Consider the following 72,089-nt stretch of genomic DNA (forward strand, 5'->3'; position numbering starts at 1 on the left):
GTGTGCATTTATTAGTCTTATTTCATAGAACTTATTGCTCTTAGGGAGTTAAACTTAATTGTGCTTTTACACTTTAGGTTGCTTTCTAGGTAGATTTCACAATAGCATCTTTTAATGTTGTTTGTGATAAAATCGGGATATAAACGGGACACTCTTGCGATCAAGGTATCCTAGGACTTCTAATAGATGAGAGATTAAAATTCCAATTCTAGTCATTGATGAAAATACATGTTTGTGAATGATACTATCCCGTGACCAATATCTTCTCCTGTTTGATTATTCCAATTATTTACTTTGCTTTCAATTACTTTTATTGCTTAGATAAAAAAAAAATTCCCCCCCTTGGTTACTAAGAAACTGAAATTTTATAACAACAAAAGCCGCTCTGTGGGAACGAACTCTTTCTTATCACGTACTATATTTATACCTAGTTGAGTGAGAAAGTGAATTATATTTGCACGGCTGACAACCTGTCAAATTTTGGCGCCGCTGCCGGGGAGGCATACGGCTTGTTATTAAGTTTTTAGTTTCTTATCATCATTTCTGCTTTCATATTTGATTTTTGTTTTCTTGTCTTGTTTTTCACTTGTTTGCGAGAATTGTTTTCAGATACCTAATCCCTGGCTTTTAAAGATTGGAACTATCCAAGGTGCGGCATAGCTACTTGAAGAGGCACAATACTCCAACCAAGTCAAGACACGGCGGAAGAACAAGAGTTAGAAGTGGAAGACGCATTACAACTAGAAGAAGAACAAGAGGTTCCATTTGTATAAGAACCACTAGTTGAAGAAGAAGAAGCAATGGGTGACGCAAATCGTACACTCAAGGACTTGGCTTCTCATAGGCTTGATGCACGACGGTGGTGTATTGAGACAAACTTAACCTTCGAGATAAAGCCGGGGTTGATTAGAGAGTTACCGAAGTTTTATGTCATGGCGAATGAGGATCCAAACAAGCATCTCATGGATTTTTAAAACATTATCATGGCCATGCTACCACCGGAGACTAATGCGGATGGAGCAATGTTGAAAGCTTTTCCATTCTCTTTGGCGGACAATGCTTAGGAATGGTTGTATTATTTACCATCCGGAAGTGTCACTACATGGAACGGGTTGAAGAAACTCTTTATAGAGAGGTATTTTCGTGCGTCAAAGGCTACTCAAATTCGCAAAGATATTTGTGGGATAAAGCAACACGTAGGAGAATCTTTGTATGAATGTTGGGAGCGATACAAGATATTGGTGGCAAGCTGTCCACACCACCAATTTAGTGACGTGATGATAATACAATACTTCTACGAAGGTCTCCAAACAAGTGATAGATATCTTCTTGATGCAGCGGGTGGTGGAGCTCTAGTGAACAAGACGGTGGCCCAAGCTACCGAGTTCATTGAAAGCATGGCTGCAAACTCTCAACAATTCTGCACAAGAGGTAAACAATGGTTAGGCGAGTGCATGAAGTTACGGATTCATTATCACACCGTGATCAAAGGATGGATAACATGGAGCAAATGATGCAAAAGATGGCTGCGGTTATTTTACCTTCACATGGTGAAGAGTTGGAGCAAGCTAGTGCGGTCTTTCCAAATCAACAAAGACGGTATGATCCATACTCCAACATTTACAATACGGTATGGAGAGATCACCCCAACTTTAGCTATGCAAACAAGCAAGGCGCGGTTCAACAACCTACATTCAACCGTTAGGGTGGATTTCAACCACAACAACAACAATTCCAGCCGCACAACAACAATGTCAGCAACCACAACAATCGATACAAAATCAAGGTTCCGATATCGATACAAAGCTTCAAACTTTTATGCAAGGCATTTCTACCATATTTAAGGAAAGTCAACAAGAAACTAAGAGTGCTATCAAGGAGTTGCAGACACAAATGGGCTCCATGGCAATTGATATTAACAAGTTGAAGGCACAAAATAGTGGGAAACTCCCTTCTCAACCTATCAACCCAAAAGAGGGTGTCAATGCTATTACGTTGAGAAGTGGTACACAACTTGTGCAACCCGAAATTACTGATTCGGGCAAGGTGGAAACACCAAAGGAGTCGGTTTTGGAGGAAAAGAGGGATGAAATTCCCCAAACACCCGAGGTACCTATTCCTAACTCTAAAACTCCGGTTTCTACTTATGTTCCTCCTTTACCTTTTCCTCGCAGATTTGCAAGATCCAAGAAGGCGGAACTAGAAAAGAAGATTTTAGACGTTCTAAAGAAGATCCATGTGAACATACCACTCATTGATGCTATCAAGCAAGTTCCCAAGTATGCGAAGGTGTTGAAGGACTTGTGTACCAATAAGCGAAGACTCAAAGATAATGAAGTGCTAAGTGTGGGGGAGAATGCTTCGGCAATCTTACAACACAAACTCCCATTGAAATGTAAGGATCCCGGTAGCTTTGACATTCCAGTCACAATTGGTAGCACCACATTTAACAAAGCTATGTTGGATTTAGGTGCATCCGTTAATGTTATGCCTGCATCTATGTACAATTCACTTGAGTTAGGTCCTCTTAAAAAGGCTGGAATTGTATTGCAATTAGCCGATCGTTCTAATGTCAACCCAATGGGTATTGTTGATGATTTTCTTGTGCAGGTTAATCAATTAGTATTTCCAGCTGACTTTTGTGTGTTAGAGATGAATGAAGGCTCACCGGACTCGTCTCTTCCATTGCTACTTGGGCGTCCCTTCATGAAAACGGCGAAAATCATTATTGATGTGGATAAAGGAACGCTAACTATGGAGTTTGATGGAGAAACAATGCGTTTCAACATTTTTGAGACGATGAGATATCCTAGTGATGTCCACTCTTGTTTCTCCATTGATGTTATGGATACATTGGCACAACAAGTTTGAATTGAATGGTGATGATGCTTTGGAAACCGTTTTGACTACATCCATGGATAATGGTGTAGAGTGTGGTAATGAAGTCAAGGAAGCCCTTGGTGATCTTAATTCACTACAAGGATGCCCGGAAACTCATAATATCTCTTTTATTTCTTTACCATGCAGTGATGAAAAGCTTGTACCTTCCATTGTTAAATCTCCAAAGTTAGAATTGAAACCTCTTCCCGATCACCTAAAGTACTTGTACTTGGGTGACAAGGAAGATTTACCTGTGATTGTTTCTAACAAGCTTAGTGAATTACAGGAGCAAAAACTTCTAAGGGTGCTAAGGAAGTACAAGACGGCCATAGGATGGACAATTGTTGATATCAAGGGTATAAGCCCTGCCGTGTATGCACAAAATCCGTTTGGAGGACGATGCAAAGCCTACAAGGGAAGCGCAACGTCGTTTGAACCCTCCCATGATGGAAGTTGTGAAAAAGGAGATACTAAAGCTTTTGGACGTGGGTGTTATCTACCCCATATCCGATAGCAAGTGGGTGAGCCCGGTACAAGTAGTACCAAAGAAATCAGGTGTGACGGTGGTGGAGAATGATAAGAACGAACTTGTCCCAACTCGTGTGCAAACCGGTTGGAGGGTTTGTATTGATTACAGGAAATTGAATGCCACCACTAGGAAGGATCATTTTCCATTGCCTTTTATTGATCAAATGCTTGAACGTTTAGCTGGACATTCTTATTATTGCTTCCTTGATGGTTATTCAGGTTACAATCAGATTATGATAGCGCCGGAGGATCAAGAGAAAACCACTTTCACTTGTCCTTTCGGTACTTTTGCTTATAGAAGGATGCCTTTTGGCTTGTGCAATGCTCCAGCTACCTTTCAAAGGTGTATGGTAAGTATCTTCTCAGAATATGTTGAAAACATAATCGAAGTGTTTATGGATGACTTTAGTGTCTTTGGTGATTCATTTGACCTTTGCTTGCACAACTTGTCATTAATCCTTGAACGATGTGTTGAAACAAATCTTGTGCTAAATTGGGAGAAGTGCCATTTCATGGTAACTCATGGCATAGTTTTAGGCCATATAATATCTTCTAAAGGCTTGGAAGTCGATAAATCTAAAATAGACCTTATTCGTGCTTAACCCCTCCCACTACGGTGAGGGAGATACGCTCTTTTCTTGGTCATGCAGGTTTTTATCGTAGATTTATCAAGGATTTTTCCAAGATAGCATCACCACTTTGCAACTTATTGCAAAAAGATGTGGTTTTTAACTTTGATGAAAAGTGTATGGCGGCATTCAATCGTTTGAAAGAACTTTTGATTTCAGCCCCTATCATTAAACCACCGGATTGGAGCAAGCCTTTTGAGCTCATGTGTGATGCAAGTGACTATGCGGTTGGTGCGGTGCTTGGGCAACGTGTGGGGAAGATACCTCATGCTATTTATTATGCTTCTAGAACGTTAAATGAGGCCCAACAAAACTACACAACCACTGAAAAAGAGTTATTAGCATTGTTTTTGCTTTGGAAAAGTTTCGCTCTTATCTAATTGGTACAAAAGTTGTTGTCTTTTCTGATCATGCACGCTTAGGTACTTGCTAATGAAAAAGAGGCGAAACCGAGGCTCATACGATGGATTTACTCTTGCAAGAGTTTGATATTGAAATCAAGGACAAGAAAGGAATTGAGAACACCGTTGCGGATCATTTGAGCCGTCTTGCTGTGGACAAGGAAGCTATCCCATTGCGTGAAAGTTTCCCGGATGAGCAACTATTCTCAATTGCCTTTGGAGACCATGGTATGCTGACATTGTGAACTACTTGGTGTCTAAACAAATCCCAAAGAACTTGTCTCGTGCTGAGAGGGACAAACTTAAGAGGTTAGGGAACCAATACATATGGGATGATCCATACTTATGGAAACAAGGTAGTGACCAAGTATTACGAAGGTGCGTTCCCGAATCCGAGTTTAATTCTATCTTGTCTTTTTGTCTCCTATGCTTGCGGAGGACATTTTGGGAGTAAGAGAACCGCTACAAGGTACTTGAAAGCGGTTTCTATTGGCCAACCTTGTTTAAAGATGCATATATTTTGTACAACTTGTGATAGGTGCCAAAGAACAGGCAATCTAGGTGCCCGAAATCAAATGCCACAAACTTTTATTCAATTTATTGAAGTTTTGATGTATGGGGTATTGATTTTATGGGTCCTTTTGTCAACTCTCATGGGAATTTTATATCTTACTTGTTGTTGATTATGTCTCCAAATGGGTGGAAGCTAAGGCCACCCCGACTAATGATTCTAAAGTGGTTTCAGATTTTGTGCAAGCTAATATCTTTGCAAGGTTTGGAATTCCAAGAGCCATAATTAGCGATGGGGGTTCTCACTTCAAAAACAGGATCTTACAAAGCTTGTTGAAGAAGTACAATGTGTCGCACAAGATTGCAACACCTTATCATCCCCAAACAAATGGACAAGCCGAGGTTTCTAACCGGGAGGTGAAATCCATTCTAGAGAAGACGGTGAACCCAACAAGGAAAGATTGGAGCATGCGACTTAATGATGCTTTGTGGGCTTATAGAACCGCATACAAGACACCTATCGGGATGTCTCCCTTTAGGCTTGTGTATGGTAAACCTTGTCATTTACCCGTTGAAATTGAGCATAAGGCGTTTTGGGCTATTAAGCAATGCAATATGGAGATGGATGGGGCTGGAAAGCAAAGGAAGTTACAACTCCAAGAGCTAGAGGAGCCGCAATGATGCATTTGAAAGCTCGCGCATTTATAAGGAAAAGACGAAAGCATTTCATGATAACATGATTTCTAGGAAACAATTTTGCATTGGGCAGAAAGTGCTTTTGTTTAATTCTCGCTTGCATTTATTTCCGGGTAAATTAAGGTCACGTTGGATTGGACCTTTTATTGTTACTAATGTGTTTTCTCATGGTGCAGTGGAAATTCGTAGCATAGCTACAGGCAAGGAACTTAAAGTTAATGGGCACCGGTTGAAACCATATTATGAGAATTTCACTTCCGAAGTGGTGGAAGGAGCTAACTTTGTGGATGCACTCCCTCTGGAGGAGGCATAGAAAGCAAGGAGATAGTCGGGCTGACGACTTTAAACCAAGCGCTAAATGGGAGGCAACCCATAGGATGAGTATTTCTTGTCTTGTTTTATTTATTTGTTTTTGTTTTAGTTTTTTTGTTTTGTTTTTTTTTTATTTTTTCTGATTTCTTGTCATTATCAATAGATTTCCCACCTTGACTTTCTTTGGACGATTCAATTTACATTGAGGACAATGTAAAGTTTAAGTGTGGGGGAGTGGTTAAGCATTTGCATTGTAAATTTTTTTTTTTCAACTTTTGTGTAAATAGTGAATAAGAAAACTCCAACTTGTGGTTAGTTTAGAGTCACATAGTATACATGTCGCTAAGATTACATCGAGATTCTCATAAGAGTGACTGAACTTAGAGATGACAGAGAACATGATCGGGTTTCTTACTTGTATGAGAGTTAAAGTTGGATTTAACCATCCCAGTGGCAAATGAGGTGCAGACTGAATTCGGTATTAGATTTGTGATCCCCTATAGTGGAGACTACCCATGTTACATCATGAGAGGCACCGACCTTCAATTCTTTGTACCTGTCTAAATTGTGCTTTTAGAGTGTGTGTCACCGTACGTAAACTCCGGGTAGAATGGTGAGCTACCCAACCTCCCACCAATAGAAGCACTATTTTGATCTCTTGAGTGCTATTTTATCAATCATGAATGGTGACATCGAATTGCTAACTTACATACCACTTGTAATCTTGTTCGCAGTTAGCACCATCCACTTTATCTCTCTACACCAACAGGTCCATAGAAACACCATCATCATCAACAAGAGGAGCATCACAAATTCGAAGGAAAGTTGAAGACGTTTAAGGTTTACAAGCAACAGTACAGAAATGAGCAGATTTCAGATTAAGTATAGCAACAAGACAAGGAGCAGAATTTTTACAAGTTGAAGACTATTGTACAAGAGCGAATATTATCAAGATGAGAGTCAAGAAGTTTATGATATCGAGACATACGAGTTGTGGAGAATCGAGCGGTAAAGTACTTACACCATGGCCTTTGTACTTGCTTTTTTATTTTATCTTTATTTTGTATTTGTATCATTTTCTCTTGTAAAAAAAAAAAAAAAAACTTGGGACATGGTCATTATTATGCTAGGTCCCTTGCCAAAAAAAAAAAAGACAAGAGAAATTTTTATTAGGTTCATCATTAGTTTTCATATTTTGTTTATTTTTATTTTATATTTATTTTATTATTATCAAAAAAAAAAAAGAAAAAAAGATTTTTTTTTTCATTGCATCATATTTTTGTTTGTTTAGTTCGTTTTTGGTTTTGTATTTATTCAATAAAGCCAATGGAAGAAGAAATATCCGTAATGAAGTTTCAAGCAACAAGGAATTAGAGGAAAGAATCACATTGTCAAGATTCTACGAAGTTCAAGATTTCATCATCAAGAGTTGAAGACCGAAGACGAAGATGAAGACACCGATTGAAGACCGAAGACGTTTCTATGGATGCTGTGAGAGTGGTGCTAGCTGCACATCGAACGGATAACGAGGTAAGTAAGCATATTCCCACCTTCGTTAAGTGGTTGATTCCCTTTCTTAGAGATCGTCAGAAAAAGGGTTTTCAAAATGATTAAAAGATGTGGGTTTTCAAAACAATTCGGAGGGTTTTTGCCTTCCTACCATTCAACGTGTCGCAGGATTCTCTCTTCATTCCTACCTCGACACATGTGTGACCCATAAAGAGTTGTTTATTATTGAGAGCAACTTCATAAAACCCTTTCTTATGAGGCAGAGTCGAGACTTTTGATCACTCCGAACCCGAATTTCTTTCAAGAAGGGATGGTTATTTCTCTCTCAACTTTTAAGGATGAGATTGTGTTCATTTATGTGTCTAACTTCTTATGACTAGCGTACAGAATCTCTATGTCTTCTTAGTGCGTTGGATGCTATCATTACGGAGAACTAGTAAGTTGGAAAAAGCAGGTTTTGTGGGTATATCTCTAGTAAACCCTCATGAAACGGAGTTGTATGTATCCTTTAGAATAAGTTTTGTTTGATTTGCTCGAGGACTAGCAAAGTCTAAGTGTGGGGGAATTTGATAGGTGTCTAAAACACCTAATTTTATATATAGTATTTATGCTTTCTTTGCTATTATCCTTGTGAATTGCATCTCTTATGTTTAGTTTTGAGTTATTAGGTGCAATGGAGTCACTAGGAGCAAAAGAAAGAGAAAACGTCAATTTGGAGCGTAAAAGGCAAAGAGATCAATTCACAGGCGAGCTATATTTGAACCGGCTAAGGTCGCAAGAAGGAGTGAGGAACGAACTGTCAGTTTTCTGAAACTGACAGGCCAAATAGTGATTGGATAGCCTTATCTAAGTCGCTGGGTGCCTATATCAATTGTGGTTACTACCTGGCCCTAAATCTCAGATTTCTCAATCATTTTCTCGAATTCAGGGAAATGTGAAATAGAGGCGCTGGTGCCTGAGAGCTTAAACTGATTCCCGTCTCAAATTGAGTGATGAACTGAGAGATTGAGGGGAGATTTTATTCGATTGTGTTACTGATGAAATTGATTCATTAACAAGAAGAAGAAGTTGTTGATGCTTTTGGGTCTGTTGGTAAAGGTGGAGATTCAGATGCAGATATGGGTAAACAATTGAGGTGATGTTGTTGTTGAAGAAACCAGATCTGATTGAGGAAGAAATTGTTGCTCGAATTGGAGATGGGTTTGCTCATTCAAGATGGCAGGAATTGAAATGATTTGGGTTTAGGTTGAATCCAGATGTGGGTTTCTGAAATCTACAAGAACAGACAAGATATGGGTTGAGTTAATGGTTGAAGGAAGATATTCAGTAAGGAATAAATGGAGTTAGGGTTCTGAACTGTGGGGGTTTGATTCTGATGGGAAATTGATGATGATTGAAGGAGGACTTGTGTGTTGTTGTTGAGCAGAGAAGAGATGAACTAGGGTTTTGAGTCTGTTGATGTTCAAGCATTTTGATGGATTCAGGAATGGAGATTCGAGTTAGTGTTTGAGCTCATGAGAAGATGGGACGATTTGATTAATGTTTCTGCAGATGGGAATGAGGTGGAATTTGATTCTGAAGCAGCTAGGAGGTACAATTATTGAAGGATTACAGGGGTTTTGTCGAAGTTAATGGAGGCTCAAATGAGATGTTGGTGGTGGTACTGCTGCCATGGTTGTGTTAGTATGGTGGAATTGTAGTTGTCGCTAAGATGGTTAGGCTGAAAGAGTATTGGTTCAGGTCTGTGATGTGCAATGTTTGAACTGGTGGCAGTAAGGCACTGGTGGAGATCAAGGAAGGTTGAAACTGAAGTTTGTGATGAATACAATTAATTAGATGAATGTGTAAGAAGATTGCAGCAGCAAGGAGTTGGTGCTGCTGTTGCAGGTACAGATGCTTGTGCTAACTGAAGCTGCAGACTGGAGTAACAGCTGCAGTTGCAAAGAAGAGCATTGAGCTGAGGTGGTGTTAGTGATATATCTGATTGACTCACTGCAGTTGAATAAGAAGAAAATGGGTTTGTGTGTCTGATTTCTGTAATAGCATTGCAAATGCAGTTGGTGATGGAGAAGTTTGAGTAGCTGCAGATGGGTTTGGTAGAATAGTTTACAGGGAATTACTTTGCAGGCAAAAGTGCAGTTGCAGTTGCAGAACTGATGTTGTTCAAGGTTATGGTTGTGGCAGTGGTGGTTAAACTGGAACTGCAAGAAGAGTAGGTGTTTGCTGCTATGATGTTGTGATTGGAGACTTGGGAGAATGGAATGGTGGGTTGTGAGAGTTGCAGCTGTTACAGAAGCTACAGAAGGTTGCAATGCTATGGCTGAAGCTGCAATGAACAAATGGAGTAGATTGTGCAGTTGAGAACAAATCCAAGGATGTAGTGATGCTGAGAAGGCTAGAGCTGGATGATTTTGCAGCTGCGATTCAAATGGTGGTATATGAACTGAAGGTGCAGTTCTGGCTGGCTGAGTTGCAGTGATGCACAATCATTGTGCAACACAAGTTATGGCCTGTGCAACAGCTCAGGCTTTGGCCAAGTCTAGTCAGATGCTGACTAGAACTGACTCACCTGACTCAGCCTCTGACTCGGTCTGACTTTGACCGAGTTGACCCAGTTGACCGGTGACCGGATGGACTTTGCCGATCACATGAGATATTTTCCGGTAGATTTCCGGCCGATTTCCGGCCAATTTTCGGCGATAATTTTTGGACATATTTTCTATGTGGTTTTCAATACGAAATAGTTGTTTATCCCTGATTCTAAGTAGCATAGTGCCTTTATTACTTGTAGTGATACATCTCTTTAATTGCATATGAATCATAACCTTTGTTAAAACGAATTAGTGCTTTTACACGTTTGTTTGCATTGATTAGTCTTATTTCATAGAACTTATTGCTCTTAGGGAGTTAAACTTAATTGTGCTTTTACACTTTAGGTTGCTTTCTAGGTAGATTTAACAATAGCATCTTTTAATGTTGTTTGTGATAAAATCGGGAAATAAACGGGATACTCTTGCGATCAAGGTATCCTAGGACTTCTAATAGATGAGAGATTAAAATTCCAATTCTAGTCATTGATGAAAATACATGTTTGTGAATGATACTATCCCGTGAACAATATCTTCTCATTTTTGATTATTCCAATTATTTACTTTGCTTTGAATTACTTTTATTGCTTAGATAAAAACAAAATCCCCCTCTGGTTACTAAGAAACTGAAATTTTATAACAACAAAAGCCTCTATGTGGGAACGAACTCTTTCTTATCACGTACTATATTTATATCTAGTTGAGTGAGAAAGTGAATTATATTTGCACGGCTGATAACCGGTCAATAGCAACGCATGCGAGTTCGACCGAGCAATGCTCTAACAATCTTTAACCAATGGTTATGTAATCTAAACTCTCATTTCAATCATTTGAAACATTCTCAGAGAACGTTATATAGCCGTTATTCACATACCATTTTTCGTCTGAGCAATTTCCAAAGTGATTGAAATATTACATGACTTTCGTCACTAGACAAAGATGAATTTGGCTAAAGCAAAAGCTTACCAACACACATTTCGAGAAATAGATAGACGAGATAAACTCGGCTCGAAATAGCAAATGTGTATCATGAAAGTCTATACCAAAACGACTTTTGTCTCAACAGTAGGAGATAGAGTAAATAGGCTTTTGAGTGATAGATAAGTTCAAGTCTCCACATACCTTTTAGTCGATGAAGATCCACCAGTTCCTTGAGTAGTCCTTCGTCTTGTATGATGATTTCTATGGAGTCTTGAGCTCAACTACACTTTCTATCCTAGTCCGAGACTTAGCTATATAGACTAGAAATCAAGACTTATAGTTTTGATTACTAACATTGACAAACATGCTTGGATAGCGACGCATGCGAGTTCGACCGAGCAATGCCCTAACAATCTTTAACCAAATTTAATCCATTCCATGTTTTTTAGTATGTTTTAATTTAAAGTTTCAAATCCAATGTAATAGATTACTTAAGAATAAAATAAAAGAGCATTCAAAATGGATTTATAATCAAAACCGGCATTGTAGTTTTATCCTAAGCAATGTTCCGGCATAGACTCAGTCAAGCTTACACTGCCGGTTTTCTGACAACTATGAAAATTTGAAAAAATCATAATTCCGGCATAGATTTTTGAAAATACTACTATGCCGGTACCTTCCAATATCTATACAGGAACATGGAATTTTTTATCGTCTGGTTCCGGTACCAAAAACCGGCATGGAATCATAATCATCTTTCATACCGGAAACAGTACCGGCGCTATAGAACCTAAACTTATCTATGCCGGAAACAGTCGTAAATAAATCTTGCAAAGATAAGATTTCACTAGAAATCTAAACATGTTCAACATAAACCAAACAAATGGATTGTGCTTAAATGTTCTTAATCCAGGTATCATAAACCAAAAGCAAACCAAACAACTAAAGAGTTAACCATGAGGTACAAAGGAAAACAAGTTCGGAATTGTCCAAGACGTAACAACCACCATACAAATAAAGAAACAAAACTAAAGAGTTAATCACTTGGTCTTTTGCTTCTTTTGGGGCCGGTTTCTTCCTAGTTTCCCCGAACAAATCTTTTGTACTAGGGTCGGTTTCTTCAATTCTATCAAGTTTTTCCTCGACTTCCTTTATTTCTTCAAGGGATAACACCTCTCCTTACTGGTACTTGCAACCAAACATCTTCTTCAACTTTCCAAGCCAACGGCGCTAGTTTAATACATCAAATACATAATTAGTACATATATGCTAATATAAGATTATGTGTACATTAAACGACTAAGCAATTAACAATACTTACTAGCAATCCAGCGGTCTTATTAAGTTGGGCCATCGTAGGTGGTGCCTCTGCAGGAGTTGGAACGGGAGGGTTTTTCTGGGGTGTAACTTGGACGTCATCCGGGCGCACGACATAAGGATGTAACCATTCCAGGTAATCTTCCATGTAGTCGTCATCAACTTCATCATCGTTTTCCGCGATCTCCCACTTATTAATATCTACCAAACGACGTGGTTCCCTATCCCTCCAATGTGTTGGTTCCGGATTTGGATTATACTCTACATGCAACCGACTGGAAGTTGAAAGGCACCGAGAAAGGTCAAAAACATAACATTGAAGAGAGGCCGTCTCAAAACGTGATAATTTCTTATATCCAAGTTGGCACATTACACGTGTAGGATCAGCCATAACGTATCGTTTTGGATGGAACAACGACCCATTGTAAAATGCAACGTTACGAAACCTCAAAAGTTGGTGGTTTCCTCTAGCCTCCTTGTAAGGGTCGAACAAAACATCTTTGGTACTCATCGCGTCCATAGCCAATCTCATATTGATCAGTCGACCATTGTTACCGGGCTTCAGAATATTTTTGTACTCGTATCTCTTGGCTCTAGGCTCCTCGGGATCGTCAATGTGTGTGATCTTCAAGAAGGGGCAGTCCTTGAACAATGTTGGGAAGTGTTCATAAGCCCACACTTATACCAATGTGGAATGATACATATAAGAATCAGTAAGTTTTGTTTCTAAGTTCATGATAAGGGTACATGCGAACAATATACATAAGAACATAAGTTTAAAAACAAAATTACCTGCAGTAGAGTGAAATTTCCGATAAATTGGTTTGTTTTAGCCTTAGAGGCCCTTCTCATCTCCGTCATCAAATGTGCCATTACCGCGGTGCCCCAAGAATAGTTAAGGTCATCTTCCAACGGATCCAAGTACTGAAGTTAGTTTGCACTAACCCTGTTGCCATTAGTGTCATGGAATACCTTAATGCCCAAGATGTATAACAGGTACGCCGCGGCTGTATAACGAATTTGTGTAGGGTCCCATCCATCCTCAGAACTTCTTTTCTTTGTGTTTTCAAAGGTCTTCTTAATCAGCGTCAGCTTGAATGTCTTTGTCCTACTAGACTTGGATACATAGAAGCTCTCCACGGAAGTTTTGTAGTCCCAACCAAACAGCTTGTTAGTCAGAGCGTGCAACTTCGACCATTCTAGGTCCAGACACTCAACTCCTTCTGCAATTGATTTGCCGATAACACTCAAGCCTAGAATGTTCTGAGCATCTTCAGGGATGAAGGTCATCTCCCCAAAAGGGAAGTGCATGGTATCAGTTTCACCATGATATCTTTCGGCGAAGCAATTAACACTCACAGAATCAGGCTTCACATAATTTTGAACCAAAGCATATAAACCAGAATCCTTTACTATTGTTTGGACCTCCTCACATTCCTCGGACAAATTCCAACCATCCGCGGCTTGGTTTCGGCAAACACGCACAGCCTTATTATGATCCTACAATTAGGAGACAATACAATTAAGATATTTTACATAAATACACAACAATACATATGCACAAGATAAAAAAATGCTTACATAGGTTTGATAGATAGTACGAGCCCACGAGTCCTTGTATCCAAATATTTTGTTCGGTACAGAAGCTTCACCCCAAATTCTACCACGTTCAAGGTCAGGTATCATGTCATCAATGTGAGGAAGGTGAGAACCTTTAACTTTTACTTTGACTATTCCCTTGCCCTTATTGCCCTTGCCTTGTGTTGGTTGTTGACTTGGCCCACCAACTTCGATTTGGCTTGCTAATTGACTTGGATGAACCTCATCATCTTCCTCCTCACTTTCCTCTTCATCATGCTCATCGTCCTCAACAGTTCCAGTAGGTTCACGGATTATAAGTCGACTACGGTCACCATCACTTTCCCAAATTATCCCTCTTGTATCAGCCTCCAAACGCTTGTTGCGACCTTCATTTTACTCTCAAGGAGGCAGAGACTGAGGAGTATCAAGACCGTCCTTCCTTCTTCTCTTAGTGACGACATCTTTAGTTTTTCTTTTGTTAGCTTCCTTGGATTTTGACCTATATCATAAGCACACGAAATGAACATAAAACAACTCATTTTCAGTTTTAGTACCGGCATAGACTCACTTAAACAAGCCACGTCGGTACATAGCTCCAGGCGTAGAAACTTATCAAATAACTCTTGCCATTACACTGTTCCGGCAGTGAACATTAACTATCGACAATGCCGGTAGTCATATGTAATTCTCCTGGATACCAAAAGATCACTACCGACACTTTCGAAATAAATCAATTCTATGCCGTAACACGGTACCGGCATACCATGCAACCTAAAACCTAAGCCGGTACTGGTGATAAAATCATAGGTGTTCCTGTAAGTTTTAAGTCCACTACCGGCATACTCGAATTATTATTAAGGAATGCCGTAACCTACAACCGGCATAGTATTCAACCCAATTTCTATGCAGGTAAATAACATTTAGTTTCAGGCGACCTTGGGTTTGGAAACGGCATTGCATCCCTGCTAACATCTAAAGAGTAACTTAATACCGGCACCGTCTTCATTCTAGATTGAATGTCGTAACCCAATACCAGCATTGTATTCATACATATTTCAGTGTGGGTACTCTCTGTAACTCAACTGTTTGAGTTAGGGTTCGCGATTCTAACCCAAACCCATTGTTATAAATCGATTTAAACTCTCATAAATTAGTTTAAAATCACTTACCTTCTCACAGAAGCCATGTTTGCGAGAGGTTGATTGTCCGAGTTCGCTGCTTCTTCATCTTCAATCTTAGCAAGTCTTTGTTTTAATTTCTTTTCACCAATCGATTTTGAGTTCGATTGAGCATTTGGTTTCTTTCGTGGTGGCATTGTTATGATTCGGGCAGGTTAATCGACGAAGAAATTTTTGAATCGACGATTAATCGTCGATGAAGAAGAAGATGGAAGAATTTTTTTTTCCAAAACCTAACCCTAAGAGTGCCGGTACTGATTTGTGGAGAATGGGGATACATGAATTTGGTTTTTAGATTTTAAGTTTTAGGGGAAAGGGTAGTATAGTCTTTTCATAATGTTTTTTAATTACCCAAAGAGTGTTTTAGTATTTTCATACCCAAAAATCACCCCTTAACGGATACTACTGGTTGGGGGAAGTAATGCGTATCCCCAATTGTTTTTTGTATCCCAATGGCGCGTTCTTTAATATTCGTGTAGAGTACATGTTTATTAACTAAATAAATCCAGATGTACGAAGGAATAAGAAAAATAGTTTGTTCGTCTTCTGGGAAACCAATTTTTTATTATTTTTCCATGGATTTCGGGTCGTTTGGCATTGACTAGGGTCAAGAATTTTTAGACTTGTAAATCTCCGCATATCTGCACTTCGGCTTGAAGATCAACAACCAATCAAATTACGTTTCTTCCATCGATTCCCTCTTTCTATCTGTGATTGGGAAGAACAATTGAGGGTTGATTAATCACTTCACCTAAACATATTGTGTCTGCATCTCTGAAGTTTTTTATTCTTCACCTGCCCTGCCAAACCGCTCCTCCAGCCAATGGAGTATTTTCCACCGTCGCCTCCAGCCAATACAGCACAACCCCCTGAAAAAGCTGTCCCCAACTCTTCGATTCTCACAAACTCAAAAGAAAAGCTGCTCGGGGAAACACAACACATGGAAAACCCTACCTCTTTTCGAACAGAATCTTCCAATTCTGATTTTAGCAGCAACGAAAATATAAAGAATCCCACCTCAGTTGAATCCCACCTCAGTTGAATCTTCTCCACAAGCTCAAACCCCATATCAGATACCCACTTTACACAAAAAGAACACCATCAACACAACTTTTCACCCAATCATACCCAAAAAGAACCAAACCCTAATCAGGAATCTATCTCGGCCTCCTCAAAAGAAACTAAAACCATCAAGCAACATCCATCTTTTCATAACCAGAAAAAAGACCAGAAAACCCCAATTTTTGAGCTTACTGAAGGATGCAGAATCTTTTAAAAACCCATAATGAACACTCGTTGGCTCTCAAAGTTTTGGGGGGATACATGGACTTTGGCACTTTGAAAAGAGCTCTGAATAATAAGCTTTTCCCTATACGTATTGGTCAGTTAGACACCAGTTCAACCATCCATGTTCTGCAAATGTCGCTTGATCATCATCCAGACAAAGAGTTCATCCTTGCAAACCAACCATGGACAGTGGGAAATCAGGTAGTTCTGTTTGAAGACTGGAATATGTTTCTTAAAAACCCTAACAGTTGTTTTAGGTTTGCACCTTTCTGGTTTCAAGTTCACAACATGCCGCGTTTTTTTCACTGATGAAAAATCAATTCAAGATCTTATCGAAAAATCAAATACTGGAGCAGTGCTACAGATCGATCTATCCGGATCGATACCTCGAGCTTATGTGATATTTGATCTCACTAAACCTTTTCCTCCGGGTGTTATGCTTAGCTTGGTTAAAGGAACCTGGGTCCAATTTCAATGTGAAAATATACCATTACTTTGTTTTCTGTGTGGTTTCCCATGACATGTTTTTAAGGATTGTACCAGTTCCCTAAACATGGACCAAGCAACGAAATGCAAAAAGTTCCCAGATTTTGCATATGGACGACTAAATGCAAAAATGAAGGCTCCACACTCAAAACCTCAGAAGAACGGGTACATGCAAGGAAACAAAGCCACAACTTTATGCCTTGGAGAGCCATCAAAAAATACAACTCAAGACGCAGGGAAACAGAGGGAGACACAAGAAAAACATCAACAACCTCTTAAACATATATGGAAACAACAACAACAAGACTTGAATGAAAGTGCAAGGGGAAAGCAACACCAGCAGGAAGAACGGGAGGTGAGTAGGGTAACCGATTCAGTAAAACAAAGTCAATGCCCGATTCAACTTTCTGCAAAAATGACTCGGCGCGGCCTGGCTTGGAATCCAGTCACTCCACCGGCAAAATCTGACAAAGGTACTGACACAAAAAACCTGCAAAAGCCGCAAAAACAACACCTTGGAAAAGATGCACATGCAGAAACACCTGCTAATACACCTGGAGTTAATACAACGAACTGCAGTCAGACTGCTCAGAGGGGTCCACAGAATGCAAGCTCATCTTTGCCAGCTAGGAACCCTAGTAATTTCGTCTCGCATGTAAATGAACTCATCAACAAAGATGCACAAACTGAGCCCAGTACCGAAGGAAAAGGAAAATCCCATGAAGGAGGACAATCTGAACAGGTAGTGCACACATCAGGCCCAAGGAAGAAAATGGATTACCCACGAGAGAAAAACGTGTTTTATGGATCAACCAACACCACATGATCAACCCATCAACACCTCGCCGGATCTGGATCGGGTCAAACAACAGGGTCGAAGGCCGCTCCAGGAATCAAGCGAATGTTAGCTTTCTTTACTGTTGACTACACAAAAACCCTGTTGAATGTTTTGCAGAAACGGGATGCAAAGGTTAATCTGCTAGTTCACAACATAAATGGGAAACCAGAAGTCATTGTGACTACCAATGCTCGCGCAGAAGAGAGGCACAATGTGACCAAACCTCTCTGAACTTACAAACGACGAACTCAGAAATCACCTGCAAGGCTACATCCACACCTTGAATTTCCCAATACCCCGGACTTCGCAGCTCAACCACCACCGGAGAAACAGAGAAAATATATCTAAATTGCACAATTAAAACAACAACCGAAGAAGAATTTGACTCCTACGTTTGAGATACCAACTCATAGGTCAAGGAAACCAAGAAGCACTAGAGGATCTTTCACAAGACAATACTCGAGAGACCCAATCAACCAAAGAGACAACCCCAACAGTGCAACACCGACCCGGAACAACCAATCACACATTCCATCACCTGCCTGGAAGATTTCCTTTGATGAAGAGATTACCCCAGAAGGCGATTGCAATTCTTCGCGAGTTGTTGGCTTTGACCAACACTCGCACTTATAATGAATTTCCTGGCTTGGAACTGTCAAGGCATCCGCAACCCCTTGACAGTGTCTAAATTGCGTGAATACAAACGCAAATTTCAACCTGATCTTGTTTTTTTGTCTGAAACTTTAGCTACTGCTGATCACATGTCGTTGGTACAAACTAGTTTAGGTTTTTAGAGTTCTTTTGATGTATCTTGTAATGGACATAAGGGTGGCCTCTGCATTATGTGGACTTTCCACCTAAATGTTTGTCTTAGTATATAATCAAAGTCTTTTACATTTGTACATTAGCTCCACACAAAACCTAGATGCTCAACCATGGTTCTTTACTGGAGTTTATAGTCCTCCACAACCTGCTGCAAGAAAAGACCTTTGGCAAACTTTTGCCAATCTGATTCCAACTCCATCACTACCTTGGCTTATCATGGGTGATTTTAATGAAGTGATCAACCAACAGGTAAAGAAGGGTGGAAGGCCGGTAACAAATAGTCAGGTAAAATATTTTACTAAGTTCATCAAATCAAATGGTATAATTGATTTGGGTTTTGAAGGAGATCGTTACACCTGGTCAAATCGAAAAAATTGATTTGAATTTCATCATGGAAAGACTTGATAGAGGGATGGCAAATCAAGAATGGATTACGGAACATCCATAAGCTTTAGTGCGACATCTCCCACGCATTGCGTCAGATCATGCCCCACTTTTGCTACTTGAGTAAGCAATCTCCAGAAGGTCCTCAAAAAAGTTCAAAATGGAACACATGTGGTTCCTCCATCCAGAGATGAAAGATATAGTCACCAGAGCTTGGCAAGAACATCAGGTGGCCGACATTGCAAAGAACTTCAATCTCAAAATGGAAAGCACATCAATGGCTTTACAACAATGGCACAAAAATACTTTTGGTCATCTCCCCCAACTCATAAAGGAGGATGAATTCCAGATACAACTTGCTCAATCGCAATGTGCCACGTCTACAGGAAGTGAATTGATATTTTGGTTAAAACATGAGAGGGAAACAAGGAATTCTCACCTAATGCTCCAACATTGTCATGATGCATACTGGAAACAGAGATCAAGAATAGATTGGCTGAACAATGGCGACCTAAACACAAGATTTTTCACACAAAAGCCACTATCAACAGGCGCTTCAATCATATCAGCCAACTTCAAGATGAAAATGACCGGTGGGTGTACAACCAAAAACAAATTGCAACAATGTTGGTGAGACATTTTGATAATCAGTACAATGCAGGACCAACAACAATTGATTTGAATCTTTTCAACAACTTTCTACCAAGAATCTCGATCAATAGATGCATGGAACTCATGAGGCCACCGTCAAATGAGGAAATCCACAAAGCCCTACTAAGCATTGGCTCTGAGAAGGCACCGGGCCCGGATGGTTACACAAGTAAGTTTTCCAAGGAATACTGGGACTTAACCAACCAACAAATTTTTGAGTTAGTCCATAATTTCTTTGAGAACGTAGAACTATATGCACCTTTTAATCATACAACCATCACTTTAATCCCAAAAATTGATGTACCTTCAAACCCAAATGAGTTCAGACCAATTGGTCTCTGCAATGTGGTCTACAAGATTATCTCAAAGCTTCTTGTCGATAGATTAAGACCTATCCTCCAATTCATGATCAGCCCATACCAGAGTGCCTTTGTTCCGAATAGGGCCATACATGATAATATTGCTATCGCAACAGAACTGTTCCACCACATTCGATAATCGGCCAGTACCAACAACCCCAAGATTGCTCTGAAATTAGACAATAAAAAAGCTTATGACAGCCTCGACTGGGGTTTCATCAGACTCTCTTTGAAAGCTCTTGGATTTCCACCAAAATTCATTGATTATATTATGGTGTGCATCACAACGGTGACTTACTCGGTAAATGTTAACGGATCTCTACATGGTAAGATTCTATCCAAAAGGGGCTCAGACAAGGGGACCCCTTGTCCCCTTACATCTTCATCCTTTGTGCAGAGATATTATCAACAAATTTGGCGAGATTGGAAGAGGAAGGCAAGCTGAAAGGTCTGAAAATTTCGAACAACAATCGGCATATACTTCGCCCCATGTATGTTGATGACCTACTGATAACTTGTGCCGCGCATACGGAAACTTGCAACAACCTCAATAGCATCCTTCATTCGTATACCACTTCGGCAGGGCAATTAATAAACACCCAAAAATCTGTCCTCATCCACCACCCACACCTGAACACAAATTCCTTAGAAAGACCGGAAAATTCCTTCAACATTCCTACAACTCCCAACCCTCCAAAATATTTGGGAATCTGTTTCAAAGAAGGGAGGAATTCTTCAAAAATCTTTGCTCAACTTCTACAAAGAATGGAACGAAAGGCTAAGGGATGGATCTCAAAATGCGTCAACCAGGCAGGCAGACAGATGCTCATCAATACATCACTAATCCCCACTGCAAATCATGTGAGGCAAACCAGGCTCCTTCCAGTCCATGTGCACCAGAAAATGGATAAGATTGCAAGGAATTTATTCTGGGGACATGAGAGCGACACCAGGAAACTACATGTATTGGGTAGAGAAAAACTAAATCTTCCGATAAGCAAGGGTGGACTAGGCATCATAAATACAAGAAAACATAATTTTGCGCTTTTGGGCAAAAGAGTTTGGAAAATCCATTCGGAGCCAAACACCATCTGCAACCGCATGTTCAGAGATAAGTATCTTCGACATCAATCAATCATTAGGCCCATGCAAAAACCACCAGACTCTGCTAGTGCGTCTTGGAAAAACATTCATAAGGTGGCGGATTTCATTCAACGGAACACTGCTGTTAGACTGGGAGATGGAAACTCTACAACAATCAAGGAGAATTGGATACCTGGGATTACCAACGTGAATATCCCAACAACTGTGGAAAATGATTTGGTAAGTACACTTTTTGAACCACATGCTTTTAATTGGGATGTAAGTCTTATATCTCAAGTGTTCCCACCTTTGGTCGCAAACATGATCCAAAGCCTTCACATACCTAACCCTCCAACTACTGATACAAGAATTTGGCCACACTCACGAAATGGTATATACACAGTCAAGAGTGGTTACGAGATCCTTACAAGGCCGACGACAGAACAACATACGGAAACTCAACACAACAGTACATGGAATGCAAATGGCAGAGAATACTACAAAGTTTGGAAAGCAAACCGCCCCCAGAAAATCAGGCTTTTCCTATGGAAAGTCAGCCATCATGGTTTAACAACCTTCGAAGCTCTTCATAGACGCAATATCACTAGCACGGCTACTTGCCCAATCTGCAACCAGCACCGAGAATCGACTCAACACTGCCTCTTCGAATGCAACGAAGCAAGACAAGTCTGGAATCTGCTAGGTGAACACATCAATAGAGGATACAGTTCACAAAACCCATACAATGGACTGTGGCTCCCACCACACCCAGCACCAAATATTATTTGCCAACATACTTTTGGACAACAACAAGCAGTACACAAACATCAAAGAAACACAGCTACAAGGACTGCTATACGCACTAACGTTCCTTTCAACCCTCCAAGAAATTTCAATGAGTTCATAAAGAAAGCAGAATCAAAAACAGAGTTCACTATCTGCTGCTACACCATTTGGAATATCTGTCTGGCAAGAAATGATAGAGTCTACAATAACAAGGTCCAATCCCCAAGGCAAACCCTCCAGATTGCTTTACTTCTTAGCCAAGAATTCGAGTGGGCAACAAAACATAAACTTCACCAGGTCACAGAGGCGGCACAACAACAAACAAATCGGCACAACGACCGGCCATCTAATATTGTATGGGTAAAATGGACACCACCACCACCAAACTGGATGAAAGTCAACACTGACGGTGCTAGTAAAGGGGAAACAGATGGAGCTCCGAAATTTGCAGGTGCAGGTTGGATCTGTAGGAATCCACAAGGAAAGGTGGTTATGGCCATGGCTACACCCTTGGGCATAGCAAATGCACTAGTAGCTGAAACATGGGCCTTCCTACTGGCAACAAGAACTTCGGTTCAAAAAAACTGGGTCCAAATTCATTTCGAAACGGACTCAAAGACGCTGGTTAGCCTTATTAATGGAAAAGATGCCACAACAACACCATGGATCATCCACACTATGACCAAGGAAATCCAAAGCCATCTACAACAAATTGGATCCTACTCTATCACTCACATCTACCGAGAAATGAATCAAGCTGCAGATGGATTGGCGAACCTTGCGAACCAACAACAAATACAGACAGGAAATTACACACACACATGTCTGGGACAACTGTTGTCCGGATTTTCTTAATGTAATTGTAATGAATGATTCGGTGGGGCATCTATACCCCAGAGAAGTTCATTGTTGATTAATAATACTGAACCCTCTTTTTAAAAAAAAAAAGAAAAAAAAAAAAGAAAAATAGTTTTTTTTGGACCATAGCCTAAGGAAAATAGTTTTTATATGCTAGAAAAGAAAAACTGGAGAAAATTTATTTCTGAGTTCTGGGGGAAAAATCAAAATCGGGAAGGAGAAGGAAGCCATCTTTCTTACGATGACTAGGATCCCATTGAATTCGAGAGCTGATTTTACCGCTTCAGTTCTTCTATTTTGTTCAGTTTTCCTCTTCTTTACTTCAGGTAATAGTATCCTACTTAGGGTTTTCATTTCAATTTGAAAAATAGTCTATATTTAGATTGTTTGCTGAATCGAAGAGTAATCTTAGATTGGTTGTCTAAGCTTTTGTTAAATTTCCTAACCGTAATGTTTAACATTATTGATGTTCCTGATTGAACAAGAATCAGTCAATCAAATGATAATCATGTTATTCGAGGTCAAAGATTAAGGCATTAGGCAATAAATCAATTTATATGAACACAGTACAGTAAGTCATCGGTAGAGTTATAGTGAACTATTTGAGAACTTTTACATGTAACCCAAATCTGGCAAACAAAAAAAAGGACCAAGTTAAAGGATTTGCTGTGTTTGATAATGATGGTTCATATGGATTTCATGTGATTAGTCACTATAAGTTTTAAGAAATTTCCCAGAGATTTACTGTCGACCATAATTAGGAAAACTAGTTATGTTTTAGCCTTTTAGGATGAATTTAGGGTAAGAAATGCTATTGGAAAACCACACAATTTGATTTCTCATTGATCTGTATGTCCTGTGTAGGAATTTCTTCGTCGGGGGTTGTTACATTAGAATCAATTCAAATTTTTAGGACCCATGAATTGTTAATGGCACCAACGGTCTATTTTAGTTGCCAAGGACAAAACAAGACCCTTTTGCCTGACATCAGGAAGAAAAACACCTTGTACACTTTCAAGGGTGAGGAATCTTGGCAGGTATAGATTTTGTTAAATGAATTGAACAGACTATTACTGTTTTTTCGCTAGCCCATAGAGATATGTGAATGAAGCTAAAGTGCTTGCAGGCTCATTTTTTCCTAGATCCTAATTTGCCTTTTAATCTTTGATGTTTACAGCCATTGGCCGAGTTTCTGACAAAGAAATGTAAGCGTTGTGGTTTCTATGAGAGGGATGTCGTCCTCTCAGATGACGTATTTGATGAATGGGAGTTTTGTCCTTCTGATTTTACGGCTCCCAATGGCGAGTATATACGTTTCAAGGACAAGGAGTTCAATGCTACATTTTATTGTCCAGACTGTGTTCCTCTGGGAAAGGGTAAGTACCTTCGCAAATCTACATTAGTGTTAGAGTTACATGTGTAGCTAGCTATATACCATAGTATCATGCCAATAAACGTGTCACCTTTTTTTATGAATCGTTAGTAGAGAAGGTACTCTTTTGTTCCTAGCTCTCTCTGAAGTAACTGTGAATATCAGTAAGAAGCTTAGTTTCTAGAATGCAGAGGTTCAACTGGTCTAGGTTAATCACCGTTTGTAAGTTTGAGACAGATGGGTGCCCTAACTGGTGGATCACAGGTGAATAGATGATCTACTAAGCGAATATTGTCATTGTAACTACTTCGTCAGATGGATGACCTGTCAGAACGAATGCACATGTTGTCTTGCTACACGTGGCATAACAATCAAAATTAGGAAAATTAGGAATTTCCAACAGTATCATTGGATGATACTATACTAACTCTGTGTTATCTTCATATGCTCTATAATTACTTTCCGACACAACCGAATGAGCAAAATGTATTAATGCCACTATAACCTTTGCGTATGTGGCTCAGTTGTCAATTTTTCTTGGATGTAGGTTGGAACCATACTTCTGGCTCAGATAATGGAGAGACCAAAGGAAAGGGACGGCATTTAGCTTTAGTGATTTTTGTCACCGCAGTAGCTTCAACTGGGTTCATCATTGGAGCAGTAGTCTCATACCGTTACTGGCTCAGGAAGAAGAGAATGGAGGATCGAGCTCGTTTTCTAAAGCTGTTCGACGATGTCGACGACATTGAAGATGAAATGGGTCTTGGCTAATTCATTTGATTAAAAACCATTTTTCTCTCAGATTTGAAAAAAATAAAATAAAATGCAATTGCTTTGTGTATAAATCTTGTTTCCACATTTTGATCCCGTGACTTTTATGTATATACAAGTTTGATACTTTAACTGAATGACCACCTGAGCTGTTCGTAAAGACAACCGTGTTGTGGCTGCAACAAAAGTGTCGACTCGGGTAAATTGCAGATATATGCCAGAAACCAAAAAAGAGTTTGCCGGAACAGAGATACGACCGCCATGATAAGGACCAGTGAAACACCTGACCCACAAAATCAGGATAATCATATCCAACGGTGTAAATGTAATCTAAACAGATCAAGAGTCAGTAGTACTGTACATAATCGAACGTGTCATGACAGTATCTTCTGACGTACCCACCAAAGAGCAAACACGTCAAGAAATGATTGCTTAATTAAGTAGGAAATACCAATTGGTCATACAAATAATATATTAGAAAGAGTCTAGTCTAATTGACCTAGTCAATTGTCTGTTTGGTCCTATTTGGTAATGTAAATTATAATTTGGTCCTAAAAATTATGGTTTGGTCATACGATGACGTCATGGATGATGTAATTGTCATCTTGTAGTGGCAGAAATACCCTTTTAGACTATGACCATATATATAGTCAAAAAGTAAGAAAGAAGAAATCATTCTCAGATTTACTTTCTCTCTCCTATATTTTCAGATCTAGAATTTATCTCTCTCTTTTTTTTCCCTTCCTGCTAGTGATGAAGAAGATGAAGATAATGATGAACGATTCTCTCTTCTCTCTATCTTTTTTCTCTGCTACTGATGAAGAAGATGAACGATGATGATGATGAATACGATGAAGTTTTGCGTTTTTTTTTTCTTTGATGTTTGCTTCTGTTTTGATGATGAAGACGGTGAGGTTGAAGATTCTGCTGCTATTTATGATAATGATGAACCTTTATCATCTTCACATGCTTGGTTAAGTTTCGGATCTACAAAAGAAGATGAAGATGACGGAGTTCATTTCTGGAATGAACTCTAGTTTGTGATGAAGATTTTGATGTTTTTTCGTCTGTTGTTGCTGCTGATGATCGAGAGGATGTAGATGATGAAGATGAGTTGCTGCTGCTGACGAAGAAGATGTAAATGACGGAGTTTATTTCAAGAATGAACTCTGGTTTCTGATGAAGATTTTGATGTTTTTTCTTGATGGAACGAACTCATCTTCTACTACTGTTGTTGCTGTCAAAGATAGATCTGCTGCCGTTGAAGATTTAATTAGGTTTTTGTTTTTCTTGATGTTTGCTGCGGTTGGTGATGATGATGAAGATGAAGACGAACTCAAGATAGATCTCCTGTTGTTGAAGATTTAATTGGGTTTTTTGGTTTTCTTGATGTTGCTGCAATTGGAGATGATGATGAAGATTTATGCGTTTTGTTGTTGTTGTTGTTGCTGCTGCTTAAGATGAACTTCATTCCTGGAATGAACTTCATTACTGAAATGAATTTCATTTTTGGAATGAACTCTGATGTTGATGAACATAATCGTTTATATAGGTTTTTATCAGGAGTTCATTCTAGAAATGAACTCTGGTTTATATAAGTTTTTATCTGGAGTTCATTCCAGAAATGAACTCTGGTTTATATGGGTTTTATGAGGAGTTCATTCCAGAAATGAACTCTGGTTTACGTAGGTTTTTGTTCTTAATAATGAATATTTTGTAAAATTTTAATGAAATAATGAAGTTGGTTCATATGTGATTTAATTTGGTTTTTATTAGATTTTCATTTGTAAGAATGAACTTTGATGGTTCATCACACAAAATGAACTGCTACAAGAAAATAAGTAAAAATTAACACGAAAGAGTATTTTTCCAAAAGAAGCAAACAGACATGGACCCACCTAAAAACGGGGATCAAACGATATTTTTCCCCTTAATCAACACCTCCTTCGCAAATTCGTGTTGGGTACCCTAGAGGTCCTCCAACAAGAACAAAAGCTTTGGTTTCGATCCATTCCTTCTCCTACCAAAACTGAAACTAAAATCCCAATCTTTCTTCAGAATCACTTCCATGGTTTCTCGTTCGAAAAATAATTAAAAAGAAAACCCTAACTATGAGCAAATTCAATTATTCTCTCTAAATAATTTCCCCCTTTGCCCTTTCTTTTGTTCTCCCTATCCAAATCACAATCTTTTGTCACTCTCCTGTAATTCATGGAAGCTATGGACTTGGATACAACAATGTCTAATGGAGATTCAACAACAACAACATCATCTGTAACAACAACAGCAACCGCATCAGTACCAACATCAAGATTGAATAGTCTAGCAGAAACATTAAAGCTAGAACATCAATTTTTAAGAGTACCCTTTGAACATTTAAAGAAATCAATTAGGGCTAATCATCGTATCGCTGAGAAAGAAATATCTAGTGTTATATCTACTGTTAGTAATGATAGTATGTCTAAAGAAGACGCTGTTAATCATCTTACTAATCTTGTTTCTAGATTACAAGGTCTTAAAAGAAAGGTAACAAGATTTGAATTGTGTTTTTCTTTTTTAAGTTGAAATTTGACAAAAGGTTTAATCTCGATTTCGATTTTTGCTGTGATTGGTTAGTTGGAAGAAGGAAATAAAGCAGAGAATTTGCAAGTGCAAAGATGCAGAGCTAGGTTGGATCATTTAGATGCAGCAGAAGCTGAGAATATGTCTGAGTGGAATAATACAAGGCTTAGAAGAATTCTTGTGGATTATATGCTGAGATTGTCTTATTATGATACTGCTGCCAAGCTTGCAGATTGCGCTAATATTCAAGTAAATTTACATTATTTTGCTTTCTTGTTATGCAGATTATAATTTTTTGTGACAAGGATATGGTTTCAACGAATTTGAGTAGATTGATTTAGAAATTTGTTGCACTGCAGTTCCAAAGCTGTTGTTTTAAGTGTAGAGTTTAGTGACATAGTATTTTGGGAGGTTGATGATTTAGAGTTTGTATGTGGTCGTGATTACATAGTGGAACCTATTAGGCGTAGTCGTTGTTAATGAGGGATATCCACAACTGTTTACATAAGTTATCTGTTAGAGAGCCCCAAGCTGGCAACTCTTAGCTGCTCTGTTAGAAAAAGTTCTGAATAAAAGGACGTTCCTTGAAAGGGTTTTGTCAACATACTGTATATATCATTTATTTAAATTTCTCTATGCGTACTTGAAGATACTTATTAAAATTCTGTTACAGGATCTTGTTGATATTGACGTCTTCCTCGATGCGAAGAAGGTCATTGGTGCTCTTCAAAGCAGGGAGGTAACTCCTGCTTTAGCATGGTGTGCAGAGAACAAATCCAGGTTGAAGAAATCAAAGGTGCAACATTATTTTTTTCAATTTTCTGTCAGTATCCTTATACGACGCACGTTTTATCTGCCTAGTTTAACATGGTCTTGTGAATTTCAAAAACTTAAAAACATGCATGTAGATTTTACATTCACAGTATCCTAGACTTTGGATGACATTTTTCTATGGCAATAGTGCTCACTGATTGTTGTTTATCGGAGTTGCATAGATACTTAAAATTTCTTTTTACTCTATCATATATTTCTTCCACCTCTGTGCTCCTACATTTTGAATGTAAATGGTTGAAAACTGTAAAGCGGCAGCTGAGACATCATTGGGCAAAATCTGCTATTGTAATTTAATATTTTATATAATCTAGGCCCATGCTAAAATGCTGGATATAATATCCTGTTTAATCCTAGATTGGTTAGAATATTTAAGAATGCAATAACTAATTTAAGATGCGTATTATGTGTGAAATTTCTGCTCCATCAAGAACCTGTAGTGCTGAAATTTTTTAGTGGATGACAGAGCAAATTTGAGTTTCAACTGAGACTTCAAGAATTCATAGAGCTTGTAAGAGCCGATAACCATTTGCAAGCTATCACATATGCTCGGAAGTACCTTGCTTCATGGGGGGCCACTCATATGAAAGAACTGCAGCAAGTTATGGCAACCCTAGCCTTCAAAAGTAGTACCGAGTGTCCAAAGTACAAGGTATACTTCTTCCACCGTTCGTCTTATCTCATTAATGTCTTTCAAGTGGTGATTTCTTAGATTTGGTACTCAATGGTGTCTAACATTCAAATTGTCTTCTATCGTGCTACCCGTCTAACTTTAAATTTTCACGGAAAATGAAATATTGTGTTTAGCAGGTTTTATTTGAGCTAAAGCAATGGGACAATCTAGTGGAGCTTTTCAAGCAGGAGTTTTGTCGGTTATATGGAATGACACTTGAACCCTTGCTTAACATTTTTCTGCAGGCAGGCTTGTCAGCTCTTAAAACTCCGTATCCTTGTGTGATGTATTACAAGTGATTTGCTTCTGTTCTATGTGGGACTCCCTGTGTTAGCTATGGATGTCCAGGTGCCCATTTATCTAGGTATTTTGTAGCTGAACAATGAGTGATTCCTGGTTTCAGTTCCACATATATCTCTACCAGAACCATAAATATGATAACCTTTTTGAGAACTGAGATCAAAACTCTTGTAAGAGGCAGGTAGACCTAACTAATAGTTCTGGCATAATCCAAAGCTTGTTTAGAAAAGTCCTTTTTGTGTTAGTTCTGGCACATCCCGTATGTTGCTGAGATACACCTAAATCAGGTGGTAACTTTTTACTTAGGATGTTCTGTTGTGTTGTGAGCTTCTCATACAATTAAGTTCGAGCAATAATCTTTTTTAGATGGAAACGTCTTTACTATATGTTAATTTGATTAACAGTGGGTTATGTCGTCTAAATATTCACCTTTATTTGTAATTGGTGTGACAGAAAGGTCTTATACCTACGAGGACCTTTATTTTCATAATTCTTCCTTAACTTGATCTAGATTCTGCTTTGAGGAAGATTGTACGAAAGAAGATCCATTGTCACAAGAGAACTTCCGGAAGCTAGCAATGCCATTACCGTTCTCTAAACAGCACCATTCAAAGCTTGTTTGTTACATTACGAAAGAGCTAATGGATACAGAAAACCCGCCGCTGGTCTTACCTAACGGCTATGTTTACAGTACTAAGGTTATCCAAAGCTGTTCTAAAAGTAAAATAATGTATTACAACAATACAGTTCTGTAATTGTCTGACTCAATTTTTTGTTGTTGTTTTGTTTTCTCCCTCTCTTTTCACAGGCTCTTGAAGAGATGGCAAAAAAGAATGGTGGGAAAATAACTTGTCCCAGAACAGGTTTAGTCTGCAATTATTCAGAAGTTGTCAAGGCTTACATATCATAAGCATACCAAGGCTGCACTTGAGCAATGATCTAGTCAATCAATTAATGATCCAAGCATTGTATGTTCTTGTTTATACAGAGGGGCCTCCACCTCTAGAACCTATAAATTAATGATGATTATCTTTCTGTTTGTTCCCTTGTAACCCAGATTCCCCCCACCCCACCACCACCACCACCAAAAAAAAAAAAGAAGGCTAAAAATATATGAAAACAATGTGGCCCGAACACCTGGCAAGGAGGAGAATGTTGTAATATTAGTCTCACCTCTAGCGATTCTAGGAATTCAATTTTGGGGTAATCCTATTCCTCAGGAGTTATTCCATTCCATTCCACCGGTCAGTGGTTCCACTGGTCGGCGGATGTAATGGAAAAGGAGAGCTTTAAGGGAATTGAATTCGAAATCCAATTCCGGTTGAGGGATAGGTATATTCCCCCGGAATCCAATTCCTGGGCTCCCAAAAACCTGAACTGAACGCGCTGTAAATAAGGAGGGCGGATCCATGGATGCTTGACTCTTAAAATGGATACTATCATACATGATTTGCGTCATTTTTTCCGCAAAACCCAAACGATAATGAATTTTAAATCCAATATCTTGATGACACTACATTCCTACAAAGAATGAGCACAATTCGAGACGTATAATACCACCATCTGAATTTAAATCCAATATTTTGATGACACGATTCTCTTATAAGACTCTACATTCCTACAAATAATATCCAATATTTTGATGACACGTTCCTCTTATGAGACTCTACATTCCTACAAATAATTAGCACAATTCGAGACGAATAACATCACAATCTACCTCTTTAAACATGTTCCTCTTATGAGACTCTATATTCCTACAAAGAATTCGAGACGAATAACATCACAATCTACCTCTTTAAATATGTTCCTCTTATGAGACTCTATATTCCTACAAAGAATGAGCACAATTCAAGACGTATAACACTACCATCTACCCCTTTAAATATCAGTCGTTAAAAGTTAATGGGTAAAAAAACACCACCATCGATCCCTTTAAACATCAGTCGTTAAAAGTTAACAGGTGAAATTAAGATCTGTAGATGGTGAGGTTTGGTATCTCGAATTGTGCTCATTTTTGGTAGAATGTAGAGTCTTATAAGAAGAACTTGTCATCAAAATATTAGATTTAAATTCATTGTCGTTTGGGTTTTGCGGAGAAAATAACGCAAATCATGTATGATAGTGTTCATCTAAGAGTGTCCATGGATCCTCCCTTTTAAATAAGAGAACTAAAATATACTAATTTCTATAACACTAGCTCATTCAAATAAAGGGAGATTATTTCTTATTTTTCTTCTATTATAAAGTGAGTATTGAGGCCTTATTATTTGTAGAAACTATAATATAGTCCTAGAAATAATATAATAGAGTGAGTTTGGTCTTGTTAACCTAGTCAACTGTCTGTTTGGTCCTTTTTTTATAGTTTTATTACTGTTTGGTCCTAGGGTGTACGCTACCCTCCGAATTAAATGCTTAAAATATCCTTTTGTTTCCATATATATAGAAAAAGTCAGTAGAGCAGATTTATTTTCTCTCTCTTTTTAGTTTTCGGATGTACTTTCTCTCTCTCTCTCTCTTTTTTTTTTCTTTTCTCTGCTGCATTCGATGAAGATGATAAAGTAAATCTGTGATGAAGATGACGAAGGTTTTGTGTTTTTTTTCTTCTCTGCTGCTGTTGTTGTTGAAGATGATGAAGGCGACGACGATGATGAAGATTTTATGTTTCTCGGCTGTTAATGTTGAATATGATGAAGCTGATAAAGATTTTGTGTTTTTTTCTTCTCTGCTACTGTTGTTGCTGTTGAAGATGATGAAGACGATGAAGATTTATGTTTCTCTGATATTTGTTCTTCGATTTCAAATGAACTTTCAATTTTTATGGATTTTTGTTCTGTGTTTATTTTAAAGAATGAACATTGTTTTAGATCTTGAGTTGGTTTGTTTTTTATTAGGTGTTCATTCGAAAGAATGAACTCTGTTCTAGGTGTGAATTAGTTTGTGTTTGATAGGTGTTCATTTTGACGAATGAACATGGTTTTTTGTTCACAATAATGAACTTTTGATTGGGTGCTCATTTGAAAGAATGCACTCTATTTTCAGATTTGATTTAATTATGATTTGATTAGGTGTTCGAACTCTATATTTTGTTCATAATGGTGAATTTTTTTGTTATATTTTAAGAATGAATTCGAATCTACAAAAAGCATTACCAAAACACCTGACAGTTCATCAAACAGAATGAACTCCTACAAGAAAATAAGTAAGAAGTTCAAGGTTCATCAGAGAGGATAAACTCAAATAATTACGAGAATGAAACAATTACGGAAATTAACACGGAAGGGTATTTTGGTCCATTTGATATTTTTAAATAATTATGGACCAAACGTAAAACGCTTTTTCCCGCTGGACCAAACAAACTTGGGACCACCTAAAAGAGGACCAAACGATAATTTCCCCTTATTACTTCTTATTTATTTACGCAAGACATGCATGAAATGTTAAGCAGGAGGACAACACGTGTCCGTGTACATGTTATTACCAGGACATGTAACAGCTGAGTCTTTATTCGTAAATATAATGATTATCCTAAACTAATTTCTTATTTTAGTAAAACTTCGAGTCCAATAAAATTTGGATTGATCTTCCACGAGTAAGATAATTGGTGGGCCATTAATTCACAGAATGTCGTGTTTACACAATACTCCCCTTTGGACCACCATTCAAAATGGTGTAGATCGTAAATATTGTCCATTCGTCAAAGTTGTGGAAAAAAACGTTCGCGAAAAACCTGAACACTTGAAGCTCAGAAATGAGGGTGGCCTCCTCCACTAATTCTCTCCTTTGTCGAAACTGTATCAGGAACCACGTGGGACAAAACCATAGCTTAGAGTGAAATTGATCACCACTATGAAATATTTCCTCCATCAAAATTGTGTCAGGAAAACTACTTGGGAAAAAACCTGAACGCCTGCGCCAAGAAAACCACTTGGGACAAAACCTGAGCGCCTAAAATTCATAATAATGTCGAAGTCGATGCAATTAATGGCTCGTTTAAAACCTCGCCAGGAAATCCACGTGGGACAAAACCAGACCATAGGAAAAGAGTATAATGGACTTCACCGGGTGATGGTGTAGGACATGCATATGTTACGTCGTTGAATCTTGACAATGAAAATCCAACGGGACAAAACATTGACGAAGGAAAAATATTACAACGCGTTTAAATCCAGCCGAGAACTATACGAGTTTACTCCCCCTGAAGTATAACTTTCTTAAAGTGGTTAGTGGTGCAAACATTATATAACTTTTAGAAAATCTGATTCACAATTTGCAGTATGTAGAGGATTGACTCTCAGGGCTTGCGCCGGGTGTACATGTAATACTGGTACACCCCGCATTTATATTCTCCGACCATTGCACACCAATTTCACTTTGTCGTTTTAACTTCAAGCATAACAATTAAGGCTTCTTGCAAACTCATATTTATTTTGGATTCAACTTTAGCGTTTATAAGTGCAACATGCATAACAAAAGTTAGAACGAAAAGATAATTCGTATATTATACTCCTACATGGTATCTCTGGACCATAAAGTATTATTTCTACATGCATAATGGATAGATCACCTTTCAATTTAAGGGATCACGTAATAATGATGTTAGTTTAGTAGCACAACAAGTTTTATGAGTATCAAATTTGGTTATTGTAGTTTATATAGACAGGTTTGTATGCTAGTGTTAGAGCATAGCTCGGTTGAACCCACCAAGCGTTGGTATGTCAAGTTTGGTTGTCATATTTTAGCGAGCTAAAACTCATTTAAAGAGTCGCTTGATTATGTAGAGTCAAATTCGTATAGGTTAGCTTGAAAGTATTAGGATATGAGACATTACAAGTACTGCGAAGACTTGAAGAACTGAAGAATCAAGGAGCTACAACGACAGCATCATCCTTCCACTTGAGGTTAGTGATATTTGACTTGAACTATTTCATTCCCTAATGTATCTTTCAAGTCGTGCATATTGAAAACAAAACTGTGAAGCATGAATGATTATACTCTAGTTAGACATAGTATTAAGAAATACAATACGAGGTTTATTGCTTAACCATTAAACTTTGTATATAAGACATCGACATAATCGTTTGAATGCTATTGTGATTATGTACGGGTATAAGGTGAAGATTTCATCCTAGGAAAAATAGTTTTACATTTGTTTTAAGGAAGTAAATTCATGAACTTGTTTTGTTAATCGAAAGAGAAATCGCCAGGCATTATTGGTATTGTTATTCATTGCATATCTTTTGAACTACCAATATGTGTGATTAGTATAACTGCTCATGACTTGTTTATGTTCTTGGTAAAACTATTCACAAAGGCCTGACTTTTGTATTGGTATGACTTTTATTAGTGAAACCGATCTTAAGTAATCACCTGAGATGGTATGATCGATTTTGTGTTATTGGTATGACTGACTCTGGGTAAAGGGGAACCGATCCTAGTAAGAGGTGCAACCTATCACAAAGGGGAATTGATCCTTGTATGAGGTGCAACAAGTTTTTAGTAGAAAGGGGAATCGATCCTATGGACATGTGCAACACGTTTTTAGGAAAAGGGGAACCGATCCTATGGACATGTGCAACAAGTACAAGCTAGATACCATATATATGTGGGGAACGATCCTAGTACCTAGTCAACCGAATTTTTGGTAACTAGCGTGACTATGCAAAGTACTCACATGGAGGTAGAACCGAAACTTGTTTTGGTAGAACCGTGAAACCCATGTTTGGTGATTGAGTGTTCTTGATCAATCACATAGTTCTTTAAAGTCAGATGAACCAATTCTAAACTTGTTTGGAAGTGTGGCAAATCGGTTTCAATATTGTAAGTATGAAAGAGGACTTACAAAGTAAGGATGTCGACATACTTTGAACATGTGCAGTAACGCTAATCTTTAATTGTTCAAAGTTATTCCTTAATAGCTAAAGGAAGAAAATCCCAGGTCGAATAAAATAAATTGAGAATCTTTTATTTAAGGTTTTTAATTTTGTTTTAGGAAAATGAAAATTAGTAATGTGCATTTACTAGTTCGAGATTTTCCAAGAGATTTTCGGTCAATATTTGGACAAAGCATTTCCAGGAATTATGGAAACCGAATCTGGAATATGTTGCATATCCTGAGAATATTTTCGGTTTTGGAAATTCCTTGGTGTCCAAACTTCCTTGGTTATAAATATGAAAGTTTGCATTTCGAGCAAACTAATCCTAAGAGACAGCAAAACTATCTCAGTGTGCTGCTACTGGTGAAGCCGCCTATTCGGAGAGGAGAGTAACCTAATTAGGAGAAATCTCTTATGGCCGCTCAGTTTAAAGACTTCTTTGGGATTGAGAAGCTCTTTTGTTTCGATTGATATGATTGACTAACGGTGGTTGAACTTTGATTGCACCTAGTTTGTTTATGCTCGAGAATATTCTCTTATGATATAAGATTCACTCAAACTAGATCGAAGTTTCGACGGGGATCTTTAGACTGTTTGTAGATCTAAAGACGTCTTGTGATAATCCATTGTTAAAAGACTCCGTTCTCTGCGTGATTGATCACAAGAGATTCAAGTTGATTGTGTGCAGGTGTTTATTGAAGATTTAAGAATATTTGGAGACAAAGAAGACTTTGAAGATTTCTGATTTGGGTTCATAATCTTTGGTGTGTACAATACTTGTTTCGGTAAAAGAGGATCCAAGTATAATCGTTTTATCCTTGTGATAGATTAGATTGATTAGTTGGGTAGATCGGCATCAATACAATTCTTTGTGATTAAAAGTATTGATTGCAAAATCTTAACAATTACTTTGGTAATTGATAATAAGATAGATGTAAGAACCTGACAAAGGAGTTTATTGAGATAAACAGAAGAGCTTTTTGTCGAACTCACATCACTTAGTTGAAAAGAGTTGATACCAAACAGATTTGTTGTTCCTTTACTATTTGGAATACGAACCAAAGGAATTGTTCCAAGTACGCGACTTATTACAGGTCGGAGGCGTGGGAATACTGAAGGAACTAGGTGAACTATATGTTTAGTTGCTTGGTCTCAGCTATACGAAGTTGGTTTGATTTTGTATAGCGGCTTAATCCTGAGATTCTGGACAAGGTCCCGGGGTTTTCTGCATTTGCGGTTTCCTCGTTAACAAAATCTTGCTGTGTCATTTACTTTTATTTTCCGCAATTATAATTTAAAGTAAATTACACAAACGTTAATTCCTATTTACTTGATATCAATTCTATTGTGTTTGGTTAAGTCCGAACCTATTATCAAGTAAACATACTTCGTTGTTGTATTGTCTCGATCTTGTATCCATAGTCAATCACACAAGTTATCTTATTATCGTATTGTCTCGATATCGTATCCATAGACAATCACACAAAGGGTGAACTGATTTGTTGAATTGTCTCAACTCAGTCCATAGACAATCACTTTCGGAGAAAAGACTTATAGGTGGAAAAGTTTTAGTTTGAGGTATATTTGGGTACCCTCGTCTTTTGAGCTAGGATGTTCTCGAACTTCAGGCCGAGAAAAATATTTCAGATTCCACAGTGCAAGCGTGGTTTTGAGCGCTATTCAGAACTCTTCAAGAAGCAAAAGATTATATCATCAACTCATCCGGATTTTAGTCTTTTTCAAGAACGTAAAAAAAAGGGAATGTTGGTCGTTGTCGTAAGCATCAAAATTGAATTCATTTTCTCACTAGTGTCTAATATAGATTAAGCATATGATAAGAAAGAGTTCTTTCCACGGGAGGCTATTGTTGGTTTTCGATTTTTAACCAAGGGGGGGATTTTGAATTTTATCAAGCAATAAAAACTAAATTGAAAGTGAAGTAAATAGTTGGAAGGAATCAATGAGATGAAGATATTGGTCAAAGGATTGTTTCATTCACAAACATTTATTTTGGTCAATAATTAGAATTGGTAATTTAATCTCTCATTTATCAATAGTCCTAGGATATCTTGATCGCAAGAATATCTCGTTAATTTCCTGATTTCATCACAAACACATTAAAAGATGCAGTTGCGAATTCTACCTAGAGAATAGCCTAAAGTGTAAAAGAACAATTAAGTTTAACTCCTTAAGAGCACTAAGTACTATGAAATAAGACTAAACAATGTAATTGACACACAACATGTAGACAATTTAACATAGGTTATGATTCATATGTGATTATAAAGTTGTATCACTACAAGTGATAACCACACTATGCTACTCGTAATCAGAAGTTAACAACTTTTGCGTATTGAAAACCCTAAACTAGCTTTAGAGATGAATGCAAAATCTAATTATTTCCGACTCAACGAAAAAAACATTCAAATCATATAAAAATATAAGCAATGAATCATAAACACCAAATTATTGAGAAAAAACTAATTCGTTGAATAAATACCATGTTTGAAAAATCAACTTAAACCCTTAACCAATAAATAGTATCTAGCTACTCATAGCTATGGAGTTCATTAACATAATAAATAAAATAAAGAAGATGAAAAATAACCAAAGAAAACCCTAGAAGTATCTTCGGCTCTCTCCAAAAGCTTAGTAGTAGAATACGTCATCTCATATGATGTAGAAAAATTTTTCTTTTATAGCTCTTCTTGTTTCCAAAACTAGGTTAAGTCCTCAAAATTCCATCTCAAAGTTGCCCACCAAACCCATGTGTAGAAACGCCCATGTAGAAACTCCGCCCAAAAAGTATCACCGGAAGTCCAGAAAATGGTCGGAGTTGGCCTAGAAAACTAACCGTCAAAACATCTTAGGTGACCGGGAAAGTCAATCCGGTCACCTGTCAAACCGGTCAATTGAGTCAGGTCATCGAGTCAACTGAGTCAACTCGATCAGGTCAACTGGTTGAGTCAGGGTCTGAGTTAAGTGGGTCAAGGTCTGAGTTTGTCAGGCCTAGTCCATTGCACGACCTAAGCCCTGTTGCACAAGCCAGAATCAGTTTAGCGCCATAGTAATGCATCTTCCTGCAATTCTATTGCAACACTCCCAACTATAGCTGCATCATTGTCAACGGTAATTTCACCATTGGCTCAAGTCACTGTCCAAAGCCTCTCTATAACTGCAATCATAACAACCCATATAAATTTTTTCCCGCAGCTTCAACCTCCAACCATAACCAATCTTTTCAACATCACAGAATTTCAGCTCCTCCATCTCAGTTCAAGAGCTCTACCCATTGTGCACTTTCCATCAGAAAAACTTCATCCATCCATGCACTTCACTTCAGATGAAAACAAGCCTTGCTAACTGCAAACCATCCTCCAGAACAATCACCATAGTTCATTATAAGCAGCAAATTACCTCATGTTAGCTTCAGCATAATCCCGAACAGCCACTGAAGTATAACAACATCTCCATAATGAGTTCATCCACCTTCCTTGTAACATTCACCAGCACCAGTCATTGCACCACATACTTCCGTGTCTCAAATCTTCTAATAACACAAACTTGAGTATACCCTATCGAATTCAGCCTTCAATCATCACAGCGAAACCTAAATTTCATATCAATTCATCACCACAACAACAACACTAGCATGTTCTTCTCATTCTCAGCTCAAAACCTGCAATGCTCATCTTCCCTGTAATTTCTTCAGTTCATCTTCTGTTGCTACAAGCAGCTACATAACCACCAATATTCCATGTTCTTTCCCTGCATACACCCATTACAGAACCACCAACTCTATCTTCCTCTTGATGTTCTTATCCATTTCAAGTTCAGCAGCACAATCAAATCCATCTAAAGTAAAAACTCGCTGAATGTTCTTCCTCTTGATGTTCTTTATAGATTGAATTTTCATAATTATTTTTTTTCTCTCTCCTAAAAGTGCTCTGGCGATTTTTGCTTGTTTTTTTTTTAGGGTTTCTTAGTTTTTCCACGTTTTCTCCATTGTTTGATCATCTTTGGATGATTAACAATGGGAGAAAATCATGCTACATGGTCTAGCAACACAGCTCTTATGTCTACATCTTTTGTAGACATGGTTAGAGGTAAAAACTCGCTGAATGTTTCCAATATTGATATTGCTTCTTTACCAAACCCTATTTTTTTAGATGATAAACCAGCCATGGAAATACCGTTAGATTTATTCCATGAAGGGTGTGCGGCTTGGAAGTACATCCTTATTGGAAGATTGGTTTTTAAAGATCTTGTTTTTACTGGCGTCAAGACATCATTAGAAGATTAATGGAAGTTAGGTCCGGGAAAAGTCAAGTTCACTCCTATGAGCAATTGTTTTTTTATTATCAAGTTTACAACTGAAGAGGATATGATCAAGGTCCAGGATGGAGAGACTTGGAAGGCTAATTAACAGGAGCTTAGGCTTCAAAATTGGTTTCCATGGTTTGATCCAGATAAACAAAATTCTTCTCATGCATTCGTATGGGTAAACTTCCCTGGTTTATACGTGGAGTTGACAAAAAAAAATATTGCTTTCGCTTGGAAAAAACCTAGGCAAACCTATAATGGTGGATAAACGAACGTTGAACCATGAATATGGTTCTTTTGCAGCGGTTTTGGTTGATATATATTTTGCAAACAAAGTACCATAATGTATTCATATAACAGTGGGAGGTAGGTCTTTTGATCAGTTTGTAGAACTTCAAAAATATCCAAAAAAATTTGCCCACTGCAAAATTGTTGGCCATGAAGATGCTTATTGTAGGAGGAAGGGCAGGAAGAATTCGGTAGTTAATCACCAAAAAAGTATTAAAAAAACCATTGAGAAGTGGCAACCAAAAGACAAAGGCGTGGAAAGTATTAATGCTGTAGCTATTCAGGGTTCAGTTGGGGAAAATTCCCATGCAACTAATGCAAATCATGAAAAAAAAAATCGCTTCAGTTTCAAGTAGAGATGTTAATGCTACAACTCAAGCAAGTGCCGACCTGTTGGAGAAAGAGCTTACAAAAGCTGAAAACAAGACCGTGCACAACTTAAATTCTAATCTGGATAAAAATTTCGTGACCAAGGAAGGAACAGCAACCGTGTCCAAGCAAAACTCTGTGAATTTGGAAGGGAAATCCGTGAAATCTATTATGGCAGGAAACGTGAAAAATTCTAATTCTGGAGTTTCCGTGTCCAAGATAAATACTCCTTTGGTTGATAACGTTCATACACTTGTTTTGTACAAGTCACTGACCAGGCCAGTGGAGTCCGTGGCCAAGCTGAACCCTAGTTTGGCAGAGTAAAAAACTGCTGGCAGGTCTGTGGGAATTAATTCAATAGATGATTGGACACAAGTTAAAGGTAAGAACTCAGGTACCAAATTTTCTTTTACTCCTTTAACTGATGAGTTGCTCAGTTCCTCTGATTTTGTTTACCAAAACAAATATGATTCTCTAAGCTTAGAATTGGGTTTTAGAGATGATGTTGGGGAAGATACAAAGTGAAACTGAAAATTCAGAAGATGAAGATAAGCAAAGTAATACTGTTTTGGATGCGGCAACTATGGCAGCTGAAGTTAAGAGATTAAAAGAATGGGGTACTCTTGTGGATGATAATAAAAACAAGAATAACAAGGTTTCGGAGACTACAGATTCAGTTGGGACTTCAACTAAATCTGTTCGAACTAACAAGGAAACACGACTCGGGCTGGAGGATATTGTTTTTGATAGGAATAATATTTTGACTAAAGAGGAACTTGAAGAGGCAAGCAACATTCAGAATGATGATGTGCGTGCTAATTTTATTCGAAATCCAGCCTTTAGACAAGATTATTTCAAGGGAAAAAAGGATCTAATAGATAGAATGTCAAATCTGGACGCGCAAGTTCAAGAGGGGTGTGATAGAATTTTGAAGGAGCAAAGAGAAGTTTCTTTGCAAGCCAAAGCACTTTCGGCTGATTTGGAGACTTTTCCAGATATGGTTAATAATAGTCTGCCTTTTAAAGCTAAAAATGGTAAGTCTCTTGGGCTTAATAAGACTTAGAATGTAAATGCTAACAATCAGCAAGCTCTAACTTCAATTAAGCTAGTTCCGGGTAATTCTACTTCTACTTCTGATGAGGAGGAAGAAGAAGAATTTTTGGATGGTCACTACACCATATTGGCCAGATAGCAACTCAAATTAGCAACGGAAATGTAGCAGTTGCTAATTTTCAGTTGCGAATTTCTGTTGCTAAAATTTCGCAATAGCCAGCTGCTGTTGCTAATTTCGCAACTGCCATTCCTCAGTTGCTGTTCACAACTGTTTCTGTTTTAGGCGTGCGAAGTACCCGTGTGACAAAACACACCTGCAAACACCTTTTTTTACCTTTTTTTCCTGAGCGTGCAAATTTCATGTGTGCACTCCTCTTATCCTTAGAGAAAATATTCCACTTCAATCATTCAACACTCGTCCTCTCTCTCACTCTCTTTCTCCTGAAGAAAAAAAATCTCCCGCCATGAATCTTTCCCGCCGTGGAAATCTGAGGAAGCTAGGTATGGATGACGATTAGTATTTGTTATATAAGGTTTAAATCGATTGATGCTGCTTTTTCTTTAGTGTTTGATAGTTAGGGTTTGGTAGATTGGGTTTGATAGTTAGGGTTTTGTATTTTTTGTTCAAATCGATTAATGATGTATTTTTTGTGTATTTTGGTAGATTGATACTTAGGGTTTTATGTATTTTGTTTAAAGGGGAAAGAAGAATAAAGAAGGTGAGTATTAATCTGGTTTGAGGTGAGATTAGGGTATGCTTAAATGTTTTCTTTCAAAGTATGGATTCAATTAAGTTACTTAAGTTTAAAGTTGTGATTAGATTTAAAAAAGTAGGCTAGTATTAATTTTCTAAAGGACAATCTTTGAGACACCGTTTTTGTTCTGTTGTTTAGACTTAGGAATTTTTAGTTTTGGATTGAACCAGTAGAAATTTTAGGAATGTTTAACAAGGATTTGGAAATGATATAGAGTATTGGTAATCACTGTCTAGATAGAAACTTCAACTGAAATAGTAATTGTAGTGTAGGATTGGCTAACTTCGATAATTCATTTAGGTTCGTATTGGTTTAAGAGGTCGGGATTGTAGAAGTGGACAGATGTATGTAAGATTTTATTCCAGAGACATGGTGAGAATTTAAGATAATTTTATGCTGGACGTTTAGTATGTTAATGGGTTTCATCAGCTTTTTATGTTGTTCTCAGTTTTGAACTATTAGATATTTTCATTTGATTGGTGTGCATATTAACTGTGTCGATGGGTGTATGTAGTATGCATTGTTTAGGTGTTCTGTTTTCTTTTATTTTCTATTGGACAGATCTAAAGTTATTGAGGAGACCCATTCGTGTGCATACTCCACGTGATTGTTTTGTTTTCTTTTATTTTCTTCTTCCGTTTGCGATAATACTAATATCATGGTTTGAGGGTTTTCGTGAGGATAGACTATTTGGTGAGTTAATGATGAAATTGATATTCATTCGTCTGGGTTATAATATGTTCTTTCCGTGTTCTGCCTTTTATCAGTAATTGCCATTTTTACTATAAGCTTCCACTGGACCTTGCTGATTATTTTTCCTTTTAGTGCCAGGCGATACATCTACAGCTGAAAGCGAACTCAAGGAAGCGGAAAGTGAATACTAAATTTGGCTTGAGTGAGTATGCAAAAGCTTTTGCCTAATATGTACGTTTTGTATATGTCTTGTGGTATCGACAACGACTGATAATATGTATGTACTAGGTTTGGTTAATGTATTAAGCTATCTCGATTGTATGAGTCCTGTGGTTAAAAAAGTAGCATTCTGTACAGGTGGACACAATGATGTTGTTTAATATATATAATTTTTTTGGTCTAATAACCTTGTTAATAATATGAATATGAGGAATTAATAATAAAGAAAATGATAATAGAATTGCTAGTGGTAATTGTGTTATGTGTATGATCACTAACTTAACCAAATTTTCAAAACCTGTTTCTTCTTGAAACCTTATAAGTGTACTTCCTGTGTAAAGTTATTTCAGTACATATGGTCTCTTATCACAGCGAGGGAGACTCTTGCAGTTCCTTCTTTTGATTATTACTGTTGTTAATTCTTTACTTCACTTTAACCAACTTAGTAATGATGAATTTAGACAGAATTATACCTTAAGTTTATGTTTTGTACGTTATTACGGTTTACTGAAAATGGGGCGCTACAGGTTTAGACCCCTAAAATTTAAACTATATATGTTCATTGTAATATTCTTTGTAATATTCAGTATTTATGTTTGCTCATGGTTTTCTTTATGCTATTTCTGCAGGTGGAAGATTCGATCTGAGATTTCGTAAGGAGTTACTGCAGCTGCTATTGCTAATCAAGTATGGTCCTCTTCTTTATCTAGTTTTCTGTTTTGGGTTTGATTTCAGGGAAGTTTAGTTTCTATTTTGTGTTTATACGATGAATAAAGTTATCTTCTGGTCATTGTTATAGTTTATTGAAACAGTTTATTCCATGATGAAGTATTGTACAATTATTGAAGTGTTCTTGTACTTGAACCAGAATTTACAATGATAAATTATTTATGGTAGTATGAATCAATAAGATCTATAAGTATAATATTGTGTTTTTCAAGTTGTTGAGTATGCTAAGACTAGGGTTATGGTATGTTTCGGCAAATATTGGATGTGATAATCATCTGTAGTGTTACTATCTAAGTAAGATTTTTGATGTTCTGTGCATGGATTACGGTTTATTCTTTATATGGATGGTGTGGATAAACTGCTGTGTAATTTTTGACATGTATCGTCTATAGGAATCATAATATAGGGTAATCAAATATGTCTTCTACTGTTGATAAGGAGTGGATGAGTTGTACCTGGAATTCTGGTAAATACATATAAGGTGTAAGGTCATTTATAGAGTTTGTTCGTAGAAATGGTGGTAACAGTATGGTGTTCTCATGTCCTTGTAAACGTTGTAAGAATGGTAAAGGAAAGTTTCCACTTAAAGAAATTAGTTTTCATTTGCTCAAGAATGGTATTGTCCCAACGTATACAATGTGGCGTTTTCATGGTGAAAGATCAGTAGGAGATAAGGTCAGGGATGTTGCTGAGAATGTGGGAAATGTGGGCGAGAATATAGGAAATATAGATGATAATGTAGTAGATATTGGTAAGAATGTTGGTGAGAATGCTGATCCTAATGTAGATGAGAATCCTAGCGTAGATGAGAATGTTAGACCACACAACAGCCACAACAAAACAAGGTCTTTTTATGAGCGTGCAAGAGAACCTTTGTACCCATCATGTCCTAAAGGAAAGACTGCACTGTATGCTGCTATACAATTGAATAACATAAAGACCCAATATGGATTTTCAGATAATGGTGTCACTGCACTATTAGAATTGATGAAGGAGTTGCTTCCGGAAGATAACACACTGCCATCTAAGTATCTGATGTAAAAAAGATGATTCAAGAAGTGGGAATGGATTACGTAACCTATGATGCTTGCGTTAATGACTGTATTTTATACTGGAAAGAACATGAGTCACTTGTAAAGTGTCCTGATTGTCAAGAGTGTAGGTATAAGAAGGTATTCAATGATGAGAGGAAACTTATGCAAGTTGCTCAAAAGACTTTGAGATATTTTTCATTGATTAAGAGGTTGCAAAAGTTTTACAGTGTTCCTTGGATAGCAGAGGCATTTTATTGGCATCACAGAGCAAAGTCAGATATGAATGTTATGCGCCATTCGATAGATTCTTCAGCTTGGAAATGTGCAGATAACTTTTCTCCGGAGTTCTCCAAGGAGCCAAGAAATGTGACACTTGGGATTTCGACAGATGGCTTCAACCCGAATGGGTGTTTCGGACTTAGTCACAGCTGTTGGCCAGTTATTATATGTCCGTACAATCTTCCTCCTTCGATGTGTATGAAGCGAGAGTTCGCGATGTTGTGTTTGTTAATTTCAGGACCAAGAGCACCTGGTAAAGACATTGATGTATATTTACAGCCACTAATAGAGGAGTTGTTGCAGTTGTGGAATGAAGGTGTTATTACATATGATGCTTACAGTAAAACTGAATTTATGATGAAAGAAAGACTATTATGGGCTATTCATGATTTTCCGGCGTTACGAACTTTAGCTGGGTGTGTTACACATGGATATTATGCTTGTCCAACATGTGGAGAAGGGACACTTTCTGAATATCTACCGTTTAGTAAGAAGATTTGTTACATGGGACACAGAAGGTGGCTGCCAGCGAAACACAAGTATCGAGATGATAGAACACATTTCAGTGGAGGGGTAGTGCATGGTTCAGCTCCATGGCCGCTTACATGGCTGCAAATTCAGGAGATGGATGCAAATATCAGAACCAAAAAGGGTAAGGGCAAGCCGCCATCATCTGCAAGTCTGAAGCATAAAAGGAAAGCTGAAGTCGGGAATGAAGTTGTTGCTGATGTAGAAGATCAGGTTCATGACCACTCACTATATTCTAGAAGATCTATTCTTTATGATGTGCCATATTGGGGTTCAAATGCAGTCCGGCATATTACAGACGTTATGCATACAGAGAAGAACGTCACTGAGCATCTTATTGACACTGTTATGGGTAATAGCAAGTCAAAAGATAGTCCTAGTGCACGTAAAGACATGGAAGCCATGGGGATTAACAAGAAGTTATGGTTGAAAGTAGATGAAGTGACCGGTAAAACGACAATGGAAGATGGAACTTTTGCCATGACAAAGAAGGAGAAAGTGGCATTTTGTATTGTTTTGAAGAACTTAAAAGTGCCTTCTCGTTTCTCTTCCAATCTCCGCAGCAGCGTCATCATCGATCCCCTTGAGCTAAAGAATTTCAAATCCCATGATTACCATGTTGTCATGCAACATTTGTTTCTTTTGCTAGTTCATACGGCGACTTCACTACCTAAAGATCTACGGGTTGCTCTTCATCGGATAAGTCTATTTTTCAGAATTTTGTGTGCGAAGGTTATTAACAGAGAACATCTTTTAAGAGAAAAAGCTACTCTGGTGGAAGCTATGTGTGTTTTGGAAAAACATTTTCCTCCTTTTTTCGTCATCAGTATACATTTGATGGTGCATCTGGCTGATGAAGCTCTAGTCTGCGGTCCGGTCAGATATAGGTGGATGTATCCCTTTGAGAGGTAATTACTTCAACTTATTCTGTTATTTGTAAATTTTTATGAAAACTCTAATTACAAGTGTAATTTGTTGATGTTACCGGTTGTTTACGAACTGCATTTGTCGAGAATTGTCATTGCTGAATGTTCATTTCAGATAAAGAATAGTGGTAATATTATGCTATGACCACAATGATGCATTTAGTTGTCATATGCGTTACATGAACATATATAAGAAGTTTTACTTTCATGAATATATATAAGTCTAGCATTGCAGACAATACTTGCATAGTTATATAGAATCAGATTTTTGATAATATTGCTTCCAACAAGTTGGTCATATTAGGCCGGTAGTAGGGTCTTATTGCAATGGAATAAGTTAGACCTGATTTTTTTAGGAATTTATCTTGAGGTAGTTGGCTTGCTTGTAGTTTTCGTGTAATGCAAGTTGTAATACAATGATATATTTTTGCTGATATTTATAGGTTAATGAAAGGTTTCAAAGGTTTGGTACGAAATAAAAGGTATATTGATGGATGCATTGCAAGAGGTTATACATTCCGTGAAGCAAGCTTATACTGTATGGAGGACTTTTCAACTGATGGTGATGGTACTCATAAACATACCAGACAAGCCTTTTTAGATGATGATGCTGAGTTTTTCGATGAGATTCCTTTGAGTAAAGCTAAGAGTATCAAATTAACTCAAGTACAGTTTGAGCAAGCACGCAAGTGGGTTCTGTCTAAGTATGTTGGAATAGAGGACTGGCAAAGGTACATTTTTATACTTTCACACCTTAGAGATGTTGTTTGATTATTATAATTGTGTCAATCTAATTGTATTTTTATTTGATTATTAGGTCTGTCTATCTGATTGTACTTGCATTGTTGTTTGGTTTCAGAAAGTATGATTCCTATGTTAACAACGCCAATAATACCTCAAAGAGTTTCTATTTTTGGTTACGCGACGAGGTAATACATATTAGATTCTGAACTAATTTTAAGTAAAACATCGAGTGGTTTCGGCAATGCAACTGACACGCATATGTTCTCTTACAATTGTTAGAAGCCAAAGTTGGAAATTTTGTACTTTGGTGCCTAGTGCAGGGACCTCAGTTCAAGGCACAGTCATATAAGAAATACCAAGTAAATGGCTTTATTTTCTCTGCACATAGGTATGAGGAGGCGACTGTATCACAAAAGAGTGGTGTGTCTATCCGAGCAATTACGAGACAGAAAGATTCAGTGGAAAAAGAAGTTACTTATTATGGAGTTATTAAGCAGATTCTTAAGTTGAATTATATGGAGTTCGAAGAAACAGTTTTTTATTGTGATTGGGTCAGAGTTCAAGATAAGACTAATGGGTGCAAAGTTGATCCTAACTCAAACTTATAAAAGTTAACTTGTTTAAGCTGCAAAGCATCAATCAAGTTGTGGATGAGCCATTTATTCTTGCATCTGAAGCGACACAAGTGTTTTACTCAAAGGATATTTCTGATGAGGGATGGTCTCTGGTCTTGCATTCATAGCAAGGCTTAACTTCCTTTATAGATGCAATTGAATATCCTACTATTTATCAGTCAGCTTTTACTGACAACGAGAGTCTAGAAAAATTTATCTGTGTCGGGTCTGGAGTTTAAAATGATGTCTGATGTCAATGCAAGATTCTGTTGAAATTTGTTTAATCACTTATGCAAACGTAATAGGTTCTGTTTGTTTGAGAAATTTGATTGTGTTCTTTATGCATATGTGATAGTTACAAGGTTCATGGGAAAATGATTCTTTAGATGCTCGTTAACTGATGTTTACAGGTTATCATGGCAGCAGTGGAGGTAGATGAAAATGGACTTCCGATGTCGAGGAATTCAACAAAACTTGGCATCCTGAAGGGCTCGTTGGTTCGTACTCATATTCCTATCTCCTACACAAACTGGAAGATGGTGCCTGAAAATTACAAAGACGATGTCTGGGAGGAACTACAAGTACAAACTTACCTCAATTTGATTTATATATGTTCATACTTGTGTTAACTTTATTTGAATGTAAGCGAGATGATGTTTTTTTTCAGAAATCGTATCTATTGCCTGATGCTTGTAAAGAAACTGTGATAAAGGGGATGTCTGATCCATGGAGGCGACTTAAGTGGGAGTTACGAATAACATATTATGATCCATATCCCACTTATGAAGAAAGGACTGCACGTACTCCTCCAAATATAACTGATGAAGACTGGAAAACATTCTGTCGCAACGAGGAGGATGAAAAGGTTCAGAAAAATAGATTGGATAATAAGAGGAAAAGGGAGAATTATGATTACAGTCATACCTCCGGTCGAAAACCTCATAGTTTGGTGAGAGCTGAATTGGTATGTATACTCTATCAACAATGTGATGTGATTTATGAATTTCAATTTCTCGATTTTAGGGTACATGTAGATAATTGATAATAAATTTATTAATCAACTCATCGCATATGTAAATTTAGGAGCTGGAGAATCCTAGAGTAGAAATCACTACCTCTGATGTGTGGATTAAAGACCATACACAAGAGGGTGGGAAAATACTACGCAGTGCGCAGAAATACTATGTGAGAATGTTTTTAAACTATTTTCCTAAACCATACACTAGTTTGGTAATTTGATATTCAACAGAATAAACTTGCTCGACATTACAGGATGATCTGAAGAAGGCACAACTAGATACTAAGGAAAAACAAGATTCGGGTTCTTCTGTAGATGAAGCTGATCCATTGACTGTAGCTTTTGGGAAGGATACAAGGGGACGGGTTCGTGCTGTTGGTGCAGTTTCTCGTACACAATATGACTATTCAGCTCCTGCATGTGCGAAAGTTGCTGAAATGAAGTATAAGGATGGATAGCTCAAGCATCAGGTAAAAGATTTAGGTACCAAGATGGGGTTTCTACTCGAAGGCTTTGGAACCTTATGTAACGTTGTCAATAATATCCAATATGGACAATCCTCATTTATTGGCTCGAACCACATGGATAGTTCACAAGTTCATACAATTTCACCTGCTCATACTCCTGCAGCAGGCAATACCAGTTCACCTGCTCAGGCTCCTTCAGCTGGCAATACAAGTTCCCCTGCTCATGCTCCTTCATCTGAAAAATCTGTAGCTGCTGACACCATATCACCAGCTCGATCAGCTGTAGGTTCTGAGACAAAATGTTCATTGTTGAACATCAATGATGAGACTGTTGCTGTTGGTAGAGTTTGTACTGGTGAATTTGCAAAAATGGCTCACGGCTCACCTGTAGCGTCTAATCATGAGAAGGTAGTGCTTGATTGCATTCTTATGCCAGATGAACCGACTTCAAAATTTAACAAGTTCGCACGCACCTTTCAAGAAGTTGGAATTGAAGGACTTGTGGTGCATCCAAAGATGTGCATCTTATATAATTAGGAGGGTTGAACTGTTTTTTTGGAGATGCTATGAAGATATCTCAGCCATCATCTTTTGCGTATATCAACGATAAACATATATGGCTTTTGCTTTTTATGCTAATGCTCAGACGGCGTTTTACTTCTTTTTTTTTTGGTAATTTTCACACTTATGCTAATTTTCACACTTCTGCATTTGTGCATAAGAAGACTATGATGTGGCATATTCTTATGCAACTATGCATAAGGAAGTATTTTACTTTTAACTGGAAAAAAACTTGGTATGTAATATATATCTCTGTGAAGATTCTTATGCAACTATGCATAAGGGAAGTAGTTTAATTTTAATTGAAAAAAAACTTGGTATGTAATATATATATCTATGTGAATGAATTTTACTTCTTGCATTTGTTTGGTTCCTGTATATGTATATGTTTGTAGTTTGCAGGAGTATAAGGTCAACTAAAGCTAGTAGCCACCCGGGGGAATATCAATCCCTGGTAAGTTCATTTGATTATGTATTGTCCCATTTTTGCTGAAATTTGTTGGTATTAACCTTTGGATTTCACTTTCTTGCGAGGTATTACACTTAATGATCTTTTTTCTGCTGGATTATGCCGTTGATGATCTTTCTCTGGTAAGTCTCTGTTGTGATCACACTACATTATAACTGAACTTGCTGGTATATGTAAATAGTGATTTCAGTATGGCATGGGATAAAATTTGAAATCTGTCAGGTTGGGATTTAATGGTGGGAGGTTGGGACTTGAGATTATAGTGCTGAATCCTTACCAACTCTTCAAGGATGCTAAACTACTACCATCGGAAGCCGATTGTTAACAGCCATCAGATGGTGTCAGGTAAGATGCTTCTCTTAGATTTGCCGAATATTTTTCTTTCATTCTGTTTACTAGTCCTGAAAGTTCATTTTTTTCTGAAACAATATTGCAGATGGCATCCTCACTATAATTCTATTGGTTCTGCAGTTGAGGTTGTCTAATTAAGCGATGGCATCCTCACTATGTTATCTAAGCAGTTGATATTGTGAAGGAAAGTATAACCATCTTTCATTTTCCCTTCATTCTCTTTATGAGAATAATGATTTTTTTTACTTTTCTTGGTTCCCAATATGATTCATTTGCTGTCCATGTGTGGATTGAGTACTGGTGGTTATGACTAAAAACCCAAAACTACTGTTTGAGTCTTGATTGAAGATTATTTCTCTTGCTTGAAGACAAAGCCTCCCAGTTGTTGATTGTTGAGCTAAAAATTGACATGTTACTTTTTTGCTTGCAGGTATGCGAGAACCATCCTCAAGGAGTTGTTCTAGTGACATTCAAAGATACATATGTAGCTCACAAGTGTACAGAGCTAATGAATGGAAGATGGTAAGTGCTGCAACACTTTCGCGTCCAAAATTCTTTTTATCGTTGTAGTTGTTAGAGTTCGACAGTAAACTAATTTAGCCTTATTGAAATCAAGAGTACCTCATATGTATACCTTGTGCAGATGCTCAAATAGTTGTTTACTTCTCTTTTTCTAGCTGTGATTCTCTTAAATGTTGTTCGTATGTATGATTGAAAATATTCAATAAGCAATAGTGCGTATGAGTAATTGCAGAATATGGTTTGCTCTTCTAGTTTTTCTTGAAGAGTTATTTTTGCAGAATTGATTGATGGATTGAATCTCTGGGTCATGGGTAATTTCAGGATAAAATAGAATGGGGGGGGAAATTTTGGTGACCAGGTCAACAAAGACCTACCTTATTTTTTTTGATGTTGCAACATTTAGCACCAGGTAGGAACTGTTGCTAATTTTGTACCAAGTCGGTCATGGCTGACTTAGTCAATCATTTTCGCAACCGCACTGAAAATTCGCAACTGCTGAGTTCTGTTGACATTTTTTTACCGCGACTTTTTTGGGTCAGTCTCCGTTGACTTAGTCAATATTTAGCAACTAAAAGTAAAATATTAGCAACTGCTTTATAACTGTTGCAGACTTTTTCCTCGCAACAGCTCCCTGCTGTTCGACAAGAGTTGCGAAATTAGATTCGCAACAGCTAAATTTCCGTTGCGAAAATCTGCGTCGCCCCTGTTCGCAACAGCTGGCTGCGGTTGCAACCCCAATTTGCAACAGCGTTATGCTGTTGCAAAATGCTCTAGGTATTGAAGTTACAGGCGTTATGGATGTTATTTTTTCCAAGACCAAGAAGAAAGGAAGAATGAGAGGGAGTGCTAAGCGCAAATAGAGTCTTCTTTTCTTTGTTTTATCATTGATTTTAGTTAATATTTTTTTTGGTAAATCCAAAATGTATTAATAAAGAGCAAGAGTATTACAACTAAATTTGTAAGAAAAGAGGCACAACGCCCCAAAAACGTACAAACTTACAAAATTAATCAAATCTGAAATAAATTACATTTGACAATTCAATCGAACGAATAAAATATGGTTTGTTATCATAACTAATTCCTTCACCATCTTCTAACAAACAACCTCTTTTGGCCATCACATCCGCTGAAAAATTAGCCTCTCTATAAGTGTGAACAAAACGAATTTTGTTGTATCTAGCTCTTACCATAATCCACCTTTGCCTAAGAAACCACGGAATTGCCAAAGTAACACTACTATAGCCTTGCACCGCTCCCATTGAATCTGTACGAACACAAATATCTCCAACCCCAAATTTAGTTGCCCATTCCAAGGCAACTATAATACAAAAGAGCTCCGCCAAATAATTAGAACGAACCCCAAATCCAATACTCATAGCTCCTAATACATTAGCATCAGAATCACGAACCACCACACTTGCACCAGCTCTTGCCGGGTTCCCTCTAGACGCACCATCACAACACAATTTCAATTCATTAACCAACGGAGGAACCCAATAGCACTCCTTAGGATCAGAAATCTTCACTCTTCTATGTTGCACTCTAAAGTAGGCAAGAACAGGCAAATCATCTTGGCTGTTAAACATGAACCCCTTCAAACGCCTTGAGTAATTATGGATTTGATTGAAAACCTTCTTATGAAAGAAATTCCAATTAATATTTTGATTACCATAGACAAAACTATTCCTTGTCATCCAAAATTCTGATCTAACAACAAAAATAGCCAACAACCATAAACCCTTGAACATACGGCTCTTACCCTTTGCTTCTTTATATGAAGTAATGAGATTTTGGTGAGGGAAAATACCAAAAACATCAGCAATCCACAACCATGCTTTGGAAGCAAAATCACAAGACCAAAGAATATGATCCAAGGTCTCCTCTTCTCTGTTACATAAGCAACATTTATTAACTACTTAATATTTAAATCTACTCCGTACCTTGTCAAGAGTAGCACAAGCACCACGTAGTAGTTTCCAATTTCTCGCAGCAAGAGAGGGATGAATAGCAGGTCGCCATAACAAGTTATCACCTTCAAGACTAGGCTGCCTCAAACGAATAAGCTCCTTGGCGGACCTCACTGTGAACTGCCCCTTATTTTCCAATGTCCAGACCGTGTAATCCTCACCACCCATCGGTACTGGAAGGTCCTCCACAAAAATTCCAGCAGCTAAAAACGTATTCAAAGCTTGATCCGTGAACACCCATTCACCGTCCACAATCATATCAGCCACCCTAGCCTGTCTGTCCAATTCCTCTGGACCCAAAATATCAGCAATAGAAGTATCTCCCCATCATGAATCAAAATACAAAGATGTTGACCTGCCATCACCTATCAACACCTTAGAATTAAAAGCAACTTCAGAATAAACCCAACGAAAACCCGGAAAAATAGAATATTTTGTATATTCCACCAAATGCCGATTCTTAGTAAAGAATTTAGCACTTAGATATCTAGCCCAGACCTTTTTGGAATTACAAATCTTCCAACACAACTTCATAAGCATGGCCTTATTCATTACCCTCATTTGAGTGATACTAAGTCCCCCTTCAGAATAAGAAGCACAAACCTTGTCATAAGCCACCACAAAAGATTTACTTACCATAGAATCTCCTGACCACAGGAAGTTACGAATAGCAACCTCACATTGATGAATGAATTTACGAGGCCATTTGTATACAACCATATTATGAATTGAATAGCTAGCAATAACGGACTTGACGAGTACCACCCTATCTTGAAAAGAAAGCATTCTACCCTTCCAGCCCGCTAACTGCTCCTTAATCTTCTCTACAACATTGCTAATATGATGATAGTTAACCGCACCTGGCATAACCTTAACTCCTAAATACCGATCAGGAAAAGAAGTAACGTTCATGCCCAAAAAATCAGAAATAGTTGTCCTCCTATTCAAAGAGCCTCCTCCGTAATAAAGTTTACTCTTTTCACGGCTAACAGTTTGACCTGAATCCCTTTGATAAGAACTCAAAAGAGCCATCAAGTTTCTCAAACTTTTCATGTTAGCAAAAAATCATAATATCATCCGCAAAAAATAAATGGGTAGGAGAAATACCTTTTCTAGTGACCATGGTAGTCATATTACCCTCACGGAATAACTTTGTGATATTTCTTCTAAGAACATCCTCAATCAAAACAAATATCAAAGGAGATAAAGGATCACCTTGACGAAAACCTCTATCAATGCTGAAAAAACCTTCAGGGCTACCATTCACAAGAACAGAAATCCTAGCCGATTGCAAAATCTGAAGAATCCAATTGCACCAATCATCCGAAAAACCATATCTTCTAAAAACATCCATAACAAAGGTCCAACTCACCGTATCAAAGGCTTGCGTAATATCTAATTTTAGACCCACATTACCTTCTTTACGCTTGATTTCAATTTCATTAATCATTTATGAAGCAAGACTAATATTCTCATGAATATTTCTACCTTTCATAAACGCCACCTGTTCTTCAGAAACTAGCTTGTCTAACACACTCCCCAACCGAGTAGCCAAAAACTTAGTAAAGATCTTAAAAAAGAAATTACTAAGACCAATATGCCTAAAGTTACGAAGAGTATTTGCTCTCCTTTCCTTAGGCAAAAGGAGCAGCAAACTAAAATTAACACCACGAGGAATAAATTTATTTGTCCAATAAAAAAGAATGGCACGTACCAAATCCTCTTAAATGATCTCCCAGCAATGTCTATAGAAAAAACCAGCGAAACCGTCTGGACCAGGGGCACTATCCGCATCCAAACCAAAAACAGATGCATGAATCTCATCAAAGGTAGGTAATTGATCCATTCTAATCCTCTCCTCATCATAAATAATCTCATGATCAATGTTAAAAAGAGAGTCCACCGGAACTGCCTCATCCCCATTAAATTTGCTCTCAAAATATCCAACCATAAGATCCCTTATCTGGTCACAATCGGTCACAGTAACCCCATTTGAATCAACCAGATCCGAAATAGTATTATTACTACGCCTCATACGAATATTATCATGAAATAAATCGATCACAGTAACCCCATTTGAATCAACCAGCTCCGAAATAGTATTATTACTATGCGTCATACGAATATTATTATGAAAGAAATTAGTATTACTAGCTCCTTCCACCAACCACTTATTTCTGTATTTTTGTTTTAACATAGTAGCATATTGCATACGAATCTCATTGACCTCAACTTGAGCATCCTTCATCAAATTCAGTTTATGCAAATCTGTAGGGTCCTCGTCAGTAACCCGAATTGCTCCTTCAAGACGAAGTTGAGCTTGTTTTAATCGCACATTCACATTACCAAACACATTTTGATTCCACAACTTCATAGCCACTTTAAGACGTTTCAACTTTTGAGGATAAATAAAGGCCGGAGAGCCAACCAAAGGCTCATTCCAACTGTCTCACACCATCCTCAAAAAATCAGCGTGTAAGAACCACATCTTTTGAACACGAAAAGGAGCCCTTCTCGGTCTTGTATTAATAAAAGGGTAGCCAATGAGAGGAGAATGGTCGGAAACTTCCCTTGGAAGAGATTTACACCGCCAATTCTCAAAACAATTCAACCAAAATTGATTCATCACTGCCCTGTCCAACTTGCTAATAGTTCTTCTTGCACCGGTTTGTCTATTAGACCAAGTAAATTTACACCCCAAAAAATCAGCTTCAAACAAATTATTATCATCAATCCAATCCCCAAATTCATTCACCACAGCTGTTCTAGGAACCACACCCCCTTCTTTTCCTCATTGCGAAGAACACAATTGAAATCACCTATGACCAACCACGGAATCTGTTGGTTACCCATATTAAGATGTCTCCAAAGGTTCCTCCTAGTAGCTTGCACGGAGCTAGCATGAACAAGAGAAATCATATCACCATCTACACCAATTGTAATAGCTTGTCGCGAAGTATTTAGAATAACTGGCTCAGTAATATCTCGCGACCATAAAACCCACAGATTTCCAATAGTATTCTTTGTAGAATTATAGTATTATTAAAACCCTCCAACAAAAAACTTCCAATAGATCTTGACGAAATTGACACCCTCGGCTCAGCAATGCCAATGATATTAGGTTTATGTTCCTTAACTAATTCTCTTAGTTTACATTGTGCTCCCATTTATATTCCAAAAAAGAACTCTCATTGGGAAACAATTGGGTTTGTGTTTGGTAACTTAACTCTCTGCGCAGACCTGCTGTTGTCTTTTTTAAGAACCCCATCAGCAGACTTAGTTTTAGAAGGCGCTGCCCTACCTCCTTTATCCAAGTTGTGATCAGATTTAGCATTAACAGTTGAAATCCCAGTATTCTGAGAAGCACCAGGAACAGAATTGTTACGTGAAAGGATAACTGGAGTTTTGGATGTCCACTTACCAGATACAGCGTCAAAAAAAGGAATAGAACCAGCTTCCAAAACTGCTTCATCTATTAAACCAAGTTCCGCATTAAGCACGTCAAACTGATTTGGTGAAACAATGTTTTCACGAACATAAAGAGCATCAGTTAAATGAGTGGTAGAAGAATTAACAACAGTCTTATCAGTCAATAAATTCCTACTCTCCCTCGTTTCAGAATTCTCGACTGACTTAGAATTGGGCATACTTCCTGTAGCACCAGAAACTAACGCTGCATACGCTGCTGCCTTATGTTTAGTTCTTGCCAATTCAACATAGGCAGAACGAAATACAGCTTCAGATTGTGTTAATTCATCTTGTATCTGTTCCTCAACAGACACTTGACCATTCTCTGATGTAATCTCGCCTTCCTCAACAATAGAATTCCCCGGAATATTGTTAACATTCCGGCCATGCACAGCCGCATGCTGTCCATGCACAACAGCATGCAGGCCTGTTACGCCAGAATTCTTTGATAAACTACGGACAGATTCAGGGATGACAGGAATTGATGGAGCTGCCTTCCCTTTCTTACGTTTTGCTTCTTGCCAAGCATTCACATCATTAGTGATAGAGCCTCCTTCATTAACCTTATTGTTCACCTGCGTATCTTTTGGAACGTTAGCTTCAATCTGTAGCTTCCCAGAATTATTGTTGTTCTTGTGTTTGCACTTGCATTCTGAATCCGCATGACCAACGATCTTACACTTCGAACAAAACTTAGGCTTTTTAGGTATATGAATAGCTTGCCAGAAATCCAGTCCCCCCACTGTAACATGAATTGAGTTTGTATCATGCTCAGCAAAATTTATGTCAATCAGAACCGAAGCAAAGTAACCATATTCATGTGCTAATGTCCTTTTATCAACCACTATGGGAGTACCCAAAGTCTTTTCCAAAGAAAGCAGGGTTTTTTCAATCCAAAATTCCATAGGTAAACCAGGGAAATTTTACCCAAACAGTAGCGTGAGAAGTTCTCTGTCTGTCAGCGTCGAAACTAGGGTACAACTTCATTAAACTTAACTTTTGTTCATCAACCATCCACACCTCAGCTTCAAGAATCTTGTTTTTATCTTCCTGGGATTTCAATTTGATTATAAAAAAACCCCTATTAAGAGGAACAAACTGAACTCGGCCAACACCTAGCTGCCATTGTTGCTCTAGGGTTTTCTTTGCATCATTGAAATTAATCCCCTTAAAATCCAGACGTCCAATAAGGCTGAACTGCCAAATTTCACATCCTTCCAAATAAAACGCCTCAGGTAAGACAACTGCAGGCTTTCCATCCTTCCTAGTAGGGTTTGGTAAAGTACTCAAATCAACTGAGGTTGTAGGTAACTGTTGTTTTTGTTTTAAACGATCTGCATAAGTTAACATCTTGGTTTGGGATGGATCAGAATGATCCCCCATCTTGAATCACCGTGAGATGATCAAGAAAAAAGAAAGTGAAAGAAAAAATGAAAAACCCTAAAAAAATCGCCAGAGAGCAAAAAAATTTAGGAGAGAGCAAAAAATTTTAGTTAATAGCCTATTAGGTTATTTTAGTTTGTTATTTTTTTAAAACCCCTTTGGTTTATGGGGTGAGGGGATTTACAGTCTCCTTTTGTAATTACTTGTAATTACGTTTTTTTGCTTAATAAACTATTGGACTTAGCAAAAAAAACATCTAAAGTAAAAACCTCTTTTCAAAAAAGCACAGACTCAAGCCTTATCTTCTACCAATATAAATCAACAACATCAGAACTTCAGTTCACCACCAACCTCCTCAAGCCAAGAACTCCAAAATCATTCATCTGAAACCATGGCTTCTATGTAATAAGTACAACCAGAGTCGGCTGCAAATTCCACAAAAACTCATCTCAATTCCACCACCAATTGCTTGTATCTCATCACAAGATTCTTTAAAACCTATTAAATCATCAACCAACAACACCTTCTTGAATTCTCAGTAATCATCAACACCATCAAACTCAGATCGAGTGTGTTGAAAGATACAATGTGAAAAAGAGGGGGTCTAACAACACCACCCAATATTTCGCTTAGCAATATGTATGGACAAACTCGAATATACTTTTAGGAGAACCAACACGACTCAATCAATTAAAAGTATATCAACGAGTTTATATCTCTCTCTTGATTTTATTTCCTCAAACAGAAACTGCAAGTACTAATCAAATATAAGGAATAACTTGGATGGTACCAAAGACCAATATCCAAGTGTCAATCAATATCAATCAACAGTCGTTAGTTCGGATTCTCCAATTGATTAATCTAACGCACAACCTGTATTATTTCAATTATAAAGATAAACCAATATAATGCGGAAATTGAAATAACACAGACACCAGAAATTTTGTTAACGAGGAAATCGCAAATGCAGAAAAATCCCGGGACCTAGTCCAGATTGAACACACACTGTATTAAACCGCTACAGACACTAGCCTACTCCAAGCTAACTTCAGACTGGACTGTAGTTGAACCCCAATCAGTCTCCCACTGATCCAAGGTACTCCCTACGCCTCTGATCCCAACAGGATATTACGCACTTGATTCCCTTAGCTGATCTCAACCACACCTAAGAGTTGCTACGACCCAAAATTGCAGGCTTTGACAATAAACAATTCTGTTTCACACAGACAAGTCTATCAAAGGATCAATCTGTCTCCCACAAAAAAAAAACCTAAAGTTTTTGTTCCGTCTTTTGATAATAATCAAGGTGAACAGGAACCAATTGATAATCCGGTCTTATATTCCCGAAGAACATCCTAGATTAATCAATCACCTCACAACAATCTTAATCGTATGGTAGCGAAACAAGATGTTGTGCAATCACAAACAATGAGACGAAGATGTTTGTGATTACTTTTATATCTTGCCTATCGGAGATATCAAATCTCAAGCCAATCAATCTGATTGTACTCGTACGATAGAAGATGCAAGATCAGATCACACAACTACGATAAGAGTAGTATCGGTCTGGCTTCACAATCCCAGTGAAATCTTTAAGTCGTTAACCTGGTTTTAGAAGAAGACAACCAAAGGTTAAAGGAGAACCGACTCTAGTATGCAAACTAGTATCACACGTAAGGTGTGGGGATTAGTTTTGCACAATACTAGATGTCTCCTTTATATAGTCTTTCAAATCAGGGTTTTGCCTTGGTAACAAAGAAATCAATATTCACCGTTAGATGAAAACCTGATTTAGATTCAAGCTAATATTTCTCAATCGTTAGATCGAAAACTTAGCTTGTTATACACAAATGAACTGCACGCTTCTAGGTTTGTTAACCGTACCCAACCATGTGCATTGTTGGTTCAACAATAGTTCACCAAAAGGTTAGCCATATGAGCACTTCATATCAACCATGTTCTTCTTCACCATAACTAGTTCAAATGACTCACATGAACTAGTTATAGAGTTGTTCAATTCCAAGGAAATCTTATGTAACTACACAAGACACAATTGAAGCAAATATGATTTGATTCACTTGAATCGGTTCATGAAATTTTGTAGCCACAGTTTGCAAACTGCATTCCTTAGTCTTTTTAAGTTTAAGTTCAGAAATCATCTTTAGATATATAACCTTCTCAAGTTCGCAGACTAGGTTCGTGGACTTAAGACACCGGACAGAATTTAAAAACTTCAGCAGAAAGTCTCGGGTATGAGAACTTTGCCGGTTCACAGACTGGGTTCGCGGACTTAGCTCACGCAAATGGTTTGTCAACTCTAGCAGAAATTCTCGGGTTTGAGAACTTCGGCAGTTCACGGACTTGGCACTTGTCATTCTTTCGGTTCTCTTGATCAACAAAGTTCGAAAACTTTGGTTCATGGAATATGATTTACACATAAATGTGTTTCCACAACAATGCTTATGTCCATCATTGGTTATGTAATCTAAATTCTCATTCCAATCTTTGAAACATTCTTTGAGGACGTTATATAGTTGTTACACCATTTCTCGTCAAAGTAATTTTCAAGATGATTGAAACATATCATGACTTTCGTCACTAGGTAAAGATAAACTTGGTCGAAGCGAAAAGCTTACCAACACATATTTCGAGATATAGTTAGGCGAGGTATACTCGGCTCGAAATACCAAATGTGTATAATCTAAGTCTATATATATATAGCATACGACTTTTTGTCTCAAGAAGTAGGAGATAAAGTAGATAGACTTTTGAGTGACAGATAAGTTCAAGTCTTCACATACCTTTTTGTCGAGAAGTTCCACCGGTTCCTTGAGTAGTTCTTCTACTTGTATGATGAATCGCCATGAAGTCCTTGAGCTCAACTACACTTTATATCCTAGTCCGAGACTTAGCTATAATAGACTAGAAATCAAGACTTATAGTTTTGATCACTAACATTGACAAACATGCTTGAGATAGCAACGCATGCAAGTTCGACCGAGCAATGCTCTAACAATCTCCCCCTTTGTCAATTTTAGTGACAAAACTATCAATACATATGGAATACAAAAAAGATAAAGAAACTTAAGTAGCTCATATTCCACATGTCTAATCTTCAACATTCCTCGAAATCTTCGTCACTTCCAAGTACTCCAATGATCCCAAAGGTTGTAAGTTTAGCATCACCGTTGTTCAAGATCCGTATCTATAACAATGAGAAAGCATCGGTCTCGCTCATTATTATCCAGTGTCATAGTATTATTACACAGCGTCAAAGTTCAATTGTATCACAACTTCAACAATAATACTATGGTGATATGTATCACTCCCCCTAGTCAATACTCCATCTCACATGGAAACCACTCCCCCTTACATAATGACCCGAAGACCATATGTATTTGTAGTGTAAACTACATATTAATTCTCCCCCTTTTTGTCAATAAAATTGGCAAAGGTACAAGAACGGGATCATAATGAAATTTCCGTAAGAGACATTTCATGACTAAAAAGAAAGAACACACATCATCTTATTTAGATGCAATCATATAGCCGAAGCTAATATCATTCATCAAGGAGTTTAAAGATACAAGATAACCCCTCTAAAATTCCACATCCGCACACCCCTCAAGATATGACCATTAAGCACAAGTTCAAAAGAACTCTCCCCCAAGAGAAATCCAATTTCAAGACACGGTGGTTGATAATATTGTAGATACGCCAATCTGCAATGCCTTAAGTGATAATACCGTTGTGATTTCGCCGAATAAATTTGATGTCTTGACTGCTGAGTTGGGACTTGACAATAATGTGCAACACTCCAATCAGAAAGAAGGGAGATCAGATGAAGAACTTATGCTAGAGAAAGCAGCTTCAGGTGTCAAGGGTGCTAAATGGTCCGAGATACCTATGGAGGAAGTAGTACCAAAACAGACCAGGAAGCCTGGTCGTATTAGTATGACTAGCTCGCAACAAAGTGCTTCTCAAAGTGATTCGCAACAAAGTAGAACAACGGACTCCAAATATGATTCTGACTCTGAGGTTAATGAGTTGGGAATCCGTGTTCGCAAGGGGTTCTCTCTAATTATTAAAAAAAGGGTTCCGATTAAGAATCCAAAGGTAATTAATAAACCAAAGAAGTTTGTTTCCTAATGCGAGTGCTCTATTGGAATATCAATGGGGTGGCGAAGGTGGAGGCTGGTTTGAAGTTGCGTGAGTTAGTTAATGTTTTTAAGTCGGATATACTTTATATTACTGAGCCGAAAATTCCTTATTCAGATGGTGTTATGTTGAGGCTTAATTTAGCCGGTTTTGTAAAAAAGGCAGTTCATAATTCTTCTTCAAGTTCTATAGGTAATCTTTGGATTCTTTGGAGTGAGGATATTGAAGAACCAGTGGTGTTAAATATGACTAGACATGCCATTACGGTGAGAACTGAGGGGGGTATTCATTTCTTTTGTTCACGCTAGTTATATTCAAGTTTTTAGAAGGAGGTTATGGAGTCAGCTCTCTGCGGTGGATTCTACAACTCCTTGGCTGGTTATTGGTGACTTTAACTGTGTTCTTCGTAATGAGAAGAAGAAAGGGGGTAGAGAAACTCTTACTTCTAGAATTAATGAATTCAGTTATTGGATGGAGGAAAATAGTCTTTTTGAGGCGGATTCTTTGGGATCTAAGTTCACTTGGACTAATGGTCAATCGGGGGTGCGAAGAATTATTAGCAAGTTGGATCGTGCTATTATTAATGAACCTTGGTTAACTAAGTTTTCGAATTGACGGTGTAAATCTCTTCCTAGGGAAGTTTCCGATCATTCGACCCTTATTGGTTATCCTTTTGTTTCTCTTATACCGAGACGTGCTCCTTTCAGAATTCAGAAAGTGTGGTTTACACATCCTGATTTTTTGAGAATGGTTGAGGCTTCTTGGAATGCTCCGGTGTATGGTAATCCTGATTTTATCTTTCCTTTTAAACTGAAGAAATTGAAGGTGGCTATGAAGTTGTGGAATCAGCAGGTGTTTGGCAATGTCAATGCACGACTGAAACAAGCTCAATTGAAATTAGAAGTGGCTAGTAGGAATTCAGATGAGGATCCGTTTGATACTTTTAAGCAGAATGTGATGAAAGATGCGCTGGTGGATGTCCATGAGGTGCGTATGCAACAACATATTATGTTAAAGCAAAAGTCTCGCAACAAATGGATTTTGAAGGGTTCTAGTAATATTTCTTACTTCCATAGTACTATCAAGACCCGCAGAAGTGCCAATACTATTTCGGAGTTGGTGACAGATGATGAGTCTCTTATCAATGAGCCGGACCAATTAAGAGATCATGTTGTTTCTTATTATGAGAACAAATTTAATGGGGAAGATTCTCTGATTGAGGATCACTTGTTTGAGTATGATCATAATTCTATATCTTTTGAGGAAAGGCAGATGCTGGATTCAACTCCTTCAATGGAGGAAATTAAGGCGGCGGTTTTTGATTTAGGTCCGGATAGTGCTCCAGGTCCGGATGGATTATTGGGGTGTTTTTATAGACACTGTTGGGATTTAATTCATCAAGATCTGGCTAAGGCTATTATTTTTTGCTGGAATAACAAATCTATTCCTAATGGGGATAACTCTAGTCTCATTCTTTTGATGGCTAAGGTGAGAGGTGCGGACAGTTTAAGGAAATATAGACCGATTGGTCTAAGTAATTTTTTCTTTAAAATTTTTACTAAAAGTCTGGCAACTAGACTTGGTAAAGTCTTGGATAATTTGGTCTCAGAGGAATAAGTGGCTTTTATGAAGGGGAGGAATATTCATGAAAACATTAGTTTGGCTTCGGAGATGGTGAATGAGATGCACATTAAAAGGAAGGATGGTAATCTGGGTCTCAAACTTGATATTTCTCAGGCTTTTGATATGGTTAGTTGGTCTTTTGTTTTGGAGGTGTTTCGAAGGTATGGTGTTTCAGAGGATTGGTGTACTTGGATTCACAATATTCTGAAATCTGCTAGAATTTCTATTCTTCTTAATGGTAGTCCGGAAGGTTTTTTTAAGATTAATAGGGGTTTGCGTCAGGGGGATCCTCTTTCGCCTCTTATTTTTGTTTTGATAGAGGACGTTCTGACTATAAACATCACTAAGCTCTTTCAAAACAAATGCATGACTCATATGGTGAAGCGTAATGGTGTTGCTCCAACTCATTTATTTTTTGTTGATGATACTATGATTTTTTGCAAGGGAAATATGAAGAGTCTGACAAACTTGGTGAAGCTTCTTGAGGATTATCAACGTGCTTCTGGTCAGCGTGTATGTAGGGAGAAGAGTAAGATTTACTTTGGAGGTGGTTCTTTGCATAGACGGAAATCAATTGTGGATTTCTTAGGCGTGGGAGTTACTTATTTCCCGGATCATTATTTGGGTGTTAAGTTAATGCCTGGGGTAGTGAAATATACTCATATAAGCAATGTTGTGGACAAACTTAAAGATCAACTTTCGTTTTTTAAAGGTAAGATGCTTTCCTTTCAAGATCGTGTGGTTCTTGTTAAAACTGTCCTTTCTATCTATGCGATTCATAACATGGCTGTATATAAGTGGCCTTTAAAATTTGTCAAACAATGTGAACGTGTGATTCGTAATTTCCTTTGGTCGGGAGATTCGAATTTGTATAGAACTTTTTTGGTTGGTTATGACAAAATCTGCAATCCGGTGCGGGAAGGTGGTCTTGGGTTAACTAGCTTAAGAACAATGAACAAGGCGCTGATCATGAAGCTCTGGTGGAGCATTAAGGCTTCAACGAAGAAATGGGCTAGGTTCTTAGATTCAAAGTTCACCTGCAGAGATGGACGTCTGAAGTTGGCTGGAGTTAAATCTTCGATTCTTCCTGGAATTCGTTGGGTGCATCAGGATGTTATCCGCAATACTAAATCTTTGATTGGAGATGAGAGGTCGACTTCTCTATTTTATGATGTATGGTACGGAACTGAAGCCTTGGAAGATGTTTTGAACCGATCTGACCTTGATAGACATGCAAGGGTTAGTGATATTTTTGTGCAGGATCATTGGCAGTTGGAGGGGGTGCATTTGCAATACCTGACGAATGCTGGCGTTGTTATGGAGGAGCTTCCAAGACGTCGTAATGGCAGTGATAAGAAGATTTGGATGCCCGACTTCAAAGGCTTGTTTTCTGTCAAGTCTGCAAGGGAGCTCGTTAGGATTAAATACCCAATTCTATAGGAGGCGAAACTGCTATGGAAGAAAGTCGTTCATCCTTCTCTAGCGGCTCAAAACTGGAAGTTTGTTCGTGGTGCATGTGCAACGTTGGATAAGGTGCGTAGCAGATTCAAGATAGATTTGACTTCTAGGTGCAGCGTCTTTCAGATGGCAGAGGAGTCCTTGGAACATGTACTTTGGAGCTGTAGCTTTGCGGAACAAGCTTGGGACTGGCTGGCAGGTATTTTTGATATGCAACCTGATTATAACTTGATTATTTCTTACAATAAAGCTCGACAATGTACTGGCATTGTGAAAGAATTGTGGCTGGTGACAAATATGGTGATTAGATCAGAATTATGGTTTGCAAGAAACAAGAAAGTTTACGAGAAGAAGACGCCTTGTTGGTCCATTTTTCAGAAGCGTGTTATAACTTGGTTCAGGAATACTTAGTGTGCATGAGAGGTTATATGCATAATACATTGGAGGATCTGAAGCTGTTGGATTTTTTCGTGTGCGATTCAGGAGAGTGAAACATGCTATTCCTATTGCTTGTTATTGGACGCCACCAAATCAAGATGAACTGCTGCTTTGTACTGACGGTGCCTCAAGGGGCAATCCAGGGGTGGCGGGAGCCGGGGTGGTGGCTAGAAATGCTAGTTCTAAGGTAGTAGGTGCTATGTGCATTGGTTTGGGCATTGCTTCGAATTATCTAGCGGAGTTATATGGTATTCTTGTGGGTCTGGAGTGGGCTACTCAGTGGGGTTATAGGCGAGTTGTGATTCGATCAGACTCTAGTAGTGTGATAACAGCTTTGGAGATGGACAATGTGCCCTGGTTTGCACAACAGAGGTGGACTGATATTAAGAGGTTGTAAGATTCTATTAGGTTTGTGCACACATTTCGTGAGGCGAACTTTGCAGCTGATGGCATGGCTAAGCGTGGATGTTTATTAGAAGATGGTGTGGGTTTACATTTTGTCGGTCGCCCAGTTTTCTTGCATTCTATTGAATTCCCAAATGTAATTTATTATCGTTTTAAATAGTTTGTTTGAGTTTTTGGGGTTGCATTGACCTATTTTCTCATAAACTATCTTGTAAAATTTTTTTGTTCAATACAATTTTTTGACTTATCAAAAAAAAAAAAACCCATTTGATGTTGTAGGATCAGAATCTCGCAGCAATAATGCCTCAGCGAAATTATTAACAACGCAACACGACAGTGTCGCATAACAACTTCAGAAATGACATAATAAACGACATCAGCCAAATCATGAGAAAAGTGTGACGGTCCTGCGAAAATAAGGAAGTTTGCGAGATTGATATTTATAAGGTTGCGAAAATGTCGGAAGTCATATCCGAAAATAAAGGACAGATTAGTTCTCATCCACTATGTAATTCCCTATAAATAGCCGTTCAATTGTAAAGGAAAGAGAGAGATCTTCTTGAGTGAGAAGCAAGTAAATAGGAGAGAGAAAATTTAGAGCAGTGGTTATTCTTGATTCCTTTATCTTTTCTTGTAAGATTGTTCAAAGATTCATCAATAAAATTAAGATTGTTAATCCAAAAATGAGTTGAATGTTAATGAAATCTTGTGAGGGGTGTAGTGTAGGATTTCCTGCAACTACAGATGCCATTCCCGAATGAACAACAAGAGCGACCTTAATTTCGAAAGAAAAGAAGGATTTTATTGGACACCAAAAACCATAAGAATGATTTTTTATATCCAAAAACTCAATCAAGTTAATCACAAGTAAAACCCGTGACTAATTTAATCGGTATATGCAATCAAATCGAACACAAAAGTGGTCAACTTAATTGATTGTGCTCAACATAAGAAAACTCATGGAGACACAAAAATACTCAACTAAATTAATTACAAGAGAACCCATAATTAATCTAATTGGAATACACAACCAAACTAATTACGAAAGTAATCAATTTAATTGTCAATTGTTTTGCTCGACATAAGAAAACTTACGGAGAAATAACTAAATAACCAAACAAGATGATTAATTTAGTTCAAAATGCTCAACATAAACTTACGGAGAAAATCAAATTCAACCGCCAATTCAGCAAACACCGGTACAAAATGGAACAACAGATTATGATAGAGTGAGTGTACACACTTGGCGATCAAATTCAGCAGAAGAAGTAGAAGAAGAGCAGCAAACCAGGAACCATAGACAAGTAGAAAGAAATCAAGAAGCAGATGAAGGAATAATTCATGGAGATGAGGAAATTGGAGCGTTAGAAATGTTGAGACGAAGAATACATGAAGAAAGAAGAGCTGAGGCAGAAGAACGTGCAAATCTAACAAGGCAAAATCATGAATTGAGGATGGAAAATATGAGACTACAGAGTAGAAGATCGAGAAGTACTACAAGATCGTATTCAAGATCGACTAGAAGAGAGATGAGGCGAAACTCACCCACAGTTAATGCTGGAAATAATATTCGAGAAGAAATACCAAATCCTAATGAAGAACATCACGAAGATAGAGAAAGGACTGATGATCGTTACGTTCCACAAAATGAAACTTTTGATGATAGACAAAATGATAGAAATCAAGAGAATGGACAACGTCAGGGACGAAATAATCAAGATGGTGAAGGGAATCGAGAGGAAGAAAGGAGAATTTTACATGAGAGAGAAGCTCAAAGAAATCAACAAACGATTGAAGAAGAAATTGAAAGACACTATGCTGAACAAGCACGTTTAACTTGCGAACGTGAAAGATTGAGAGCGGAAATGGAAGAACAAGAGCTTCAGGAAACAATTCGCCAGAACAACCACGACAATCGATAAAGAAGGCGTACACAAAACCGGAATAACGGTGATCTCAATGAAGAGTATGATAGAGTACTGAGGAGGGATGAAAGACAGTGAATGGAATTGATAAGAAATGAACAAAATCATGGAGGGGAAAATGAGAGACATCATCATATGCGAATTCAAGATAGAGATAAGGAAGGAATCGCAGGAGAAGACGAGATGAGGATAACGAAGAAGAAATGCAAAATTTCGCGAGAGAAGAAGGACATGAATGCAGAAGAAGAGAGGCGAAATTAAAAAGACCAATGGATCAAAATTCAGGCGTAAATAAAAAAATCTTAAAAGAATTGTAAGAAATGAGAGGAATGCTAAATAATAAAGGGGAAGTAGGCAGAAGACAATTAGACGAAGCTATAGAAGAAGCTGCGAAAACTCCATTTACAAGAGAAGTACAACTAGGAGGAATACCCCCGAAATGCAATTTTCCTGCATTAACTAACATCTTTGATGGAACAACTTGTGCAATTCAACACATCAAAGCCTATGTGAGATGCATGTTACAGTGGGAAAATCATGATGCCGTATTGTGCAAGTATTTTGCATCCAGTCTAACAGGAGAGGCGTTAAAATGGTTCGAAGGTCTACCAAAAAATACAATAACATCTTTCAATCATTTGCAGACCACATTCTTGGGGGCATATATAAGTAACAATTCTTCGCGACCTGGTATTGAAGATGTGTTTGGATTAAAGCAAAGGATTGGCGAAAGTTTGAAGCACCTAACTAAAAGGTGGAGAACTATGTGTAGTGAAATGGCTGGCCGTGTGGATGAGAGATATCTTATCTTATCATTTATCAATGCTATGTTCGCAACCAATCTATTGTATATCCAAGTTTTCAGAGTCAAGAATACAATCACAATGACTGAACTGCGAGAACTTCAGGAAGAGTATATTGTTCTAGAGGAGAGACAAAATGAAATGGAATCATACCCAGTTGCGATCACCAATTCACAGGCAGTGAATGTAAGCTTATTACCTAAACTAATAAACACAGTAGCGAACATTTTGCAAGTACAACAAGAAAAGTTTACGGGAAACAATCAATAGAAACTGGTGGCAATGGGAAACCGAGATCAAGAGGAGTATGAAAAAGAAATAAATTTCTACAATCGTGGTGGAAATAATAAGATTCAAAGACTTGATCAGCCGCAAGAAACCTATGGAGGTCAAAGACAAAATTATAATAGAGGACAAGGAAGTCACAAGGTAGTATGGGAAGAAATCAAGATGCCACCTCTGAATGCAAGTGTGGAGAAAATATGGGAATCTATAATTTTGATGGAGAATATACCAACACCATGGAACTTGGGAACGGAACCACCTCCAAGCCGCAGAAGTCATGAGTTCTGTTCTTATCATCATTTTCATGGACATACTACAAATGATTGCAGAAATAGAAAGAGAATTATTCTGAGAATGATAGATCAAGGAAAACTAAACCACTTTCTAGTAGGGCACCCACAATCTCAACCATTACTACCACCACCACCAGAGCATCACAGACTAAACACGATGAAAGAGAAGGAAACGTTCTTCATAGAAGTTGGTGCAAAAGCAAAGAATCTATTCTGTCACTCTATCGTACATTCATACAAGACAATTGAAGATTTTCACGACAATGTTTTGAGTAGAGCGTTCGCAAGAAACAGTGATGGAAGAGAAATTATGAACATTGCGAAAATCTCGCCACTAGAGGAGTGGCAGAAGCAGACTATTTCTTTTACTGCAGAAGAAGTTCCCGAAGGTGGAGAGGTACATGACAATCCATTGGTGGTAAAATTATAAATTAATCCAAAACCGAAAAAAGATGAAGATGATGAAGCTGAAGACTCATGGGCAATTAATAGGATTCTAATCGACACCGGAAGCTCTGTGAACATCTTATTCTATCATACTTATAAAACCATGGGAGGGAGAGATGATGATCTTATACCATCAACATATAAAATATATGGGTTTAATGGTACTTCCAACAAGCCTAAAGGGGATGTTACTATGCGAATTCCATTGAAGGGAATATCTTCTGAAATCATGTTCTGTGTTGTTGACGTAGAGTCACCCTACAATGCATTAATTGGTCGACCTTGGATACATGGGATTCTAGGTGTAGCTTAAACTTTCCACCACTACATCAAATTCCCTCACCCCAGCGGTGTAGGAATCATAAAAGGAGATTGGATTGAAGAAAAGAAATGTTACGAAACTGAGGTAGAATCCTGCGAAGGAAGAGCAAACAAGAAGGAAAGTTGGCGAAGCAAAATCAAAGAGACACAAAGAAGTGAGAGATTGATGGTAGATGCAATCAAACGAAAAGAAGAAGAAATGTTGCGAAATTAATGCTCTCAGAATAAGAAATGGTGAACATACCACTACCAAGGAAGCAGTAGCAGAAAATAAGGTGTGTATGAATGGTTGATTTTGCGAAAATTTTCAAAACATACATTTTACTAAATGATAAAAAAGAGATTGATAAGTGCAAATACGATGTGATGATGTGCGAGAATCTCACAGAGATAACGAATTCTACAAAAGACAATCAGAGAACAATGACAAAAGAGAAAGGGGCGAACCTTTATGGCGTACACCCTAGTTCGCGAATACAATTTCGCAAGAGGCAAATGTAAGACCTAAAGTACGTCATATAAGGGGGTACCTGTTGCATGGCTCAGGGAGAGGTTACACCGCCCCCAGAACCTGAGTCATGGAGATTTGGGGTCAATAAAGCCCATCCGGGAGAGGCACCCTGGATTCTCAACTTAAGCATATGACTTAGGTTGGGCGACTAAGGTAATAAGGACTCTCCCAAAGAGTGCATAATCTGATCAAGGCGCCGAGGTACACGGTTGAGTCAAGAGTTCCAGGGGCGTCTGGAGCGTACCTTGCCATTCTTGACAAGTCTTGGCTTATACTGCACTCGGCCCGAAGAAAACCCCACTTAGGGTGCAGTCTCATAACCATAAACCCTATAGGTAAAAGGGATAAGAGGCTGCGAAAATAACTGGTTGTTTTTAAGACCGGATGGGAGGAGCCAACCTTGTATGGTAGAGGTACGCCTCCTTGAAGGGGAAACCAGGGGAGATAAGGGAGACACCCTCCATTAGGGAGCTGATAAGTGGCTTAAGACGCAAATGTCATGAGGCTTTTTAACCGCAAGGGTATTAAGGCTTGTCATATTTGTGCGAAAATCCTGAAGAGGAAATAATACAAAAGAGAAAGATAAAACAAGATCAATGGGTTTTCGCATGAAAGTGCAAAAACGTCCTGCGATTTCGTCGCAAGACGACAATGTCATGGGACTTTATTTTCGCAAGAATACTTAGGCCTGTCATATTGTCGCGACAATCCTGAAGAGGCAATAATACAAAAGAAAAAGTTAAGACAAGATCAATGGGTTTTTGCATGCAAATGCAAGGACGTCCTGCGATTTTGTCGCAATGACAAGAGGTGGCATAATAAGACCTTTAACTAGGAAGGCAAAATAAGACCATACAGGAATGAGATTTTGAAAAGAATCAAAATTCACTTTGCATATGATTGCGAAATTATACATAAAAACTGCGAAGTTGAGGCACAAAATAAGAAAAATCTGCAAAATATCTCATTTGGATACAAATAACATGGGTAAGTATGGGAATGAATGAAATTAGAAAATTTTATTTGTCTCCACATGATAGATTTACGCAAAAATTCAAAAATTAATGATTATGTTGATTAACCATATTGCAAGGAAGAATTGTTTTAATGAATGCAGGTCGAAATGAAAGAAACTCATATATTAAGGAATATGGGGAACCAAAAGAATTCGCAAGTATACAAAAAGAAGGAATAAATGTACAAGTATTACAGAAGATCAAAGAAAGAAACAAAGACTACTTCTTAGTTGATCCTTCATCATCTTCATCAGACTTGTTCTCTTCTTCGTCTGCATCAGAACCTTCATCACCATCAGATTCTTCATCATCAGCTTCACTATCAGAGATGGTCAGACTAGGAGTGTTCTTTGGGATCTCCTTCCAGAGACAAGGATAATCAGAATGAGGAATACTATGGTCATCACAAACCATTTGAATAGTTTGATTGTGAAAATGCAGAGCGTCGTTCTTAAAGTTCGCAACAGTGATCTTGATTTGATTCTTTAATCTAGAATATTTGTCGTTGCGAGAAGAAAGATTCTTTGCGAGCTCCTCTTTTTCAGCTTCAAGTTCCTCAACTCTTTGGCGATATCTACTTTCATATCCTGCGAAGCATATAGCAATTAATCAGTAACTTGATAAAAACTCGTGAAAAACCAAAGATTAATAAAG

The 72,089-nt window shown here is 37.9% G+C and overlaps 4 protein-coding genes across 9 annotated transcripts; all 4 read left to right on the forward strand.

The window, feature by feature from the left end:
* The first annotated feature begins 22,740 nt into the window (after window positions 1–22,740).
* On the forward strand, window positions 22,741–24,784 carry LOC113345792. The gene is made up of 4 exons (XM_026589465.1): window positions 22,741–22,933; window positions 23,472–23,644; window positions 23,785–23,983; window positions 24,527–24,784. Exons 1-4 carry the CDS (start codon window positions 22,849–22,851, stop codon window positions 24,748–24,750), a joined length of 681 nt encoding a protein of 226 aa, XP_026445250.1. The 5' UTR covers window positions 22,741–22,848; the 3' UTR covers window positions 24,751–24,784.
* Window positions 24,785–26,705: 1,921 nt separating this feature from the next.
* LOC113345789 (protein MAEA homolog) lies at window positions 26,706–30,160 on the forward strand. Of its 2 annotated transcripts, none has more exons than XM_026589461.1 (7): window positions 26,706–27,276; window positions 27,367–27,561; window positions 27,986–28,108; window positions 28,610–28,795; window positions 28,951–29,087; window positions 29,628–29,814; window positions 29,925–30,160. In XM_026589461.1, the coding sequence occupies exons 1-7, from the start codon at window positions 26,962–26,964 to the stop codon at window positions 30,024–30,026; spliced, it is 1,245 nt and encodes a 414-aa protein (XP_026445246.1). In that variant the 5' UTR covers window positions 26,706–26,961; the 3' UTR covers window positions 30,027–30,160. The 2 variants fall into 2 exon arrangements, with proteins under 2 accessions (XP_026445246.1, XP_026445247.1); XM_026589462.1 differs by having other exon boundaries at window positions 28,954–29,087.
* Window positions 30,161–41,041: 10,881 nt separating this feature from the next.
* Window positions 41,042–49,953, forward strand: LOC113345758. Of its 5 annotated transcripts, XM_026589438.1 has the most exons (11): window positions 41,050–41,526; window positions 41,690–41,744; window positions 42,606–42,675; window positions 43,322–43,379; window positions 44,700–46,170; window positions 46,632–46,919; window positions 47,006–47,117; window positions 47,957–48,127; window positions 48,214–48,510; window positions 48,630–48,731; window positions 48,819–49,953. In XM_026589438.1, exons 5-11 carry the CDS (start codon window positions 44,735–44,737, stop codon window positions 49,020–49,022), a joined length of 2,610 nt encoding a protein of 869 aa, XP_026445223.1. In that variant the 5' UTR covers window positions 41,050–41,526; window positions 41,690–41,744; window positions 42,606–42,675; window positions 43,322–43,379; window positions 44,700–44,734; the 3' UTR covers window positions 49,023–49,953. The 5 variants fall into 5 exon arrangements, with proteins under 5 accessions (XP_026445225.1, XP_026445223.1, XP_026445221.1 ...); XM_026589436.1 differs by lacking the exon at window positions 41,690–41,744; XM_026589437.1 differs by lacking the exon at window positions 41,690–41,744 and having other exon boundaries at window positions 42,612–42,675.
* An 11,651-nt stretch (window positions 49,954–61,604) lies between these two features.
* Window positions 61,605–64,973, forward strand: LOC113345746. The gene is made up of 6 exons (XM_026589421.1): window positions 61,605–61,868; window positions 61,940–62,176; window positions 62,328–62,503; window positions 62,546–63,398; window positions 63,543–63,659; window positions 63,978–64,973. Exons 1-6 carry the CDS (start codon window positions 61,605–61,607, stop codon window positions 64,971–64,973), a joined length of 2,643 nt encoding a protein of 880 aa, XP_026445206.1.
* The last annotated feature ends 7,116 nt before the right edge of the window (window positions 64,974–72,089 follow it).

This window comes from Papaver somniferum, unplaced genomic scaffold, assembly GCF_003573695.1.
Source record: "Papaver somniferum cultivar HN1 unplaced genomic scaffold, ASM357369v1 unplaced-scaffold_83, whole genome shotgun sequence".
NCBI classification, from domain to species: Eukaryota; Viridiplantae; Streptophyta; class Magnoliopsida; order Ranunculales; family Papaveraceae; genus Papaver; species Papaver somniferum.

Bases quoted from the DNA above. Each gene is read 5' to 3' on its own strand.
- LOC113345792 (XM_026589465.1), top strand. From the start codon at position 22,849: ATGACTAGGATCCCATTGAATTCGAGAGCTGATTTTACCGCTTCAGTT. The intron at 22,934-23,471 runs GTAATAGTATCC...TGTCCTGTGTAG, and splicing joins TTTCCTCTTCTTTACTTCAG to GAATTTCTTCGTCGGGGGTT. The intron at 23,645-23,784 runs GTATAGATTTTG...TGATGTTTACAG, and splicing joins AGGGTGAGGAATCTTGGCAG to CCATTGGCCGAGTTTCTGAC.
- LOC113345789 (XM_026589461.1), top strand. From the start codon at position 26,962: ATGGAAGCTATGGACTTGGATACAACAATGTCTAATGGAGATTCAACA. The intron at 27,562-27,985 runs GTAAATTTACAT...ATTCTGTTACAG, and splicing joins CAGATTGCGCTAATATTCAA to GATCTTGTTGATATTGACGT. The intron at 28,109-28,609 runs GTGCAACATTAT...AGTGGATGACAG, and splicing joins CCAGGTTGAAGAAATCAAAG to AGCAAATTTGAGTTTCAACT.
- LOC113345758 (XM_026589438.1), top strand. From the start codon at position 44,735: ATGAATGTTATGCGCCATTCGATAGATTCTTCAGCTTGGAAATGTGCA. The intron at 46,920-47,005 runs GTACATTTTTAT...TTTGATTATTAG, and splicing joins GGAATAGAGGACTGGCAAAG to GTCTGTCTATCTGATTGTAC. The intron at 48,128-48,213 runs GTACAAACTTAC...GTTTTTTTTCAG, and splicing joins ATGTCTGGGAGGAACTACAA to AAATCGTATCTATTGCCTGA.
- LOC113345746 (XM_026589421.1), top strand. From the start codon at position 61,605: ATGCTAGAGAAAGCAGCTTCAGGTGTCAAGGGTGCTAAATGGTCCGAG. The intron at 61,869-61,939 runs GTAATTAATAAA...GGGGTGGCGAAG, and splicing joins TTCCGATTAAGAATCCAAAG to GTGGAGGCTGGTTTGAAGTT. The intron at 62,177-62,327 runs GTGAGAACTGAG...CGTAATGAGAAG, and splicing joins TGACTAGACATGCCATTACG to AAGAAAGGGGGTAGAGAAAC.